Genomic DNA, 72,089 nt, shown 5'->3' with positions numbered 1-72,089 from the left:
AGTTCATATGTAAAAAGGAAAAAAGAAAAGGGAGAAAAAAAGAAAACAATTTGACCTTACACCACATTGACCACAGTGCACAAGTTGAGCAAGAAATACTACTATCACTAGATTAGCCTGTTTCCAATTCATGGAGTTGTTTTGTATTTTGTATTGTTCAACTATTTGTTATATTGCTTCTTTTTTTTTTTACACATAACTTAACCTTTACACGTACCTAAAATATTGTGAGGAGGAGCATACCGTCACTGTCGGGCAGAAACCTTGTATCTCCAAGTTTCAAATTTGTATTTTTTTTCCGCAAAGTAAAGCAGTGCTTCATCATACAAGGCCATCGCACATCGGTGCGAGGCGTTGTGTGCTTGTAGATCGGATGTTTTCACTAGTTTAAAACATTTAAAAAATGATAAATACATAACAAACGATTTTGGACATACAAGGTTTCCACCCGACAACGACAATACTATGAACTGGCAGCCATTTTCATGACATTCCAGTTTCAAGGTTTTGCTCTCTCACCATATTTCCAGTCACGTACAGTAAACTGATATTTACTGTGATATGGTAGCCGTCTGTGGTAATATCTTCATATTTTTTATCTTGGTGGCATTGAATTGTCTGGAGTCTCTGAGCTATTATCTCCACTGTGGTTTTGCGACCTTGTCACAATAGAATAGATAGATTAAAGTGTATGTTGAATTTCACTTTTTGTTTAATTTTTTAGTGTGATAACTCAACCTGAGAGACTGACGTTCATACATTGATCCCAAAGTGTCAGAATCCGCCACATCAACATTGAGCGTTCACCTATCGATACTGAACAGCACATCAATGTTAATAGCTGTAGTTCTGTGATGGACTATGGATTTTTGTTAAATAAACGCAGAGGAGTTTTGCCTGTAATGTTGTTGTTTGTCTGACTTGCCTACAGATGCTGTGTGAAGGGCAGACAGATGTTAAGACCTCTAGAGAACTTTGATGCATCTGAAGTGTGACATCAAAGTCGCCTCAGCCCTCCCTTGTTGCTAATGGCTACCCGCGGTAGAGATAGAACGAGATTCTATCATGGAGTTTATTTTGGGGCTTATCATACAGTATCAGCCACACTCAAATCAATAGACACTTTAAATGTTCAAGATAATAAGTGAGTTTGGTTTGGGCTCTTGAGCGTTATCTATACACTTAATTCATACTTGGTTACACGGCCGCAGCACTCGACAAAAGTAACCATTTTGCAGCTGTCATGCGTCTTGCAGTGCGGCATGTATTTCAGCTGAAAATCCAGACTCTTTTGTTTGAGCGACACAGTCATGCATGCAACAGAATCAGCCCCCAGAATTAGCCGTGCATCTCTGTTTCATGATTTCCCTCGCAATATCGTTATGAAGCATATTGCACTATTTCAGAGTTATGGCGTTTGATAAGTTCATCAATTATGCACAGACATTAACGTGGCCTTTTTCAGGCTTGCTAAATTACCGCTCATGGCGGAGCACCCTGTTTCACACATGTTGTCAGGGGCGTCACAAGGGGGGGAAAAGCGGGACTGAGCCCAAGGTGGAGGGGCCTTAATTATTTTATACTTTAGCTATTGAAAGATAGCAGATATACAAGCTTGTAGATCTGCTATTTTTTTTAAAGTCGTGAAAATGTGTGCAAATCTTAGAATATAATGTATTTTTTAAGCAAACATTTGTAACTCAAAGTTTGCTTCTGGGGGGTTCCTGGAACTAAATATTTTGAGGTGGGGGTCCGTGGCCAAATACATATCATTTTGGGGGTCCTTAACATGAAAAGGTTTGAGCACCACTGAAATAGAAACATACTGTAGGTTTAAAAAAAAAAAACCTTTTCACGATTTTTTGAAAATAGCAGATCTGCACTCTGTACCGCGCTGTGAGCTTGTATATCTGCTATTTTTCAATATTTAAAGCACAAAATAACGCAGTGAATCCTTGTGCCCATGCAGGGCCCAGGATTTTGTGCGACACCCCTGCATGTTGTTCAGGCCGTATGCGAGCAGACACTTGAGGTAGGGCCAGGGGAGGAAGATGAAAGTGAGAGCTATCTAACACCAACCCCAGACAGTTGTTCATGAATATCAAAGAACATCTGTGAATAGCAGCTCCATGAAATGAAAACAGGTTCTCTACATTTTTGTACTCATTAAGGTAAATCAGTGTAATATGTTGCATTTAAATTGTTTCATTCCTCTTTTAAGGTTTCTTACCACTGCTCACATCCATACGCTGGGCTGATTAAACATATACATGTAAAATATGGACAATTTACATGTCTGATGAAGAAAATGTCCTCTTGGCCCATACTGCCGAAATATACTGTATAGTTAAAAAGGCAAAATGATATCTTGGACCATGGAAATATGTACGTTTGTGTATGTGACCTATCTCCCGATTAGGGAGTCTCACTGGTTATAATAATTATTATTACTAGTAAGACACCTCAGGGCGACATGGGACAAAGGGCGAGGAAGCGCCAATTCTTGGCCATCTGGCCAGTGATGTATATCATACCAGTTACCCATATTCGTATGGAGACCCCTGGTACCCATATATGGAGATCCATGTACCGTACTTTCCTTTATGCGCATACATGGAGATCCCTGTCTGAACCAGCCACACAGATATGGGCTGTCTTCCTCCATATATGGGCATTTCCATATGAAATTTCCATCCTGTTAGATATGGGCTTAATATTGATGACATCAGGGATCTCCATGTATGGGCATAAAAGGGATTCTGTTGTTCTGTCTGAGTAGTTCCCATGACATTACAACATACAATCCCTTTTATGCCCATACTGGACACCCTTATCTGAACCAGCCACACAGATATCGGCCATGTCTTGGCCATCTGGCCAGTGATGTATATCGATAACATCAGGGATCTTCATATATGGGCATGAAAGGGATTCTGGGGAATACCCATATATGGACTTTTACATAGGTGACGTCACCTGGGATGTCACAGTGATGTGTCATGGGAACCACAGTGTCAGGCATTATAGACAGACAGACAGAGATACGGAAAGGGAAAGATGTGCCGGTTTTCATAGTTAACTGCGACCTATGGTCGCAATTATTATTATTACGATGCCGGGTACCTCGTCGGTAACGTGCATGGCGAGTTGAAGTCGGCCGGACGGATGTCTCTCGAGATACGTGAACTACAGACACACAGACAAAGATTTAGCACATTTATTGTAGGATTATTCTTATTTATCATACCATTTTATGTTTTTTTCCTGTATGCAATCCCCCCTAAATATTTCATAATTTCATCATCATTTCCATCATGTCACTTTTCTTTGAACAACTTAAGGATTCAGTTACATGACATTTATCTTCAAGACACGTGTATGGAATAAATCTTTCACTAAGGTTTCTTTCATAACATCTGCCCCAAGATTGCTTGGGATAAAAAAAAAAAAAAAATCAATTCAGGAGTGGTCTCTTTCCTGCTCTGCACCTCAGAAGGTGGCCCCTCCTTCTCGACCCTGTCTCTCATAGGCTATCGCCTTGGCAACGGACGAGGAAACAAGCAGCGCTTAGACATTAGGGTCAACACTAATCTGAGGGCTTGTGATACAAACAGTCTGAACTGGAGCCAAAACCACTTCAGCATAACACTTGTTAGCCTGGTTGACAGGAAGCATAGACAATTATTCAAATTAAGTAAGATATATATATGTGTGTGTGTGTGTGTGTGTGTGTGCGTGCGTGCGTGCGTGTGTGCGTGCGTGCGTGCGTGCGTGAGTGCGTGCGTGTGCGTGTGTGTGTGTATGTGTGTGTGTGTGTGTGTGTGTGAGTGTGTTTGGGATGGATGGCTGGATGGATGGAAATTTACCATATGGGTGGGTGGTTGGATGGATGGATGTATACTGTAGATAAAGATAGATATATAGATAGATGGCCTTTTGAGATGTGGTTATGCTTTTTAAGAGCATAATATGCTCTTAAAAAAGCAGGATGATGTATAATATTAGTATACATCATCCTAATGTGAAAGGAGAGTTGCTGAGATTTTGTGGCTGGTTTGGTCTATCGATTTAACGCAACCTTCAAATCCTTTTTGATGATAGAGGAGAAATTGTTTGCAACAGAAATAACATTACTCTCACTCAATACTGGCTCAATGGCTGAGGTTCAATATGCATTTGACTTCCTTTGCTTTCTATAAATATTTGTAAATATCCACAGTACAATCAACATTAATTTGTAATTGTGACTTGTTCAAAAACAGGTTGGCATGAATAGCAGAGATTTGACAGAGCTGAGAATGAGGGGAAAACATCACTAATGCTGGAACGGATTTAACAAATTGGGTTTAAGGAAAATATGGACTTAACAAAAAACACCTCTTAGGGGATCTGGCATGGGGGCAGCAGCACTATGCCCCACTGAGGATCTAATGAAATATGGTGTCTTAAAAAAGGCAGTTGCTGAGTGATCATAGCTCTGCGACCCAGAAGGACATCGTACTCACCTTGTATGCAGCTGGGGTTTTAAGGGGATGGTGAGCATGTAGCTATTAACAATGTTGCACAAAGAAAAGAAAAAAGACGGCTGCTTTCCTGAAACAAAAATCACACCCGTGTGAACTGAGCGGTGGTTCTCCCCCCCCGTGTGTGTGTGTGTGTGTGTGTGTGTGTGTGTGTGTGTGTGTGTGTGTGTGTGTGTGTGTGTGTGTGTGGCCTGGACAACAGCGCCCCTCCCTTAACATGTGTGGTCAGAAAAGGTACTACACAGGCTTGAGGCTACATACAGACCCACCCACATACAAACAAACTAACATACCTACACACACGGCCACGCTATGGAGACGGTGTGACCACCGCTCAAAAAAAATCTGTTTTTTCCCCCTCACCTATAACCTGACACTCAGCCTAAATTTTCATTTTGTTTCACTCCATTATTCAGTCTACTACAGCCATTTCTGGGATGGGCGTTGCCAAAGTGGCAGTCTTCTCTTCGCGGGCACTCGCGCCTGCGGCGCTCGGGCGCGAAGAGCAGGACCAAGGTCCGCTGGCCTTCGCGCCGCTTGCAATGTTGTGGACAATAATTACAGCAGTAGGATGGTGAATTTTCGGCGAGAGCTGTACACTACTTGAGTATCTGTACGAATGCTGAGGTGGGGGTAGGCTATATGTAGCTACTGGCTACAGTAGGACAACTGGGACACAGTAGGACAACTGGGACGTAGGACAACTGGGCGTAGGACAACTGGGATTTTCCCCTTCTGCGATTGGTTCACCGCCTGATCAATCACAACATAAGGAAAGCAGGTGACGTCGTTGTTAAGCGACCCATATTGGTGTTGTTATGTGGCTGGCTAACCAGTTGCTACTTGCTAATAAAGAAACCGGCAGAATAGGAGCGCTACTAACTAGTAATCAAACACAGTAAAACATGTCTGCTACTGATGTTTCATAGCGAGATGGATACATTACGGTCACATGTTACCGCGGCGGGCGATGCCGCGTTTGTCTATGTTTGGGAATGTGCGGTACGGTCCGGTGCTGCGTTATTTGGAATCGCAAATGAGTTCTTGGAAAACCGACGTCATCGAGTCGAAACGACGCTGATTTGCCGTACAGATTTTCGACCGAGCAAGACTCTCCATTGAGAGAGTCACCAGACCCCTGAATCGTCTAAACATTTTTTTTAATGGGAGTGGCTAGCGATTCAGGGGCTGGAGCCAGGCAACCTCACCTATGCAGGTGTCAAATTTTGATTTAGAAGTCCAGTCTCATATGGTGCAACATTTCATGAAATTATTCATACAGACAGAAAATCACTGCTCCTGTACTGTGGCTTTTCCTCTCAAAAGCACTCCCACTTATCCATCTCCACTGGATGAGGTTATTTTTCTGGTCATTTATAATACATATTTACTAAAGAACTGCATTAAGACAAGTCGTGTCTATTATTCTTCAGTTCCCATTACATTGCACAAAAAGCTCTAAAGGAGAGTTGGAATGACTGCATTAGTGGGAGCATGATGACTGAGAAGTGTCTCTGCTCCTATCGTCTCGTGCGCAATGTTATGGGTGATTTATACTTGGTTGCGTGCCAGTGTCGCCGGCGGCACACCGAAAGTAGCCGATCTACAAGCTCACACCTCGTTGTGCAATGCAGCACGTTGTGGGCTTGTAGATCGGCTATTTTCGGTACGCGACACCATGCGCATTGCGCAACCAAGTATAACTCGGGCTTTAACACCAGGCCAAGAGCCACAGGTGCTAATGGTCCTCTTCTTCACACTGTTGCCCATGCCAACGACTCACATGCAGTAGTGACAGCTTGGGTCCCGCCGTTCAGGCACATGGACAGTCCATTTGTCACCCGTGCCACTATTAACACATCCTCTACAGGCTAATGTGTCTTGGGGGAGGGGGGGACTGCCACAACAGAGAAAGAGAGAAGGGTGAGTGTTGTATTGTATTAATGAAGCCATGACGAATAGGTGGGCGTTCAAATGATAAGCAGAATAATAGGGTGATGGCAATGAGTAAGCACCACAGTTATGGAACCATGCATAAATTAGCAGAAATGAGCTCCATGCCAATATGACTGACTGGTTGACAGGCTTATGTTTAATCCGTGTTATGAGGAAGCACCCACCCCTCAACCCCGCTTTTTTTTTTAATAAAGCATACAATGACTTACCCATTAGGTCTCATAGAATGCCTCTGATGTATGTGTATTTTATTTGAGGCAGTTTGCTAAATGCTGTTAATGATGATGAATCAATAGCGACAGTAGTCCAGGCTGCAAGATAGGTTGTTATTCAGATCGGCAGCGTGCATGTTCATCTGAAGGCTTATAAATGCGTGAGGGCTGACATTTTGACAGGCCTCTGCAAACTGTTCACATTGATTGATGTACCAGCACACTCCTTCGGGTAGTGCCTCTGTCCAATGAAATGTTGAGGCTGCAGTGGAAAGACTCCCCCATTTATCAGCATCTTAATTCCAGAACAGAATAGTGTGGCTCAAGACCTTGTTAGCCTAAGAAAGCCAGCCATTGTTATGCTATACCTGATGTCATGGAAGCAATTGCTGCAGTGTTTATATTTGCATGTGCTGCTGAAGCGAAGCGATAATGGATGATTTATATAGGCTCTTTTTGCCCTAGTTGTGGAAGATGGATGGAATTTTACTAAACAATAACAGAATCCTGCCTAGAAGGCAGGAGCCATACTACAGAGGTTATACAGAAGAAGGCTACTGTAGCTGACCTCGCCAGTTGTGAATAAAGGAAGGCGGGTTGGTCTCAACGGGTGCTTTATTTTCGCAGATAAAGCATTCTATCAACACCATGAAAACTATAAAAGAATAAATAGAATATCATTACTACAAATTAAGGCTGGGACTTTAACTGATTAATTGCGATTAATTAATTACAGAAAATTAACGCGATTAAAAAAATTTACGCATTTTAATCGCACTTAGTTTTTGCACCACAGAACCTTCAGTTTCGGGCATACCGATCATAGCGATGCACCAACCAAGAAGAGACAACAAACGCAAAGGGAGAAGTAGCCGATCAGAGCGACAGCTTGGCCCAGTGGAATGCAAAATTTATTTTTTTAAAACTCACTTGTTGATTCACTGGTACAACAAAATGTGTTTTACTTGAAAAGAATGCTTCTCAGGTCAAATATCGATGTGCGATTAAAATGCGATTAATTGCGATTAATTAATCACAGAGCCTGTAATTAATTAGATTAAAATTTGTAATCGCATCCCAGCCCTACTACAAATACATTCATTTCTCATTTCACTGTTTCCCATCAAAACAATAAAATCAGTGCATTTCAACTTTCACTGTTTCATTTCAACAATAAGATAACTTCATTATTAATGCAGGCTAGCGGACAAAAAGGAAATTCCAAAACAAAGTAACTGGAAGTTCAAAATAAAGTAAGCTAAATAAGCCACGAAAGTAACAAAAGGCTTTATTAAAGAAACCGTTACGTTTTATGTTACAAGCTTTGGCATAAATACTAATATCTATTAGTATCTATTGTATGTGACATTGGCAAACTATTGGAAACGTGTCCATACCCAGGGAAATGGCCCCCAAACTATATGCATTGAATCCATGGCCTTACCATGGATTTGTGCACTTGTTGAGAGCCGGTTTCGCTTGATCTCTTTTGATGGATGGTGGCTGGTACAGCACATGAAAAGTAGACTTCCCAAGAAGAATGGAGAATTGGTTCAGAATTGAATTTAACTCTGCATGTGGTCTCCTTGCTCTTCTATTGAGAAATGTCTTGTGGTCGGGAGCTGAACCGCAGGCATTTCAAAGTCATGGATTGCGACTTTCAATTTAGGAAAAGTTTAGAAAAAATCACCTTCAATCATTTTACGATCTCCACTAAGGAGGAAAATGCTTGAGAACAGCCACATTCTGTATTAAAGTCACCATAGCACGCTCAGTGCAACTGTGGATTATTGCCGGCACATGAGACCGTTTTGTAATTAAAGCTTCTGCACTTTATTGACCACACACACGCACGCACGCACGCACGCACGCACGCACGCACGCACACACACACACACACACACACACACACACACACACACACACACACACACACACACACACACACACACACACACACACACACACATTATTGGTGCACCATAGGGCCTCCTGCTTGCTATGCTTTTAAATCAAAGCCCTTTATAACTGCACCAAATGAACTCGCTCTCTCTCTCTCTCACTGCTGGCGTTCTCTCTGGTGTTATGTTATGTGTGTGTATAGCCCTGAGCCCTCAGCATGCTTCTGTAAAGACATGGTCACACATTATGCTTCAGAAGTGTCAGCGTCCAGTTCACTTCCATTCCACTCTATGGAATGGAATGGGGGTGGAGCGTACTTTTTTCTTTCCATACTTTCCTGTAACTTTCTAACCTTAACTGCTGTGACGCCTCTGAAGATTTCCCCTCTTGGGATAATAAAGGTATCTATCTATCTATCTATCTATCTATCTACAGCAGGGGTCTTCAACAGGGGGTCCGGGACCCCTAAGGGGTCCTCAGAGTTAGTTCAGGGGGTCCTCCAAATCTTCCAATCCTTTTTTATATTAACAACTTGAACCAGCTAGTGTCCATATTCTGTTGCCAGAAATAGCAGATCTACAAGCTCACAACACCTCGCGCTGCGAGGCGTTGTGAGCTTGTAGATAGTCTATTTTCGGCAAAGAGGTTTTGTGTAGAGGGGAAAAAGAGCAGACTAAGTACAGAGTAAAAGGTCAATTCATTAGGTAATGACAGCTCAAGTGGTTAAATATCTGAAAAAACAAATTGACATGAATCCAAAATACACTGATGATTGTGCTGTCAAACAATGAAACTATATGGAATCTATGAAAAGGTTGTGGGGGCCCCTTCTTCATCTCTCTCTCTCTCTCTCTCAACTAAGGGGTCCTTGGCCTGAAAATGTTGAAGACCCCTGATCTACAGTATCCATCCATCCATCCTTCCATATGTTTTTTCTTTTACATTTTGACGTGATGCTTTCAGCCTGTCTGAAGCGGAGTCCAACATTGTAGTTATCTTCCAGTGAGCCAACCACTCCAACATGAGTCATAGGAACTACACAGCAGAAAACAGGCACTGCTCACAACATGGGAAATACAACAGGCAGTAGTGAATCAGGAGGTAATGTATTGGAAATGGAAGGTTCCTGGTTCAATCCCTGGCTCCTCCAGGCTGTGTGTCCATTAGCAAGACATTGAACCCCTAACAGCTTCTGATGAGCAGGTTCTCCTGATCTTATGTGAGAGTTTGATAGTTCTAACCTTCAAGCTTATCGTCATGTGTGAAAGGGGTAATGGGGGGAATGGGTTAATGTGAAATACACTGTAAAGCACATATTATACAGTATCTGCTGGCACTTCTGCAGATGTGTGACCATGCCCTTAGAGGAGAGCACAATTAGACAATTGGAAACACCTGCCAATCGATTAACCCTGACCATGTGCTCCTGTGAGTCAATCCTTCTCCTGCCACAGCTGTCTTAATTGAGTGAGAGTTCACAGAAACGCTAATAAACAACTTCGGGAAAGGTCACTCACTACCTGCATGTGCCCGGTACAAACTTACCAACAAGCACCTGAATGGGAGGGCTACTGAGGGTGAGTGAGAAGATTGCAGCCAGGAGAATGAGGCTGCCCGGTCACTAACACAGACAGGAGCTCCCAGTCAGCAAACCTTTGCTGTGGGAACCAACACACAGCCATCAATCATGAGGGCATCCTCCTCCTAGCTACCTACGTGGACATACTAGAGAAAGATGCGTGGATGTAGGGTGGAAAGTAGTGGCAAGCTAGCCAGATAATATATCGTCACTGTCGGGCGGAAACCTTGTATCTCCAAGTTTTAAAATTGTACATTTCTTCGCAAAGTAAAGCCCTGCTTCATCATACAAGGCCGTCGCACAAAAGTAGTAGCACTAGTTTAAATCATTTTTAAAATGATAAATGAAAAACGAACGTTTTGGACATACAAGGTTTTTACCCGACAAAGACGATATGGAGGATTCAAGACGACTCGAGATGCTGCTGACCTGGATAGACTAGAGCTGTGTTTCTCAAAGTGGGGTCCGAGACCAAATATTACAGTCGGTTTGGGTAACTCAGTGAGATTGGGGTAAGAGCGCTCGTTTTGTCATTCACCACACACACCTAACACCACCTGGATCAATTCACCTTGATAGTCTCTTATCAGCGCACCTATGTAATTCTGCGTATTCACCATGAGATGGCGACAACAGCCATTCACTTGTGTAGTCGCTGACGTCACTCGTTTGCGACACCTCTTTCGTTGTTTATCTACCTGCCCAGCTCAGCTGTGTTTAGCCATTAGCTTACTATGCCTAACTCTAACCCTAACCCTAACCTTAACCTCAGTAAAAACATGCCTAACCCTAAACCTTACCCTAACCTCCGTGGGGTGAGGCGCTATCATTCCTGCAGATGCTACGTTGTCATCGTCGTTGTTGTGGATCAAAGCGACCGCTTGTTCCGCCCCGCGCCGCACGACGAGCGCTCCTGTTCTCATTTTCACTGAAACTCAAAAAACATACATTTGGGGGTCCTTGACATGAAAAGGTTTGAAAACCACAGACCTACAGAGAGATTGGATAGTATGCTGTACTATTTAATTGAAGGATAGTAGGGTAGTAGGATAGGATAGTAGTAGGATTAATGATAATGAATATTAGGATTGTAGAATAGGATACTTGCCTAAAGCATATTACCTGTGAGTCTACCCAAGTACTTGATGCATCTTCTAGCATGGTTTGGTGGCACTTGAATGGCTTAGCCAATTCTAATGACCAACTTAAACAAAAGTTTTCATTAGCTAGCTAATTTACCTAGAAAGATAGATAGACCTTTATTGATCCTGAGGGAAATTCAGTATACCGGTTCCTAAAATAACAAAATGGCAATTCTTCAGAGTGTGATTGAAGACTTCGTTAAAAGTGTATAGTGGTGCTGCTTAATTTGTTTGTGCACAAATGCATTTCTGCACGTTCAACATTGTAATTTCATAGAGAAAATCAGCCTTATCCAATATCAGGGCTATCCAACCAAAGTGCAGTGATAAGTGAAATCTAGAATGGATAGAATGAGTGTGTCAATTCGAGTGAGTCAATTAAAACAAGAAAATGAACACATGTGCCATTAAACAAAGTTGTTTACAAGTGAGGGCCTGCACAGCTCTTCCACTGTGGTGTGGTGTGGTTTTAGTTACCATGATCTCAGCTCCCATGTTACTGCTAGTTGCATTGGATGATTAGAAAATGGGGAAAGTACCAAAAGAAACCAAAAATAGATAAAAAGTCCCGCTGTGTACCAAGGTTCTGCTGTACCAGTGGAGATTTTCATATATATGGGGAGAGAGATGGGGAGTGACACACAGCAAATCAGATCCTATGTGGTATGAGCCTGGACCGGTAGGCCAGCGGACGCCCCCATTGATTTTTAATGATTTTTTGGGGGGCTTTTAAGCGATTTTGCATTTTTAATGGGAAATTTAGACTAGTAGTAGATGTTCGCACTCCCGATCCAACCAATATGACCGAGTCATAGTGTTGAGGGCTTTGTAAGAGTACCTATTGTAATTGTCTGTCTGTCTGTGCTTATTGCTTTAAAGTTTAGGCTATTGTCCTAGTAGTCATATTTCAAGTAATAGAGGCCGACCCCGTTATGCTGACATGGCCAAATACTGTGCTAGGTTTTGACTTCATTTTGTTAAAAATAATTTACTGTATATTTGCCATTATCTTAATTTACTGCATATATTCTATAGCCTATGTAGAGCTAATTGAATTTCAATTGGTTGTTTTGTCTTTTTAATGAATAATAATATTTACATTTATAGATTTGTCCTCAAGATCCCTTTGAGAAAGTTCATAAGAATGAAAGAAATGGAGGCAATCAGAGACACTTAGAGTCTTTCTACAGTATTAATCTGCTGAAAGCGATCGAGAAATGGATGTATAATAACCCAACCAATATGCAAAGGCAGGCACAGTCAGAAATCTCTGCAGCTGCATTAAATGTGCCAGGTCTGGTGCAGGTATAACTCAACCATGAATATCCCGTCCAATGAAAGAGAGAGACAGTGGGAGAGACAGCTGACCTGCACAAGGCCCTTAACAATGCGGTATAATCACCATTCACCAGTGGTGGAAAGTAGGCTACTGAACACATTCATTCATCTGCCTCTGCCATGGGTTTTTCAGTGTTTTTACCTTACCAGTGAACTGCTGGATTTTGAATGACCATCCATGGCAGTGAATGTGTTTGCTACAAATTAGAGGGACTTTACTTAGGTATGCCCATTTTCAATACTTCATATCGTTCATGATTCTACTCCACTACATCTGAGAGGCAAATATTATTTGAAAACTGAAGTTACTGGTTACTTTGTAGATCCTATTTTTGACTTTGGCTATTCAAAAATAGCATATCGACAAGCTCACAACGTGTTGCATCTCGACACGTTGTGAGCCTGTCGATCTGCTATTTTCTTTAAAGAGTTTGACGAATGTTGACAATAATGAGTAGGCTACTTTTATTTTTGTACTTTAAGTGTATTTTGATGCCAAAACATTTGTTATTTTACTCAAGTAAAATGTTTAATGCAGGACTTTTACATGTAACCTTTAATTAAAGCTGTATTATGTAAGTTTGTTTAGTGGATACATTTTTATTTTGTCCAATCTGTATAGTAGAGTATACCAGTAAGACTCCCTAATCGGGAGATAAGCGACCGTTGGTCGCTTATCTCCACAAATAGGCCAAAAGTTTGTTTTACCAAAATTGTCCTGATGGTGGCGCTAGATGGGACAGATGCGTTTTGATTACATGACTGTAGAGATACTGTGCGATTTGTGTGATTTTAGGGCAAAATCTGACGTCGTCCTGAAGGTGGCGCTATATGGGACAGATCCAAGTTGATGACATGAGTGTAGACATACTGTGTACCGATTTGCGTGATTTTAGGGCAAAATCTGTAGGAGCAGTGTCCAAAAATGTGTTGGAAAAAATCAGCCTGATGGTGGCGCTAAATGGGACAGGTCCATGTTGATGACATGAGTGTAGACATACTGTGTAGCGATTTGCGTGATTTTAGGGCAAAATCTGTAGGAGCAGTGTCCAAAAATGTGTTTTAAAAAATCGGCTTGAAGGTGGCGCTATATGGGAGAGATCCATGTTGATGAGATGAGTGTAGACATACTGTGTAGCGATTTGCGTGATTTTAGGGCAAAGATTGTAGGAGCAGTGTCCAAAAATGTGTTTTAAAAAATCGTCCTGAAGGTGGCGCTATATGGGACAGATCCAAGTTGATGACATGAGTGTAGACATACTGTGTACCGATTTGCGTGATTTTAGGGCAAACATTTTAGGAGCAGTGTCCAAAAATGTGTTTTGCAAGAATCGGCCTCATGGTGGCGCTAGAAGAGGGCCATGTGAGAAATGAGGGGTGGGGTCTCCGCGCCGCCGAGGCGGACGAATAGATACCGGCCCCGGCTCTCCCGGTCGCTCCTAGCCGGAGTTAAGGCATTTTATGTGAGCTGCAGTGGAGGGGGTCCTCCACTGGGGGCGCCACCACTTTTGCATCCGTTCTGGAGCACCAGGAGTCGGTGGTCCCCGGGAATTCCCTGTGAGCAGCCCCGTTGGGGTGGTCATTTTTGCACATTTGGTCATTTTTTACACCTGGGGGTCCCCCAGGGACCTGGGGGTCCCTGGAGCTCCGGGGGTCCTTGGAGGTTGTAGTTTGGCAGGCAAGGAGTTTGTGTGGAAATTTTGGCATGGATCGGGGCAACGGTGGCGGAGATTATGAGTAGGGGGAAAGTGTGACGAGTGACGTGACGGAAGGAAGGAAGGAAGGACAGACAGACAGACAGACAGACAGACTGACGGCTGGTGGAGGTTTGGATTGCATGAGAGTGTAAAAGTAACTGCGACCTACGGTCGCAACAATACAATGATGTGGTTGTATTTGCTCTTCGTCGTCTTCTCCCCCTTGCTGACGTCTGCCTAGGCAGGGTTTGAACCACTCAACCTTGCACATGAAGGGCATATGCACTAACCACCACACCAACTTCGCACCATCAAGAAAACTGTAAAAAAAAATGAAAAACAGGAAGGTTGTTGCAACCAACGAGAAGAGGACGCCCACTTGACTCTGCTCTCACTCACACACACACACGCACGCACACACACACACACACACACACACACACACACACACACACACACACACACACACACACACACACACACACACACACACACACACACACACACACACACACACACACACACACACACACACACACACAGGCCTGCCTCCAACACTGACCGAAAAGAATTTCCCTCATAATATGGGGTTGTGGTATAAAAAGGTTTGAGAACCCCTGGGTTAGATACAACCTTTGAAACAATCCTGTTTCTGGTTTGACACAAACTCAATTTCTCCCCTGAGCAAGCAGGCAGGCTCTATTAGCTCTGTGGTAAAGAAATTCAGCAATTGCGCAGGAAGTGTTCAAATCTGGGGTAGAACAGGAAATGTACATAGTGCAGCAAGTAAAAGAAGCAGAGTACCTTTTCCACCTCTGATAATCACTGAGTGAGCCAGGACACTTTACAGCATGTCCTCATAGGAGCTTGATCACCTACCGTATAGCATAAAACTGCTGCTCTATGGATGATATGACTTCTCTGCTGTCAGCCTTAAGCTAAATTAATGCTCCACAGTACGCCAGTGTTACTTGCAGACAAGAGCTGGTGTGACGCATTGTTAGCAACACAATCGTGTGACAATGTATAAATTAAAGCTTTACCCACCAACGTTTATGCTGCTCAGATGACCGCAAAACTGTCCCAGTCCCACTGCATGCACTATGCATTCCAGGATTGGGCCTCAAACGCAGGGGCATCAACTTTCTTTTTAGGATTCATGGAAAGGGTCCATACTTTCGAGAAAAAAAAAAGCCTGGCTTTAAGAATATGTTCTATAAGATATTTGGGGCATTAAACATGACTCTTTGAAAAAACAACAAACTTCATACCAAATGCCACAGGCTAACCAGAATGATTGAATAGCAATGCTCAAAGTCTAGGAGTAGACTATTTCGATTACGCTCAGAATCTCTCAAATTGGAGCCATTCATATTTTTGATGAAACTTTAGAACGTTTTGTTAGTTGATAATAACTATTATTTAAAATATGAACTTTCTACGGATTAAAAAGTTTGAATTAAACAGTCGAATTTGAAAAAGGGGGTGTGAGACTGAGAGGATCATGTTTTTCCAGCATGAAAAACAATGGCTTCTGTCCCCCACCATGCATCTACTTCAACATACAGTATAGTAGTGTCCCAAATCCCCGGCATAAATCAAGTTTAAATCAAAAGAAAATATGATGCCAAAGCTGCCAAAGCCAAAGCTACTTTACTTTTCATCTGGCACCCATGCTTGATTATTCATATTGGTATAATTTTTGACTGGGGTAAACAAGTCAGGGGTCTGAGGTGTATTAATGATAGATGGCTGTCAAAGAAGATTTGACAGCCAGGTATGACTGCAATACTAAGTGTTCATGAATGTCTGAATTTGCCTTCATGAAGATGGATGGAGCCAATTACTGTGCTATGAAATTCATTGGAATTCGTCCTATGTTTTAGAAATGTATTCAACCAAAACCATGGCAGATGCAACATTCTAGTGCCCTCAACCACATGAACCACCTTTGCATCCTTATTCTGGGTCAGAATAGTTGCGAAAATAAGTGAATATCTGGTGAAGATATAGCACATGTAAAAGCTCACAATGTGACGTATTGTGAGCTAATTCTGCTATTTTCAGCAAAGAGCTTTGGAGTTGAGGGAGGAAAAGGAGGGGACCAAATAAGGCCCCCGGGGGACCCTAAGGTCAACTAAGTATATAGGGTTTAAGTGGTTAACTTGGGTAAGTTGGGGACATTGTGTTTTGCTTGTTAAAAAAATTACTTTGTGTGGCAATCAATGAGCATTCACACATGACAGACCTTTTAGCTGAAAGACAATGAATTGAGGGCAACAAATGGCGCTGTCTCTTCCATTCATTCTACTCTTTAGTCTGACATTTGCCGTTGTCTGAAGTGCGCCAACATGCCATGGGAATTTTTTAAGGAAGACACAAGCGCTTGTACATTTCTGCTTGTTTCCTTTGTTGATCCTTTGTTTACACAGATGTCACAAATACTTTATTACAGAGCAGTGTGAGGAGTCAGCAGAAGTTCAAAACAGCCTTTGCTGCTTTTCATGTTCCAGACAAATAAATTAATTATTGAGTTAGCAGAAGAGAACAACAGTTTGAGTGCATTGGTTCAAGTGCTATTTATCCAGAAACTCTCTTGTTTTTCTTCAGGCCCAGTCTTTAATAACAAAGGACAGAAACAGAAATTACATTGGAGAGTTCACAGTAATGGATTCTTTAATGCATGTGGTTTCAGAATCACAATGTCTGTAATTTGGTGGCATTTGGTAGCCTACGCAACAGAGCAAAAGATACCGGTGTTTGAACTGCGCACCGACCGTATCTTCCAACATGCGTTGTGCATTAACCAATGACCTTTGCCTGAAGTAGCAGAGCAATATAGTATATACCTTTCTTGCTGTACAAGACATTTATTTTACTGCCATAACATCGGTGTAGATGCAGAATGGTTTCCAAAGTGCATCACATTAAATCTACATTAGTCTCACAGGCCCTGAGCAAGTTGAATATTTCAATGTTCTGGATACAAACCACAACAATAACCTACCTTCTCACCCAAAAAGCACAAAGGGAGAACATTATCCCCAAACCCATTATTCCCTTAAACATTGCCAGATGTTCTGGTCAGTGGCATTCGTTTCTGAAGCACCTAAAAACGTATTTTCTCCTTTTGTCCTGTAACCATAACACAACTCTTCTCCCTTTGCCTCGTGCAGGGCCGAACTGCTACGCCGACACAGCAGTGATCCCCGCCGGACGAGAGGTGAAGATTGATGAGTGCACAATCTGCTACTGCACATATGAGGAGGGTACCTGGCAGATTGAGCGTCAGGCCACCTGCAGCAAGAACGACTGCCAGCACAGCTAGAGACATTAAAGTGTGCGTGCTTGGTGACTGACGCACGGCACATCAAGCTCTCGGCCTTCACGGAGTCCACCGGACAACAGGGTCAGACCCCCCCACCCCCACCCCCACCCCCACAAACCCACAAACCCACAAAACCATCTCAGCATTTATAATCACTTCTGTATTAATGAACAAAGCTTTTATGAAGATTTGTAATCCACATGCAGAATATCTATTTATCTATGTATTGAAATTATTTATGAATATATATATAAATAAATGAACAAATGAATAAATGAATATAGGAGATTAACTCTGAACTAGTAGGGGAAAAAAATATTTTTTCTAGGCACTGTATTTTAATAAAACAATGTAATAGACCACAGGTCAAATATAACAGAATGTATACTGTAGATTATACCTGGACCTGTCTTTGGAGGTTGAAATCTCCTGTGTCTGAACGTGGTGTCATCTTTCACATTTTTGACACCAGTCCCCTCAACCACCAAAGTGCAGACTAGACTTGTGCTGTCCGTTTTTGAAATTAATAAGTACAAGATGTGCTGTGTAGAATTAATCAAGAACAGGAAAAAGTGGAGAGAGAGAAAGGAGCTTTTAAAGGAAGAAGGGAAACCCAGGAGTTAGACTGTTAGACTGTTTGTCCATTTCTTTGCGTTCTGTATGTTCCAATGTGCATTGATTTGAAAGTGATTTTTGTATTTGCATTGCTCTTTGTACTGTGCGTTCCTGTTTGACATAAATACCGACCTGTGCTCTGTAAATGCTCTAAAGGCACAGAACTTTTAACCCTATCTGTTGAGAGAACTTGATGTTGTCATTGAAATTGGTGCTTCTAATCAACTGACCCAGAATAAATTGCTTACAGTTTTATTCAAAGTACCATACTGTAGTAGATTGACGTTAAGTAGTTTGGCTGTACTCAGTATCGCTGGCTTCTGTGTAATTTTCTTGCCATTTTCATAGTATCAAAATGGAGTTACTTTTGAATCCAGCCTGTTTGACAAATCCACTTCTGAGACGGGAACATTAAGTGGATTCAGACGGATGGAGCTTTTTAATTTGCAGTTCCTGGATAAGGAGACAGTTTACATATTATACATAATGCAAGAGTTACGGCTACATTTTGCATTAGTCGTCATGAGCACAAGATGGCATTTAATGGCTATAATAATTCAAATCTGCAAATTAATATTCAGTAGCAATGAGCATCAGGGTAGCAACCAGTGAAAACTCTCTGAATTTTCATAGTTGCCCGAGGACAGCAAGGCTGAAACCCTGTGTTCTTTCTCTTTCCCGCTGAATTAATAAGGACCACACTTTAGTGTTACAATTACTCTGATTCCAATATCCTGCAATATATGATGTCAGCAAAGGTCATCTGACTTGAAGACATCCGTTTAGGTAATACTGTATCCCTGTCATCTTCATCGTACATTTGATGATGGAGGAATCACAAATTAACATTTATGGCTGAGCCACACACAGCCAGTTGGCCTCTCCACCAGGAGATCAAAAATGACGATTAATAATTCACCTCCTGGGAATGAATGGTGTGGAACCATCCACGATAAAGGGATACAGGTGTGGTTTTTATATAAAAGGGTGGTTGATGGGTAGTTTTTTTTAACAGCTTTGGCACTCTTGATTCCATAGTTCCCAACATGCTGCCGGTCACACAAACTCTTTGATCAGGGGTTGCCAGACAACAGCGTTGAATCTCCAGCAGTGAGACGTGCCTGCAAGGCGTCCGCCGGGATTGAGGTAAATAAGCCTAAATGCGTGTACATTCTACATGACAGGCCCTCTCTCTCAAACAGCAGGGGATGAGATCCTGCCACACCTATTATCGTCTCCTATAGCGCTTCCTCCATTCTAATCCATCCATACGCACCCTCAAGTCACTCAAGAGGTAGGTCTTTGTGTGTCCTCTTTTCTGAACATACCGGTAATTGCTTATTGCTTATTTATGTGCATGGTGTGTTCCTCCGAACTCTTATTTGTAAGAAGGATAAGCTCCGTCTTTCTCTCCCTGTCTCTCCATCTCTCTGTCAGATCCTCTTCTCTGCCACAAGATGTGGTCTCTTAAGTGTAATTACACAAGCTGCATACCTGCTGCTGTGTATAACGGTGAAAAGTAATGAGCATGGCCATGTCTTGTTCATGATCCCTATCTGTTCTAGATGGGTCATTACCCATTTCTAATTGCTTTTTGATCAGTTGTTCCTATCTATCTATCTATCTATCTATATCTATCTATCTATCTATCCAGGGACGTGCAGAGAATGTTAAAAGAGGCAGGGAATGAAATTTCTAAAAGGACCTTGTGGTGAAAATATTGAAAATAGCAGACCTCCAAGCTCACAATGCGTCGAAGTCAGCTATTTTCGGTACTTCATAATACACTAAACTAAGCATAAAAAAGGCAATACTGGAGATGAGTTGTGGATTTCTGGACAGTGAGGGCAATTCTTTCAACATAAGATGCTGCATTCAAGTTCAGGGGAATTTGAACAAGGCAATTCTCTTGAATGCTGCCTTCAGGTAGGGATGCGGTATCGGTACTCGTGGTATCGGTACTCGCCCCGATACCAGCCTATTTTGCGGTATCGGTACTCGTCAGATACTGCTCACAAAGCGCCCGAGTACCCCGTGTGTTCCGCCACATCGCCTTTCTCTCTCTCTCTTAAAGTAACAAAAGTAAAAATACAAAATGTTTGAGCATAGCAGATCTAGAAGATCATGCACAGTAGAGGAATTTCCATGGGCTAAACCTGAAAAAAAAGTGAAATGTGTGGCAGTTGTGCCATGTTCTGGGAAAGCAATGCAATTTAATGTGTTATATACAGCCAGAAAGTGAGGAACATCTGATAAAAAATAAATAAAAAAACGTAATTTAAAGACATTTTGTATTATTAATTGTACTCGTATCGGTACTCGGTATCGGCGAGTACTCAAAATGAAGTACTCGTACTTGTACTCGGTCAGCAAAAAAGTGGTATCGGGACATCCCTATTCCCTACCTTCAGGTATGGCATGGAAAGAGGGCGTTTGCAATTATTACACCATAGTAAAAACTGCATTCATGGTCTAGAGAGGGCACTTTTTACAGACGGGTAAAAGGGCAGGGGCTCAAGCCCCCTTTGATGTCTATGTGTGCACGTGCCTGTATCTATCTATCTATCTATCTATCTATCTATCTATCTATCTATCTATCTATCTATCTATCTATCTATCTATTCAAAGTGTATATTGTTTGGAACAAAGGGGTGATTAAAATTGCCTGTTATGTCAGCATGTCATGAAGGAGACTAAATTACAGTTTTACTTTGATATCAAATCCCCACAGTAACCTGCTCCTAAACCCGGTCTTCCTTCAAAGACATTAATTGGAGACAGCTGTTGAAGAAACCCATAAGAGATTAGCTGTAGTCTCACCGTCACTGTAACTATGCAATTAGGCCTCTGCCCCGTTCTGGCCACTGCGTTTTGCCACTGCTGCAGTGAGACTGGATGCGTTCATATTAAGTGATGAAATTTATTATTCATCCCTGGCAATCAGCCACCTCTGTCATTTGAAATTGGAGCCCGTGAGGTTATGAAATTCCCATTACTGTGGTCAAGTCCTAATAAAAAGAGACATGAAGACACCATCAGCGTATGCACATCACAACGTGAGGATTTATTAATGCAGGAGAAAAAAAATGAAAAAGATAATCTAAAGTATTCTCCAGAGTTATTGGCAGACTTAAAACAGATGAGCCAAGCATGCTGTAAAACTTACACATACTGAGTAATGAGCTTGATTCAAAAGTGCTTTTCGGGGAGAAAAGTAAAAAAAAAAAAAAAGGTTCCAGTGCATTAAACTTTTATCCTAATTGGTGGTTGCAACACTTGTCCTTTTACTGTAAAGCTGATAATGTCCTACTTATGACATTCTCTAAAACTTAGCTCATTTAGATCAACTTAGATTTAAAGGGGAAGACCACCCATTTTCAATATTGAACCATGTCATTAATATACCTTAGAGGAGTTGTGTGGAAATAGAAAAAAGGTTCCCCCTCTTCTGTGTTGCCTAAAACTGGAGGATTGATTTTGGGGTTTGTATTGTAAAGTACAACTTGATGACATCACACATTGTACTTTACAATACAAACCCCAAAATCAATCCTCCAGTTCAATATATTATAATATTTCAATAGTTCAATATTGAAAATGGGTGGTCTTCCCCTTTAATATAGCTGCTCCAACTAGTGCATCGTAATCATGAGTTCCATTATATAATTATTTATATAATAATGCAGCTGGTGCCTCTTGCATTCAAATGCATCCCAGTGGGTGTTTTGTGCGTGCCTGCGTGCCTGCGTGCCTGCGTGCGTGTGTGTGATCCGGGTTCACCTGTTGTTGGCTCTTGCAGCATTTCAGTTAATTTGCCTAAAACCATAATTACTGTGCCACTCTCTCTGGGGGTATATTAGCAGTGAGATCCGCTGTATAAAGAATCTGTAGGCCTAACGTTATATAATTGAATGTCTGAAATCTCATTTTCCACCCTCATTAAGATAGAAAGCCCAGATGATAGCTCAGAATTATTCCAAGTGTATCCAAGTGTGGTATCAATTTGTGGGGCTTTTGGCTCCACAGAGCCCCAAAGCTGACATTTTGGGAGTCAGCCTCATAGTCACTATGTAATAATGCCAATGTGTATATTGTAAATCTATTGTGTAAATCCCACACCCCCACACGGTTATGCTTTATTGTTTTATATTCTTAACCAGTGTTTCTCAAACTTTCAAATTTCAAGGTCTCCCCATAATAGTGTACAAATTGGTTCCATTTGTACACTGTCAGTGTTACACTTACAGACTGGTATGGGTCACTTTGAGAACCGCTGTTCTTAACAGATACACTGACTGTGTACATATCTATACTATAATTTTGCGAATGTCTGAGTGAGTGAGTGAGTGAGTGAGTGTCTGTCTGTCTGTCACAGCGTTTCTCCTCGGTGGCTGGAGCAATTGATCTGAAATCGCATCACCATCAGCATATGAACACACCTGACATAACTGTGAAGCCCGTTTGTCACTTTCACAAATCGTATGCTGTATATTAGCATTTTTATGGTGTATCTATATCTATTTAGCCTACAGTACCTTTTGTGACCACACATGTTAAGGGAGGGGCGCTGTTGTTCAGGCCATGCACAATCACACACAAACCCACACACACACACACACACACACGGGGGGGGGGGGGGAGTGCAGGCGGGCGGGCGGGCGGGGGGGGGGGGGGGGGGGTTCTGGCCCTGTTACAGATGTTGTCCAAAAATCATGCAGATCGGTACACAGTATCTCTGTAGCCGTTAAATGGAACGGGTATTTCTTACATTGATGCTCCTACATATTAGCATGCAAGCACCAGTTAAAGTTACTTTCCATCCCTCATATACTGTGTGCACAGTCACAGTGCACATCCCATAACCCACACACTGCACATCATTTCGGAGCTCATATCTTTGAACGGGTAAGGGCTATTCTTATAATGTGGGAACACTAACAGTGTACAAATTGGTTCCATTTGTACGCTGTCAGTGTTACAGACTTGTATGGGTCACTTTGAGAGCCACTGTTCTTAACAGATACACTGACTGTGTACATATTTGTATAATATGGGAACACTAGCCGAAACTTTGTCACAATCACTAAAAGAGTTTCTGAGCTATAGGCTATATACAGTAAATATACCTCTTTATACAGTATGTGATGTGTAAAGAATGTTAAGCGTCTGCTGACTTTGAGTAAAATGAAATTCCATATTACTCTACGTAACAAGGTCTTATCTTGAATAATAAAAAAAAGATAAGACCACCATTTAATTAAACCATTCCACATTAACTTAAAACTGTGATATTATATCATTGTTCCCTGTACTTGTTCTTTCCCCCTTGCTGAAATGTTATCTGGTTCATTTTACATAATGGGGTTTAGATTAAACCATTTCACCAGAATAATATGGTTTGTTGTTATGTATGTTACCCAAAATAGGCATGCCAGGGTTTAATGTTGGTAACATACATTTTTACTTAAATAATTGTAAATTGTGATACCAAATAATATCAAAATTCTTCCCAAAGGGAAAGGTAAGGTACTGTAATTCAGTCTGACAAGAAGCAGGGATAAAACAGGCTTTAAAAGTCCGCTACCACCACCCCAGCCAATCGAACCCTGCAGCTTTGAATCAACCTTAATCAAGAGTTGTGAAAGCATTGGCCATAACGGTTTAACCTTCTTGCTTGTCTACTGTATATGGTACTGTAGGCCAAGAAGCGTTAAAGCATTTCAATGCAGCCTGTCATATCTCTGAAAGTCCATTGCTAAGTTCAGAACTAGCTTGAAGCTGAATAATGCAACCAGTTCTGCAATAGAAAGAACTACTTTCATGGGCTTTTAAACATAATACATATTTATCTTCAAAGATCCCACAGCTACTAATCATGGTCTCATAATTATATAAACAGAATTTCTTCAAATTTCTGTGGTTGTGAACAACCACAGAAATTTGAAGAAATTCTGTTCAAATAAAGAAACCATCTCATCTGAAAATGCATTTAAGTTTTATGCATAATTTGGGACTATTAGCAGTGTGACTCATTAGTACATTTCATAGCCGGTATTCCCAGATAACCCAGTCAGTTGCATCATAGACTGAACTCAAAGGAAGACCCCAGCCTCTGATTCTTTGATGCTGTCTTTATTCCGCCTGAATTCCAATTTATTGTACATTAATTTCACTCGACAGCTGCTAAATACTAGCAAAATGCTTTGAGAATTCTATTTTCACCTTCAAAAAGGATTTCTAAGCACATCAATTCAAATCCATTAAATCCAGCTTTGATTCCCTTGACAGTCCCGTGAATCGTCCCCGGTGTCACATGTAACGTTCCCATGTGATTACGACGCTCCTTGATCAATCCAAGTGAGTCGCTCCGTGATTGAGTGGCCCGGCTTTCTGGAGTACGGGTGCCTGAAATGCTCCTTTATAGATTTGGTATTATATCCAGCATTCCACTACCATCTGGAAGATGGCATTCACATATTCAATTTCACCTCTCTGCCTCGTCTTGCCTCCAGATGAAGGTGGGCAGCCCTGTTGCAGTGGTGAATTGTCTTTGAACCCATTCTAGGAAATACATCTCACAGTACTATAATGTATAGCCAAAGTGAGAGATATGGCTCCAATTGAGTGGGAATGAATTGGAGAAGAACTACGGACAGGTTGAAGAAGGACAGGGTGTTGCAAAAGTCTATCCAACTTTGGAGCTTATATAAGCATTAGAAAACAATAAACACTGCATCTGACCACAAGGGAAATACACATCCCCTCGATTTCCCTAAATAACAGGACGTGGATTGGGTGCCGTAGGTTCAATCTATCCCTATCCATCACAGACGGCTTTAGACCAGATAGGGTGAGTGATAAGACATGGGGGATACGGAGGGACAGCAAGAATTCATGCGTAAGGAAGCAAGCAAGGCTGCTGTGACCTGCTTGCACAATGATTTTCAAAGGGAGTTCAGTTGAGGAGAGCATTGTTATGATGCACACACATCTGCATAACGCCTTGTCAGAGTCAGATGGTATTGTGGATTGCTTTATCGTAAAGAAAACAGCTTTTTGTCTTATCCTGGATGAATACCAAGTATTTGTGTTTTACCACAACATTCATCTTTTGGGGTATTTTCCACTTTCTGTGGTCCCTGTTTTGTGATTCATCAACTAGCTCTGTCAGAATACACAGTGAATCTATTAGCAAACATAACTGTATAAACAGTGGCTCCAATGTTTATCGTAGTTCCCCCTGGCTTGTTGTGGGTGAAAACTGCAGCAATAATAGACTTCAATACAAACAACACTTGACACAATCTTTTTTTTCCCCGCTGGGGCCATCCAAGAACATAATATGGCCCCCTGCCGAGCTGACAGCACCTCTGGATTCTAGAAAGTAGTGTGCCACTCAGAGGTGATAGTTTCATTGCTACATTTAAGTTTCAAAAGCAGGTAATTTCACTTTAGTCAGAGGGAATGGAAACAGCTTGACTTGGCAATATGGTGAAGGTTTAATAATGGAAACAGAGGTCTTGGGGGACACGACTATTTCTCTGAGCAACAGAGAAAGTCCATTACCCTCTGTGTTTCTGTGCTTAATGCAACGTCTTATTTGTAATTGAAAATCAGAGCTGTATTATTGCATACAGATAAAAATCCCAGACACATCTCCCTGAATTGGTCTCCTCTGCACCGCTGTTAAATACATTAGAAATAACACAGTCACCTCATATTATATAATATTATACTTTATCATAGACTTGTTTCAAGTTTGACAATATTTATGAATTTGCCAAATGTGTTGATTAACTCCATTATTTACATAATGTCTCATATACAGTGGACATGCATTTATCTTTTGCACATTATACCTCCCTTTCATAGTTAATAGTCCTCCACATTTGGAAACCCAAGGGTGTGATTAGTAATGAATTCATTAATTACTATAATGATGTGCAGCACAGATAGGTGACTTGCTGTAACGTGGCACTGTATTTTCCAGTAATGACCTGTCTAATTTGCATGGCTTCTCTTATGCCTTATGTAAAACTGGACGGGCATCATTACCTCAATTTACGGCATTATTTACAGCTGTAAGTATATCTGCCACAGCCACTATATTCATCACTGAAAGTGACTTTGCATTATGCAGATTCTCCCTCGAGGAATGTTAATATTAAACATCATAATGCTCATATGCGGCATCATGGTGGCCCAGAGGTGTGTGTGAAAAGTTTCATAATATTAAAAGCATTACAAAGAGCAGGGAGTTTTTCACTCCCACCTCCCTCATGAAAAATGTACGGCAGTATTTTCATTACTCCACTGAGCTAACTGAGTGTGACAACCCACAGAGGCTGCAGCAACCGAGAGCATGGAAGCAGCACTACAAATAAAGCCTTCGGCCGCTCTCTGAGCAGGACACACGGCTACCCCCGGTGCTTATGGGAGTATACATCTCCACATTCCATTTGGATTTTTCCAAATGGTTGAAGGTGCCGCACACAGGCATGTCACAGAGTTTTGCCTCAGCCAAATCTGCCCCCTCTCTCTGCTAATGCATGGGCACCAGGCGGCAATCAATTCGCTCCCTTTACAGTATGATGAATACAGCCCTCAAGCTGTGACTTGGGGCAATATAGGCCATAAATAAAGCCATGCATTTTCATGACTGTACAAGACATATGGACATAACCCAAGCGGTGGATACATAAAGAATTATTACGTAGGCTGGTGTGTTTCCTTATATTTCTTACCCTTTGAAAACAACATCACTGCTGTAATACTGCACTGTCGCCTCATGCATACAAACAGACAGCCACATCTAGATAAGACACTAAAAAGATAAGGTTTTCGCCTTCACACATCCACAAAGAAATTACGGTAGATGTGAGAGACCTGATCATCTTGATCTGCTATGTATTATCATTTTATTATCTTGAGGCTTGCCAACACACACACCAAAGTCCTCAGTGTTCATTGTGCACACTGACAGGCTACAAATGGAACGGTTACAACAGTTGATTCTACTGTGTGCTGCCTGTGCTGTGCCTGCGTGTCAGAGACTCCTGTCTGTGTCATTTTGGTTCTCTACACGACTGAAATCCGGGGCTTACATGATCCATGCTCTCTTTGCCAGCAGCAATGTCACCTCCTGACCCAGTCCGATCTGATCCCAGGGTGTCATTGTGGGTCACCCTCGCTCCAAACAGCTGTCTGATGATGAACAAACATATTCCCCAGCCAGCCTGGAGGAGCATCAGCCCATATTTTTTTCCAGACACAACACGGCAATTATGACTTTGTTCTAAAAAATGATGACCCTCAGCAGCAGCCACGACAATGGCAACTGAAACACAACGACAACAAAAACAACATCAACAACAAGAAGACAAACGACAAGTGCTGGAGCCCGAGCCGAGTCTTTTTCATAGATGAAAGCAGCCTGTTCAAATTAGTGGCTGCTGCAATGTAGTGTTACTCGGCACACCATGGGAGATTTAAATAATTTCTGAGACTGTGGCGGAGAGAGGGAGACAAGCTGACTATAGTAACAGAGAGTTCTGTACCCCTCCAATGGAAATGTTTCTTGACTCCAGAAATACCTAGATAACTGTATTCCTGCATGCCACAAATACCATAAAGTTGAGTCTGTGTGTGCGTGCGTGCGTGCGTGCGTGTGTTGTGTGGACTGGTGGGGGGGTATTTAAATTCCTGCAACAGCGGAAGGAGCCTGGAATAAGGTATAATTGGAATACAAAGCCTGGCGCAATATGAAGCATTGTGATATGGGGATAATGAATGTGCGCTGCAGATGTAATAAATCATTCGACCTCAGGACCTATGCAACCTTATTCTTTGCAAATGTATAAATATGAATATGCATAAACTGTGAATGGTTCATAAAGAGTAATACAATTAATGTAATAGATAAATGTTTTATTTGTTTTATTTTCCTACTAGTTTGTATCAGCAATCAGATTCAAAAGGCTTCATTTGAATTCAAAGGGTCCACATTTTATCTAACAAGTGTCATTTGAGACAAGAAGAAGCACTGCGTCTGTGTGGGAGTCATGCAGGCACAATCACCACTCAGTTATCTGAATAATTCTAATTAGGCTATTTTTAAAACCCCTTTTAACAGCTCATGGGGTGTTTACATCCTCCCTGAGTAAGAATCAGCTATCAGCAAGCATCACCATCATCACCAGTGACACATTCACTTATTCACTCCTGTGCCAATTGCAAACAGACATACTACTAATAAGTGCCACCATTAAGGACAATATGAAAAATCGTAGTCACCCAGTATTTAAGCATGTAGTCTGTAGCTACTGTATATGCATGCAACATGTTTATATTTACATTTGATGTGACATTTTAAACAACCCAAGCAAACTAATTAATGAGCACTGAAGCACATTGATATTGTTTTGCTCCACTGGACACAAGATAGCCCTTTCTAGTCAGCATGCACACTCACCAGATTAAACATTTATAGCCTATTACTGTACATCACGTGTGTATACAATTTACATAATTTTCTATTTCGAGTGTCAGTCAGCTATCAAAACATCTCATGATGAGTTCCATAGTAAACTAGGAGATAGATATAGATATACTGATAATGACCTCACTTTCGAAATAAATACATAGGCCTACTGCAAATAAATAAATACATAAATAAATAAATAAATCCATGAATAGAATACAATGAATGAATACATAAATAAATAAATAAATCCATGAATAGAATACAATGAATGAATGTATAAATAAATAAGTCGCAGTAGCCTAGTGTTTTGTTTACTGTAGCAACAGCGCATGAAAGATGACCGTTTCGTTTGCCTCCACGACCTTCTATCTATACTCTAGTAGTAGCCTAGTAGCCTACCCAACAGAACTTTTACGCCATCTAGCGATTATTGCTAGGTACGACAGACATGCATGTCCCTGCAATTAATATTCAAGTGCACTGCACTTCCCAGTGGCAGGTGTGTAGCCTACTCAACCGTGGTCTATGTTGCTCAGCGATGTCAGTAATTTGATCCAAACGCCGGCAAACAAAGACTCTGGACAACAAGAGAGGGCAACAACTTCGCCCTTCAAAGTCACTTTGTGTGGAACTTCCACTGGATTTTTATCCATCCACCCATCTATCCTCAACCGCTTATCCGGAATCGGGTCACAGGGGCAACAGTTCCAATAGGGATTTTTATTTAATTACTTTTTTTTTTAACTCTTATGGCATGCAGGCCTAGCTATGAATGCCGTTTTAGGACCAGCGCTGTCTTCCTCTGCACAACCTTATGTCAGACTGCTTAGCTCCTCCAACGAGGCTGGCGGTAGGCTAATAATGATTTGGTGCGTAAGCGCATGAACTTGCCCCGAGAGTGTGGAAACTATGATTTCCCTAGTTTACAAATCGGAGGAAACGGTGGCTTTGTTAAAGTCAACCCACAGGCCTGTGCACCCGCTGATCACGCTCCACTGGCACCATTAAGACATGAAGTTTCTCTGCTGGACCCATGCTCGGGCCAACTTAGTCTTGGGGCAGAGGTGGATTTGGAAGTCAAAGGTAGACCAAACTTCATTGATTTCCATCATGTGCCCTCTGGTTTATGGGTTCCCCCGGGGCACTACATGGAGAGACCACAACCCCGATCACGGCAATCGGTGGCACTCGAAGTAGATGAAAAGACTTGGAACTCCAGAAGAATGCCAGATGCAGCCTTGAGGTCAAGCCTTGGTGGTAAAGTAAATACATTAATACATGCATCTGGAATTTTATGCTCTGTCCTCTAATACTCATTGGTACCATTTTTGTCTACTCAGTCTAAATAGCCAGGGAGCCACAGGCCCAAAAGCTCTAAAATAGGATGTTACCTGTGATGTCATGACATACTTTTAATTTTTGTTTTTTCTATTAATTTGGTCATCAAGGTCCACAGAATGAGAGGCCTGCTCTGCCGGAAATCCTGCGAAAAAAAGTTATGGCCATTTGTATATTCACTCCATCGACTTCAATATAAAGGAAAGAAACACACCCAAAAAAATATGCTTTAAGTAGCATGTGAGGGGTCAAACTAGGGATTCTTGATGATTCTGAATCCATTGCAAGCATTTGTTTTGCATGAAAAACATTCCTTGGGCTAGAAAACGGACCAAAATAACGGTGAAAAGTGATGACTCATCACTTTTCACAGGTTTGAGAGGCTGAAATCTTGCCCAAGGAATGTTTTTCATGCAAAACAAATGCTTGCAATGGATTCAGAATCATGAAGAACCCTTAGTTTGACCCCTCACATGCTACTTTTTTTGGTGTGTTTTTTTCCAGTATAGTGAAGTCAATGGGAAACTTTTTTTCGCAGGATTTCCGGCAGAGCAGGCCTCTCATTCTGTGTACCTTATTGACCAAATTAATAGGACAAACAAAAATTTGGAGTATGTCATGACATCACAGGTCCTCTCTCATTTTGGCCCAGTGGCTCCCCGGCTAAAAGGAGGACTGTGAACAGTTCAGAAACCTGCCTATTGCCTACCAGTGACATCATACATGGGGAACCCAATCCAAGCTAATAGAAACCGCAGGCTTTCTATTCCTAGAAAGTTAGTATGCAATAATAGAAGCCATTGTTCTCAATCATATTGGCTTGAGGGAGGACCAGCCATCCAGCTGCATCAGCCTGTCACTACGAGTCAGACTGATATAACCATATAAGGAGTTCCCAATGCAGCTAAGCCCAAATAAGGAGTGTGTTGTCTAACCACAATGTGTCATCATGGCATTAATCACCAGCTCCATATATGAGCACAAAAGGGATATGCTGATGACATCAATGATCTCCATATGTGGTCATAAAAGGGAGACTGACAAAGACAAATCTTGGTGCAAACAAATCTGTCAGCTCCATATTTGGGCACGAAAGAGACACAGACAGATGGGTATTGGCTGCTCTGACAAAGCCCCAGACACACTGACTCAGACATATTGGTCAGATCGGCGGTGAAACATTTATAGGCCGCATGAAACTCTAGTATAAACTAGACCAGGTCAACCTGGTTGTGCCAGACCCCCTGTCTGTCATCATCATTTATGACATCATGCCTTTTGTAGGCATGTCATCATCATGTCATCATCATATATACCCTTTATATAGAAAACCCGGACCGACATTTGCTTATGTAGGCCTACCCATTTCATGGGTCTGGCAAAAACTAGACCAGGTCAACCTGGTTGTGCCAGACCCCCTGTCTGTCATCATCATTTATGACATCATGCCTTTTGTAGGCATGTCATCATCATGTCATCATCATATATACCCTTTATATAGAAAACCCGGACAGACCGACATTTGCTTATGTAGGGCTACCCATTTCATGGGTCTGGCAATTATAATAATAATTTGAAATTGCCAATCCTGCCTACCCATGATGTCACCGGTTAGGCATGTTTCTGGGGAGCACGTCAATATTTCGACATAACATGTGTTCGACGTTCCATTTGTTTGACGGGTGAATGTTAACCTGGCGAAATGCTAACCAGCCGATGCTGGTGAATGCTAACCTGGTGAATGTTAACCACTATGCCTAAACCTAACCCTAACCCTAACCTCTATAAAACTATGCCTAAACCTAACCCTAACCCTTAAGGCTTAGTCGAACTAAGAAATATCGAGATTTCACTGTTTCTGAACAGTCCATAGTCCTCTTCTGAGACACAGAGTGAGTAGACAAAAATTATATCATATTATAATGAGCATTAGTGAGGACCAATTATATGAAAATTGTTTAAAATGGGTGAAGTGGTCCTTGGTCTCATAATAATTATTGAGCAACAATCTCACAAGGTTGGACCAGTTCTGTGAAGGTGAGGCCAAAGTCACACCGGATGCCAAACCTTGGTTCAACCGCAAAGTTCCAAAGTTTTTTCCTGGAAAACGACACTGGAGCTCAGGTAGGTGACAACATCCAAGAGCCACTGAACTGTTGATTTAATTCCCAAGTTTAATATTAAAATGGCTTATATGACTTTTTGAGCGGTGGTCACACCGTCTCCATAGCGTGGCCGTGTGTGTATCCGTCTATGTATGTGGGTGGGTGGGTGGGTCCGTATGTAGCCTAAGTACCCCTGGTGACCAGAGAGGTGCTGTTGAGTCTAGTCTGCCCTGAGCATCAACTGCAATACCAGTGGTGGCCTGAGTGACATGGATGGATGGATGGCTCTCTCTCTCACACGCAAGCAAGCACCTCTAGTTATTATATATTTGTTTTGCTGTTGCGCAGCCTCCACGACCACCGCTCAGTTCACACGGGTGTGATTTTTTCTATGATAACAGATCTCTAGATGTGCCTTAACTAGATAAAAATACGATGTTATCGTTTAAAAAGGTTAATTGATTGCCATTGTAATTGATTCTGTAATTAAACTGTGATTAAAGGTGTGTAGTCTTCCTTTTATGACATCAGCATTGTTTATCTGGGGTTTTAAAGGTACAAGACTAATGACTTCTAGTGTACACATGCATCATTTTCATAAAAAATTCAATAGTCTTTTTATTGCTCTTTTGATGGAAACAAAATGAATTTTCTTTGGCATTGGGTACTTATCATAACATTTCTATAGTTACCGTATGCATTTCAAAATCGGAAGAAAATAAACTGTTCAGCCATACATACTACCTAAATGCATATAGAAAGAACATTAATCTTCTAGTGGTAGTAGTGTGCACAAATCATTTGGCTTTGATCGGTCCAGAAATGTGTTATGTTATCTCCGGACACACAAACCGACCCACATTCAGATAGTCTCCTGCAGAGCCACACTCTAAAACTACACATACAGTACATACAATACATAGATACATACATACATACATACATAGTCATACTGTACCCTTGTGCAAATTATATACCTGCATACAGAAAAAGGTATTATCGCTTTTGTCTGACATTGTTCTCTCTATACACCTCTCATAACACTTTATTTTCTGACTTAAAGGACGACTTCGCCATTTTCCTACCTATCTTCATATCCTCACTAATATTCACGACAAAGTAGCACCATTTTTTTCTACTGTCTGTGTCTCATAGGAGGGCGGTGCATGGGCAGTTCAGAAACCCGCCAACCAGTGACATCATCGTTTGGCAGATTTAAAAAAAGATATATATTAAATTGTTTTATCGTTTTATAGCACAGTGACTTTTCAGGAATAGAAAACTAAAATAGAAAGTTTAGCATGGATTCTCCATCGATGATGTCACTGGTAAGCGGGTTTCTGTACAGGCCTCCTATGAGACACAGACAAGTAGGTTCTTTTTGTGCTATTTTACCATGAACATTAGTGAGGACCAATTATACAAAGATAGGTTGAAAAGTGGTGAAGTCGTCCTTTAAGTACAGTACTTAAGTGCTTTTCCAGTACTTGAGTGCTTTTTCAATTTGTCAATATTAACTCCTTAAAGACTAATTCGTATTGTGTAAGGGCGAATCTTGCTCACATGTACAGTAAATATGGCCATAAAACAGCACATTTGTGTCTGCAAACAACACAATGAAACGCTTACTATTTACTTTGTAAGGATTCAAGGCGTTATTTGGATACCAGGGAGAAGACAGACTATTCAATGGCAGTACGTCGCCTCATCTACACCTCTATGGCTCAGAGGTCAGTGCTGTGCTCTGCATGATCCTCACTGAAATGAAACTCATTCACTGATCCTTCATTGTGCCAGGGGTCCCCAACCTTTTCTGGATAAGGGGTCACTTGAAATCCCCGAAGCGTTCATGGACCACCCAACTGACACACTTAAATGCAAATGGTCGGGTGGGTGGCCTGCGTGCATTCTCGGACCAAGTTTATTTTAATGATCAATCAATCGATTGTGTTCTTGTTCGGATCAGTGGAACCAACATAGTATACGTTAAGTTCCTATGTATATGTATCACAATGAAAACACATTTTTCTGATGATGATTGTGACGATAGACTCACATGATGTCTCATCATTATGTTATTAGTATTTGATGGCCTGTCCATTTTGCCTCAGAAAAGGGACATACAGTTACATAATAAGTATTTGATGGCCTGTTCATTTTATGTCATAGTTCCGACCGGCGACCTCCCATTTTTACGAACTCCCATTATTCCGACCCGACCACCTAAACCTAACCTTAACCTCAGCTAATGCTAACCTGATGGAATGCTAACCTGCCGACGCTGGTGAATGCTAACCTGGTGAATGTTAACCTGGTCGGAACATTGAGAGGTCGGATATATGATCAGTCCCCCTAGCACCGCTCCAAAAGAGAAATAACTTTATTTCTTTTTTAATATTAATGTAATATTGTCATTGGCAATTATTTGGGGGCCCACTTGCAATACCCTCGTGGGCCAACGTACTGTACACCTGTATACCCCCGATATCTCCCCCAAAGCATTTCATTTTAGCATGTAAGACGGCAGTTCACTACCAACAACTCTCTTTATTATGTTGGTGCTGTATTGTTCCGGTGCGACACAGTTAAGAGGCTTGATTTTGTGCTCCATCGATGTTATCTGAGGACACTGAATCATCCTGTTGTTTTCGTACGGCTCTTTTATGTACATGAAAGAAATAGCAACGTATAACACCTCGGGGAAGGAATGCCTTTCCAGTTAATACGTTTCTTAAATACTTACCAGCTCAAATCAAAACAAAGCATAGCAAAAATAAATTATAACAAAGTATTAAAAAAGCATAGCAGCCACTTTGCTGGGTAGCTAAATCATTCAATTATTCTACACTAACAATAGAGATTATAATGGCTGTATTTCACCTTGACAAAGACAAGTTAATTGCTGATAATGTGCAGTTTGGACAAGTAGGGAAACTATAATTGCACTTTGACCTTTATTATGCCTCTGCAGGCGACGCACGCGGCCAGACACATTATGTCTTTGGTCGGGTTGACCGTCCTGTTCTTGTGAACACCATATCTCTGGGACACCTTGAGGGCTTTTCTTCAAATTTGGAACAAACAACCACTTGGGCTCAAGCATGAGCTGATTGGTTTTTAGTGTGTTTTGTGAGGTGGTCTGGTCACCTCACAAAACATATTTTTGGCTATAATGAAATAATTCATATGCTAATTATGAAAGATATTTCACACAAATGTCTAATAGGATAAGTTATGAAGCGATGACATTTTATATTTTTTATATACAAAGGGTCAACTTCACAGTGACATAATGTTCCGCAAAAACACATTTCTGGAATTTATTCAACCACAGGTACAAGCTAGCATCCCTATTCCGGGCATGTCATTATACAGTAGGTGAGCGTTTGGTGAAAATGTAGAGTGAAAGTATCGGAAAAAATACAAATACTCATGTAAAGTACAGTAATCGTGCACTGTAAGTGTACTTTGTTACACACATGGTCTAGCTGTCATAGCTATGGCTGCATCTTCAGAATCAGCTTTATTGGCCTAGCATGTGAAGTTGTGAACACAAGGAATATAACTCTTGTTTCTTGTTCCTTCTAATGAACTTGCACTAATGGGCATGAAGCAGAACAAGAACATCAAAGCTTAACAAAGTAAAGTTAGGTCAATTTGACTACAGTCAAATTGACCTCACATCATTCACATTTCACACAGGTAGTAAAGAAATATCAAACAAAGAAAATATCCTTTAAAGTCTGCCCTACATACTACTGTATATTAGGCTATATGAATTTGGACAGAAAACTGTAACAGTAAACTGCTACTGTGATGCTGCATTTCTAATTACATTATGCTATTCCATTTTAATTCTCTATTTTATTTATTTATTTAATTTATTCTTTATTTCTCCTCAAATGGATTTTATGCATTTAAATGGGCTTTTTAAGCCTTATATACGGCATTTTCAATTGCCTTAATTTCCATAAATTTGCCTCGCCTCTACTTTTAACTTGTAGGAGTTATGAGGATGTTGGCTGGGATTCAAAGTTACCCCCGCGCTTCAAGCCCCCGGCAACAACCCTGGAGAAAATGGCTGACCCTGTGAGTCAGCATGTCTCATGGAAACGTTATGACAGCCAACCTCAGCTCTGGCAGGTGAGCTATGTCACACAGCCCAGTATGACAGCAAATCAGTGGGGGAAAAAGTACTCAAATGTTTTATTTATGTAAAAGTATCAATACTGCAATGCAGTTACAAGTAATACCGTAGTTCAAAATGTACTTGAGTAAAAGTACAAAAGCATTGATATAAAAATGTACTTAAAGGAGTAGTTCACCCCCAAAATGACTTTTTTTCAATTGATTAGTCATGCCATGGAGACTTGAGTTCAATAATATTTTTGGGTTTTTGTCGCATTCCTAAGACAAAAATTTGATTAGAGTAAATTTACCCCCATTGATTCCGGATGGGGATCCGGGGGACCCAAATGAATTTGGGTCCCCATCCGGGGGACCCAAAGTAGTAGTAATAATCAAAATCTACAAAGTAACTAGTAACTTAAGTTTGCAAATAAATGTAGTGGAGTAAAAGTACAGTATTTGGATCCGAGGTCAGATGTAATGGAGTAGAAGTAAAAACGTGTGCGTGCGTGCGTGCGTGTGTGCGTGCGTGTGTGTGCGTGCGTGCGTGTGCGTGCATGCATGCTTGACACTTGGGATGGCCTCCAATGGGAAAATGAGAGGCGACAAAATTAATGCATTTTTGTTTTCTTGTGAGGAAGATGTCTAACATAATAATCCAACATGAGTCTTTTACTGTCATCCGGTGGAAGGCGGTTGGATCCCAGTGGAATAGACAGCAGCTCCGAGCCAGGGAGGATGCCAAGAAGCCCATCACATTGTAGGCTTTCTCTGTTCGCCTTTCAAGTGGCAATAAAATAACAATCATTTGAATCCCCTGTTGTGTATTCTAAAACAACTTTCCCTCTGTACTGTGTTCAGCTGCAGCCCATGTCCAAAAGCAGGACAAATTCCTCTGTACTGGTAAGTACTAAAGTACCTCAGTTTTCATTTACATTAAAAGTCTGGAGTGTACAAATGGAAGGGTCCATTTGTAGGATTTGACTGTTTATTGTCTCCACCAGCCGAAGGCATGGGGAGACACCCTGTCTGTCCGTCCGTCCGTCCGTGTGTCAATCCATGTGTCCGTCCTCTCCTTCTGTCTGTGAACAGCTAATCTCCGGCACCGTTGCCACGATGGCAGCAAAACTGTGCATGCACACTCCCTGGGTGCCATTTACATGGGCCTGTAGACAGTATCTCTACAGTCATTTGATCGATATGGATCTGTCCAATTTTCCATATTCCAAGATTGGCTAAGATTAGCTTCCAAAGTTTGCAGGATTGGTCCGTTTTATACAAAATGCCTCAAAACTGTGCACACACATTCCCACTAGGCAGAGGAAGAAATGCCACTTACATATTTTCAAATCATCCTCATGGTGGCGCTATAACATTTCTTGTTCATGTACAAGGCTTATGATTTCCATGACATTTTGCTTGCACATTCCCACTAGGTCAAGGAACAAATGCCCTTTTTCACATTGGCCTGTTATAGCGCCACCAGCAGGTCAACTTGAGCAAAACTAATTTTTGGAACAAAATGAGCAGCGTCATGCATGCATGCAGCGTCCGATCGCCGTGAAAGGCCGAAGAAGACATGGCACCCTTTTCACATTGCGCCACCACCAGGCCACAATAACATGTGTGTGTGTGTGTGTGTGTGTGTGTGTGTGTGTGTGTGTGTGTGTGTGTGTGTGCGAGCGTGTGTGTGTGTGTGTGTGCACAAGTGATGAGTGTGTGTGTGTGTGTGTTTGTGGACACATATGTGTATTCTATTATTGATATTTGTTTTTTTTGCAGCGGTACAATTGGATCAGTGAACATGGACAGTATAGACAACTTAGATGAAGACTTTCAGCCCCTGACCATGCTGAGGAACTCCCTGCCTCCATACACCCCTACTGCACAGTAAGATGCACCTTTACTTCACCAGACTCCATGTGGATTTCAATCACCAAGACATTCAGTTAGCAATTTATCTGACTGTTATTCACTTTAGATGAACCAGGACACATTCCAAAACAGAGTTGAGTTGCGTTCAGGCGGAAACCTCCAATCTCCATTTTCCAACTTTTGTTTAGTTTTTGTAAATGAATTCCCTAATTAAGCATACTACAGTGTCACACAAAGGTAGCAAAACTAGCTGATCGACAAGCTCACAACACATCCCGTGATGCGACGTGTTGTGAGCTTGCAGATCTGCTAGTTTTAAGGTGTTCAAGTCTGTGTTTTTTATAAATATCGAAGCAATGAAAAGTATCAACAGACTGGATTTCCCATATTACAAGGTTTCCACCCGACAGCGACGAGACACTAATCATACCCATTTGCCGCCTACAGTGTAAATATTGTGAAAACTCTCGTTTTTGTGCCAGCCGCACCACCATCCCAGGGTACACTGGCAAGGCAGCCTATGCTAATTCTGGTCCTAGCACTGAGCGCTGTCTGCCAACTCTCTCCATCACCGCACACTCTGCTGGGTGAGTCACAGTGGCAACACAATCACAGTTCAGTTCCAAAACACAAGATAATCAAGAGTTTAATTCCACAATAAGATAGATATAATTTGCATAAAGTCGCACCTGGTGTTACAAAACAACAAAATGAGAAAAAGGAGAAAGAAAAAATGTATATAAATTATAGTCTACTTTCAGTAGATTTTAGAAGGTTTTAATTGATGCATTATAGTGTTTTAGAATGAATATAAAGTATAGTCTGTAGGGTTTTTTTTTTCCTCTTTTGACTGTTATACTCAGCAATCATTCATATTTTCAAGAAAAGGACCTACACATGTCCATTATTATAAAGCACTTAAAGTTTTTCAATTGATAAAACGTAAGTTAATGAGAGAGTGAATGTCACAGAAAATGACAGCTGACTGAACACAATACTGGCCAATATGTCAAAAATGAAAATATTAAATATCATATTATGATGAAGAATTGTGTTACAATTGGACCAATATGCGCACCCCTGCTTTGGCGTTGCTTAGAGAAAAGAATTACTAACATGCATAGCGTGTTAAAACAATGTAAACTAATGAAGTACAGACACATACAATTTAGCTCAACAACATTAAAGGAAAGATTTGTTGACCAAAGATACTCAAGGTGAAATGTTTTACTTACTTTGAAAAAAATCTGTTTTCTAGCAATAACTCTTACTAGAATTAATGGAAATACTTTTTACTTCCTGGGCACGTTTCTTACATCACTGGTCACATACTGACACGATGATGTCAGGATGGCATTGACCAATGAAGAGATATGCATATTGCAACAATGACGTGTTACAAAAGAGGCTGCTCTCACCTACTTGCTACTGGACTTAAGTAGATTTCAGAAGGTTTTAAAAGACCTGTATATTTGAGCAATGCTGAATAATGAGCTTGCATCATTGTTTGTTACGTAGAAAAGTTCAAAACCTTTTCAAATAAGCATTGCTTGAATGTTATTATTCTGCAATGTATTGTGCATTTGGCCAATTAAGGTCATAAGGTACATGCTACCATTTAAAACTACAATTTTGTCATGGAATGTGTTACTATTAATTATGAATCATTCAAGGGAAAGTGTCACTTTTCAAACATTGAATTGTTTAATTCATTGTTTAATTAAGCAATTAATTGTCAATGGTGGAGAGCTCACTTTAGATCTCTACCCCTTTAATCAGTTATCGTTGATAACTGATTTTGAACATTATACAAAATTACAAATCAATCTTGTGTAGCTGCTATAAAAGCTACAAAAAATGTTGAGCTGGTTTCAACTTCAACTACAAAGAAACAAAGCTACAAATATGCTGTTTACATGTATCTTTTGTATCTACCAGTGTGAACGCAGCATAATCCTTAAAAGATACTTAAATATCCCTTGGATCCATAGACATAATCCTGTGTAAGTAAATACATAAATACAAATGAAACAAAACTTGATAATGGTTACAAACACTAATAATAAATACACTGAGTGACAACAACAGACAAGTATGTCTACTTTTTGTTCGTCTTTGGGCTTTTTTATGCCTTTATTGATGGGACAGACTGACAGGAAATGGGGAGAGAGATGGGGAGTGTCACGCAGCAAAGGTCGTCGGGATTGGGATTCGAACCTGTGACACGCTATCGGGCATCAGAGCCTATGTTAGGCCAGCTTGCGCCCCCAAGTATGTCTACTTTAATGCAGTACAATATTTGTTGTTTTAGCCATTATGAAACCATTATGAAGTATTGCTTCTGGGTATTGTTTTTTCTTCACATAATGGATTATGTCTATGGAAACAAATGTGTAAAAACACAGCATCCTTTAACATGGAATAATAGTTACCCCCACAGTCCATTAGAGGGCAATCAAGGCACTCCATGAACATTCCACCTGAGGGTATTCTAACATCAAGTGCTACTGTGGTCATGGTCTTATTTTGTTGCCATCCCTACAAAAGATAACGATGCTGGCTTTGTTACCATTGCTGTCGGCCAGAAACCTCATATCTGCATATTTTCGTAATTGTTTTTAATGAATGAGAGTGTCCCAAAAATGTCTCACAACGCGTCGCCATTCAACGCGGTGTGAGTTTGTAGATATAATAAAAAAGGAACGTTTTTTGAGATACAAGGTTTCTGCCCGACAGCAACAATACGTTCTACAGTAGGTTACACATTCAATAGATTGATGCTGCAAAACAAAATCATTTCTGGTAAGATAATACAATATGGTGAAGGAACACACTCATTGAAAATGTATATTCAAGGCTTGGTGATGATTTAAATGAGCAATACTTAATATATTACTCTACACTGGTTTGTTTCCACATTTTAATGGAGAGTGAAGATACAGTGTATTAAAAACATTCATATTGAATCTTTACTACTATATCTATCTTCTATTATGACAACTTGAAAGCAGCTTTAACTTGAGAGTCTCTGAAAATCAGGAATGCTTTTGCATTACCTTTCATATAATATAGTATGAATTCAGTTCACGTTCAATATACGAAAGATACATCACAACTCTGAACCTGGGAATCTGCATCACATCTGTTTTGCCTAAACAGTTTCAAATGGCAATGAAATCCATCACAAATGCATCACATGTAATTTAATCTTGAGGCAAAATAAAACCTAAGAAAATGTCCTCGTTATCACAAAGTACATGAATGTAATCAACAATTATTTTACCTGTGGCTTTGTGTCAAATGGCTTATGAAAAGTTGCTACAGTGTATGAATAAAGCAACTGAGGAACAACGTTCCCCCAGCCCTGGGAGTCTGTTGAGGATGTAAAAACCTGTTTCCTAACTGGGCCCCAGTTGAACGTTATGTTGAAGTTTACCGGCTTTTGGAGCAGGCATATCCAGATGGTTAAATCCAGAGCATCTCGTGGTAACAGTGGTTTTCACAACCCAGATCCATTTTCCTGGTGCCCAACAACCCCCCAAGATCTGTTTCCTCTGCTGATTAAGCTGGCCTCCCATAGTTTTCCCTCAAAACAAAAAACAAGACGAGTACTTGGATTGATTTATTACTTTCTGCAACAGTCAGGCGTCCTCTGGAGTTTCACTAGCCACCACTTACTACTTCACGCTAGTTTTTCCTATTTATGGATTGTTTCTTGTGTTAGACCTGTGGCTCTCAAAGTGGGGTCCAGGGACTCTCAGGGTTCCTTGGGGGAGTGTTCCAAATAGACCCTTGCAGTTCTAGGTTTTTATATAACGTTTTTTACTGATTAGGTGCTTGGACTACCTACAGTACGTTATCTTTTCTAGATTGGAATTTCTATGCAATTGATATATTGATGTTGATGTATTGATGACCTTGCTTATTGTATTGATGTATTACCCTGCTTATTGTAAGTCACTCTGGATAGCGTGTCAGCTAAGTGCCTAAACTGTAAACTGTAACAGAGCATACAAATGGAACCAAAATAGTGACATTTGTACACATTCAGAGTTATGAGGGTCTTTGCTATTACAAAAGTTTGAGAGCCGCTGTATTAGACAATATTGTTGGGAAAGTTTTGCTTTGTGGTGCATGCTGAAAAGCTTACTTTTAAATATCAATGTGGTTCTTTGAAAGATAGAGTTCTATTTATTATTGATTGGTTTTTAAAATATTGTCAAAAATGTATATTCAAATTTGTTTTTGCAGGACCAACCAGGATGTAAGAACTCCCACTTTTGGCCATTCTGGACCCCTGTCCAGAATGGTAACCACAGCGACTCCACGGAACCCGTTCCTGAACCCCAAGAGACCGGTGGCTCCCGTCTAAAACAGAAACACAAGTGTGTGAATAATAGACAAAAGCATTTGAGAAAGTTTCAAGGTGTCAGCTTCCTATTTAAGTCCATCCAATCTGTTTGTATGAATACATCTATAATGATGTGATGTCAGTGAATGATTCTGACTGAGTTGGAGAATAATGAGATGCTCCATTAGCATAATTTCCCTGATTTAGATGAGTGGTTCTCTAACTCTTGGGTGGTGAGCTCTCGTTTTGTCCTCTTAAATGCTCTCTCCCTCTCTCACCCCCCATCTCTCTCACCCCCATCTCTCTCTCTCTCCCCCTCCCTCTCTCTTTCTCACTGTCTGTCTGTCTGTCTCTGTCTGTCTGTCTGACACTCTGACTGTCTGACTCTGTCACTTTCTCTCTCTGTGTGTTTCTCTCTCTCTCTCACTCACTCACTCTCTCACACACACACACACACACACACACACACACACACACACACACACACACACACACACACACACACACACACACACACACACACACACACACACACACACACAGGCATATATAATCATATTTAGGCCTGTGTATGTGATATTTGTGTGTCTCCCTGCTTGTGTCTGTTTTTGTCATGAAGGGCAAAAGTGAGGAACAGAAGCAGAGGGGAAGTACTAAAAGGTGATATGTTTTTATTTTACTTTTAGAATATGAACAATACACCAGTTATAATAGATTTTTCCAGCATTTTCACAATAGGATATCAGGAATCAAGTTATTCAGGAATTCATGAAAACTGCAGTCTATAATGTTCATATTGCATTGGTATTTAATAAAAAGTGAATCGATTGTTTCCTCTGTCAATCAGTAAAATGAGATTATTCTGTCATTCTGATATTTCACTTTGTTTCATTTTAACGTCTACTTTAACACACTCTTTTGTGTGCACCCCAGCCTTTTTGTCATATATTCGTAAATGTATATTCAATATTTGTTTATTTGATATTAGTTTGATCAGACATGCTCCCCTCCTATATAAACCCATTGAACTTTAAATGTTAATTTTAAGGAGCAGTCCCCCCCCCCCCCCCCCCCCCCCCATCAATTACTCACCCCACGATGAGTTGAATACATGGAGAATGTTTGTTTGTATAACATTCCTTTACGGTGATCCCAGCGGCCTTTGCTGCGTGTCATTCCCTGTCTCTCTCCCCCTGTTTCCTGTCTGTCTCCACTAAATAATATCAATAAAGGCATAAAAAAGCCCCAAAAATATCTTAAAAAAAGGGGAATAAAGAAAAGAAAACACTTTGTGAGCTGAAGTAAATTAAGGCCATGATTAACAGTAGCAGAATGATATCAGAATTCCGGTTATGAACTCCAAAACAACGTTCAAGCCAAAGTGTCTTGTTTTCAGTTTGCAATGTTTACCTTTCCAAACTAGACTGCACTCTGTTGAGATGCCAACTTGCGCACAACTGGGCAGTGGGCACATGTGTGCATGTGAATGAGCCCCAGGGGCCTTCTTTGCTTAAAAAGTACATTTTGTTCAACATAAAGTGATGTTTTGAAAGTAGCGTATATCCTACAGGATAGACACTTTGGATCACACTGTGAGTGTTGGAGTTGTTTTGGAGTTCATAAATGTATTTTTTATATTTTCTTTGTTTTTGGATTCTTTATTCACTATAAAGGAATGTTACACAAACAAAAATGTTCCTTGTATTAGTATTCAACTCATCACTGGGTGATTAAATGATAGAAGACATTTATTTTTTTGTCCTTGCCTCTGGTTATTATAAAGAGATGCACAAAAAGGTGCACAAAAAAGCAAGACCCCGGAAGTGTTTTAAAGTGAAATACCGTATTTCCGTACGTCTGTTGTTCCTGCTCTGCAATGGCCCAGCCTTTATTGATTGTGGTCTCCACCATCAATCCATGAGTTGGAAAAAACTGTTCGGTTCTGCACAATTGCTGATCTGATCTCACAATTGGCAGTGCACTTCCTTAGGGTCCTTAGCAATACACCAGCCAAGTGTGAAGTCTATCAGATGAGCAGTTCACAAAATATGATATGCCTGCCGGTTTGGAATGGGACAGTTCTGGAGAACTGTTCCTCCAGTCAACTTCATACACTTCCTCAGCAATACACCTGTTAATTATGAAGTTGATCAGATGAGCGGTTTGTGTGATGTGTAAAAGACGAACAGACAGACATAGAATGTATAGAGAGATGAACGTGGAATGTGGGCAGACCCACTTGTGATGATTATGACTTGGTTTCATATCTATTTATTTTGGAGATCTCTCTCTCTCTCTCTCTCTAGGTCGTCCTCAGAAGAGCTCTCCATCGCCGCCTCCAGTCATCCTGCTTCTCTATACATTTAGCCAGCTCGTCTGACTCTGTACTTACCGTATGTGCTCCTGCATCTCTTGAGTACGTCCACATACTTTATGTTAATGTCTTTGTGGCCTATGCACGTGTGTTAGTTCCCACAGCACACATTTTGCTGGCTGGCAGTTCTTGATGTCCTTGGAAGTGTCCTGCTAGTCTCATTCCCCCCATTGCCATATATGCGAACAGACTCTTTGGGGATACAACAGAAACTCTTTATTTTGTCATTTGTTTCATACACTCAAATCTCTTAATCAGTTTGAGCCTTTGTATTATGTGAAAGCAAAATAACACAAAATACTATATTCTCACAGGAATCATATTACTGCTTGAGCTTCATCTCTTGCAGAATATATATATATAAAAAGAGAATCTTGTCCTCATCCTCAAATTTTCCAATTTAGTCACCAACAGTCTGAATATCATTATTGGCTTGGCTCCCTTTCAAAGCAGGGTCACAAACATCATGATTGATTCAGCTGCTATCCTCCAGGATATCTCAATGCCTGCCTGGGCTGGAGATTAATTTCTCTTTCCTCATCTTAATTTTTACTCATCGCCTCTCCATAAAAAGGCTAAATGTCAAGCATGCCTGACTCCTTCTAGTGACACATCTATTCCAGCAGATAATTACCATAAGGAAATTGATGCTTTAGTGTGCAGAGGGGAATTTAATTTACTCTGACATCCACGCAGCATAATGCATTCCTAAAGAAAGGGAGTTTTTCAGTTTCCAATTGACTTTTTAGATAAATTGGACTATTTAATGTGATTATCAGTCTTGAACGTCTTTGACTTATTAAGGTGTTGAAACCAATTAAGGGGTACATGCTGCTTGTGCTTCCCAATGTGAAACACTGAATACTACCTAAAGATCCATGAAATAAGAACCAGGCGGAATCTATTGTTCAGCAGACGATTGGCTACGTTGCCTGATGATATTATGAGGCTGGCCAAGTAATGATATTAATTACAGCAACATGCCTGGCAAGAGGTTGTGGATATACATGAAGGAACCAAATGTTATGGTAAGTTTGGCTTAGGGACTACATTATTTTGTATGTTGGCAGTATTAGGTAATTTCGTAAAAAGAAAATACAGCAGGAAAAGCAGTTACAAAAAGCACAGCATTTTTGTAACTTTGTTTTTGTCTTTTTTTATATATATATTCCAGGATTGCCATAAGAATTCAGCGAGTGAGCCCTTGATCCTGCCTCCGCAGTCATTTTTCTTGAAGCACAATGTTGTCCAAACATCGTCCTTATGTGGCCTCAGAACCTGCTGTGAGTGAAGCTGCTGTGTTGCTGGGATAGGACTGTATCTCTAGGTCCTGAAGGTCCACGGTCCTCTGTTGCTAACGATTGGAGAATACTGCTCTGTGCTGAGTCACGTCTCTGTTCCAGTATTACCTCTGCCTGATCTCAGGAGTTTGGGCTTTGACAAGGGCTCAGCTACAACACTGTTGTCCTGCATAATTCTTCCTTTTTCTTTTTGAAGCGGTGAAAGCCGCTTCCAAGGAGTGGCTTTGTCTGTCCCGTACATGTTTTTTTGAGGATTCCCATAGATTCTCAAGGAGTGGCTTTGTCTGTCCCGTACATGTCCCGTACATGTCCCGTGCAGAATTGAGGATTGGTCAAGCTTCACATGACAATTTGGCCCTCCAGACAAAATCATTCACTCATTCAGAATTCATAAAAAAATATAGACCCAAAGCACATAGAAAGTATAGATCTAGAACACAGAATGTATAGATCTAGAACACAGATGTCATAGCTCTAGAACATTCACCGCTTCACTTCGAACGAGGTTTGATTTTCATTAATGCATGGGTGTTCTACCGCCTCTGGCTCAATGGGAGCTGGTTCGGAGGAAGTCGGTAAATGTTGCTGTAATCCATAGGGCCATGAAGACATTGCTGCCTTCATGGGTCCTGCCCAAAGTTCCTCCTTTGCACCAACTGCCTGAATGTTGTGCTTCTCAGGAGATAAGGGCTGCCTCCCGCAATAGGTGACTCAGCAATCCTGAACATGCAACATCTCCTAAGATAACAGCAGTCGGCAGGGCCTGGGGAGAGTGTGGGATGTTGCGGAAAAAACAGTCAGACGTGTTATTAGAGGTTTTGGGGGGGCATTTACAGCATGCCAATCGGGTCGCCCTGATTGACACTCAAATATGTATAGCAGTAGTTAAGATACAGTATATCTGCAATTCCATATTATAGTAGTAATTACCACTGTGTAACTGGTCAGCCTGAGCACCTACACTACATTCAAGATCAACTCTACCAGAGTTTCAATAATAATAATATAATAATAATAATAATACATGCCTGAAAATGATAGTCTATTAATTTGAAGAAAAATTATGCATAAACCATTATTTATTGACTATTTCATTAATATTAATCCATAATATCTCTTTAAATAATTTGAGACATTATCTGGCAAACGGCACTGTAGGGAGCTGACGTGGTATGATGGTGCACTTGAATGACTCTTGAAATTGGCAGTAGAAGGAAATTGAAAAGTAGCCAATAAACAATTTAAAAGACCCCAATACACCAACATGCTGCCGCTTATGTCGCCCCACGGTGCACGGCTCTTGTACATCACACAGGATGAATGATGAGAGCTGCATGGGAGGTGGGCAAAACCTGCTACTCTAAAGTCATGCTTAGCTGCTTACATGATGTGTTGCTTGTAGAGATACTGTATATGGAAAGTCATCAGCTTTGTCCATAGATGGCTGATTTGCACTCAATGAACACTTGTGTATTTCATGATTAAATGGATTTGTATTTAGTTTGTATAGCCTACTGTATTTAACACCAAAATAGGGCACTTCAACAGTATTGTAACATATACTTTCCTAAAACATTAGATCAGGGCCTAGCCTAGTACACCAAGGATGGGACCAGTGCATGAGCATCCCAAAACAAAGCTCATAAGAGCGTTGTACACTCTGAAATCACTGCCGGACAACTAAGAGTTGTTTTTGTTTTTTTGTTTTTTTTGTTTTACTACATGGACCTACTGTAAAGAGGGAAAGTGTCAAAGTAATTTGGAAGAAGCATTCTTCTTTATTATGGTGCACACAAAAAAGAAAAGGAAAGAAAAAGAGAGAATGTAATTACATAGGAGGATAGGAACAAAACCAGTTGTTTTAATTTCATGGAGTGTGCCAGAACAGGTGGGGGTTTGCCCATATGCAAGTGAGGAGTCCCAAACCATCCCAATATACTGTGAGAAATAAATAAATAAACAATGAATGGTCCACTCTCCCGCGCCGCCTCATCCCATCTCATGCATGGCTGCCAGTAATGGTCTGCTGGGTGTCAGCTTTTATTGGCACGGCACAAAGCAAGTGCCAAGGGCTGGTGCCTCGTCGACTCCCCGAGCAGCCTCGGCCTCTGGATAAAAGCAAAGCAAAAAGATGCCTCCTCAGTTGAGCAGCACAGAGTCAGAGACATGATGTTGGGCTGGAACGAGGAAGTGCAGTGGAGAGGGGAGGGACCGAGGGCAGAGTTCCATGGGGCTGCCGCGGCGCTGAGAACTTCTGCACATGGAGCTGGGGAGAGTTGGAAGAACTTCATATTGCAAACTCAAGGAATAGCAGGTACCGTAAACCAACTAACTAACCACCGTGTTTTTCGACTGGTCACCGATCTAAAAAAACAGTCTGTGTTAGGAAAGGAGGAGAATTTGTGCGTTTTTATTTAAGAACTTCTAGGGACCTGACTTCACCTGACTGGAAAACGCTGTCCTTAGTTTCAGGTGCGCCTGTAGCATCAGATCCTGACGGCCACGCGTAACTGTCTCTATGATGGTCCTTGTGTAACGGCTCTGAAAGTTTGTAGAGAATGACTGATTCAATTATTTCACATTTTCTCCGACTATAGTCCACATTTTATGGAAAATTTGTGGAATGTTTAAATTTCCCATGCGTAAATTTGAAGGGATTTCCATAATTTCTCAGCCAATTTTATTCATTTGTCCACATTTTAACACATTTGCCTAAACAAGCACATATAATAGGCTACAATGCCTAAGACATTTGTTTCGTTTTTTGTTCTTTGACAAAAATGTTCCCTTCTAAATAGTTTGGTTTGCACCTGTTGCAACTGATGCGCGCACTCCAAGTAGACAGCGTAGGCTATAACTGAAGTGGAGAAAGTTAGACAGGTTTTCATAATTAGCTAATTTAACGGATCTGTCTTACATTTAAATCTCTTAAGTTGTTTTAAATACGTTACGCATATCTAAAACAAAACTAAAAAGGTTGCGTGAAGATATTTTAACACCGCTTCAAACAGGAAATAACATCGCGGAATAATGTTGTTTAAAACCCTCTCAAATTAATCGTTGACAATATTTTATTTTTTATTATATTACCATGTCAAGTGAACAGATATGCGTTCATATGTTCACATTTCACTCTGTCATTACTGATGACTGTTGATGAACCGAGCAAAAATATGTTTGTAAGGCAGGCACTTATGAAACTTTTTATATCAGGCTGCTGACAGCGAATGGGGATCTTTCATTATCGACACACTCATAACCCTGTAATGGGCTCATCATTCTGACACTTGAGGAAATAAAGTCACTCAGGACTTTCTGCTCTAAAAAAAAAAACTTTTAAAGTGCCTATAAAGGTTTCTGATGAAGTTCAATTCTATTCACAAAATAGTGATTGAACATTAGACCTATTATTGACTAAGTATTAATAAACTATTTACTATTTAGACTGATGGTTTGGAGATGTAGCCTACGTTTTTTTTATTCACTCTGTTTGGGTTCTATTCAAATTCACATGTTTAATAGAATAATAAAATATAATAGATTTTTATTTTTACGTGAAGTTTTATTTTCCAGCACTTCCCAACATTTAAGGGAAGTTCAGAGCTAGTCTTGTAATCTCCCTTGACTTATGACTAAAAAAATACTTCTCAGACTCACTTAAAACTTGAAATGAGCTTTAGTCCATCAAAACGAAAGAAAGAAAAACCTGGGATATTTCCCCCCGTTTTTTTTCCCTTTTCTTTTTTGTTTCTCAATTTGAACGAGGTCTCCAGGATGTCAGCAGATACATCATCTTTCTTGTCAGTAGAAACAGAACTAGGCGGGGGCAGAGGAAGACAGTTATTAAAATGATTGCTCACTCTGAATACCAGAGTAGTGAAGTGTGTCAAGATGTAAATGAAGGAAACTTCTTTTCAATGCACCTTTCCCTCTCTGAACCCCAACCCCCCCACAATAGGCTCCCCACAGCACATCATCTCAGTAACACTACCTACTTTGCCCTGCAAATTTCATGAATTACTGATGAGAATCTTCCAATATGCATATTTATCTGCAATTGAACAAAGGTGACCATGCATCACATTACATGCAACTGTAGGACAATGTCTTTTTCCCTAATCCGGAAACCCACAGATTTATTTCTCATAAACTGATGGGATTTATTTGACGGCTTTGCCAGTACAAGTTTACTTTAAACATGTGAAATTCATATCACATTCATGACTATTTAAACAACGAAAAGTTAATATCCTACAACTTGTGACATGTAATTTTTTATTATATACTTGTGACTATAATAAGGTCATTGTTAGGGCTATCAAGCACATGTCCCATGTGATCAATATGTAATCACATTCTGAAACAGCACTTTACTTGAATCAATTATATAATGAGAAATATTTAATGTAATCCTATTATATACTTTAGTCTATGTGTTCAATTACATCTATAATCTACCTGAACATTTTTGAAGCTTTCATGTTTTCAAATAGGAAAGACAATGTCAAACTATATAAATACCTTGATTTGTGGTTTCCCCTCTTTTCCAGCTATAGAATCTTGAGTGTTAATTTATCTCTGAGAGTGTAATTTTGACACTCTCAGAGTCAAATCAACGCTCAGGGCATTGCTGCGTATAATTAATTTTGTAATAGAAAACTAATTCAAAAATTAGACACCCTTTAGCCGGTGTTCCACAACAACAAGGCAACCTCATGATCGTAATTAATTTACTGAAGGCTTTGTGCTGTTTTCTGTCGCCGTTTATTTTCCCCGTTAATTACCGCGTTCGTTCATCAGCAACGGCTCATGTATTCACCATTCACACTACTTTGCCTCCCTAAATATGCACCACGTGCACGCGCACCCCACTCTGTGCACTTTTCTTTGTAGGATCCAAAGTTTGGCTGGTGTGGCCCCCCCCCCCCCACACACACACACACACACACACATAGTATCTGTTAACGGTTTGACTGTTTCTCATCTCCACCCTGCTCCCTGGTGCAAACCCTTTGGTTTGCAACCTGAACTCAGCAGACGCCTCTAAACCCCCTCACCACCAGCCCCCCCCCCCCCGCCACCCCCCACCATCCACCATCCACCCAACAAACATCACACATTCGCATTCACACTCACACACACACGCACGTAGGCACACACACACGGTTGCATGCACGCACACGCAGACACACGATCGCACATGCACACACACGCACGCACGCACGCACGCACACACACACACACACACACACGCGCGCAAGCAACACGCTAACCCACAAGCCTCTTCCTGTCTCTCCTCACTTGGTGGACTCAAACCAAAAGTTTTCCAGTCCTTCAGTGCGTCACTCTCTCTGCTTGCTCAGTGCAGTGGTTCTCAACCTTTTCAGGCAGCGTCCCCCAAAATGCATGTAGATCGGCTATTTTCACAATTTCTGCTTCTAATATTTGACAATTTGGCCAATGTTTAATTTGTCATTTTAGAGGTATTAAAAAGTCCTTAAATTTTCACTTTAGAAATGTGCAGATACCCTCTAGTCTATACACTTAAACTTTATGTTGGTTTGTTTACTTTTGAGAGAGAAAACAATGTTGCACATTAAAGTTAATCATCTGAGGACCCCCCAAAATAATTTGGGGACCCACAGGTTGAGAAACACTGGCTTAGTGCACTGTGTGCAGAGCAGGTTCCACCTGCCCCCCAGTGAGCATGCACCACTCTCAGACCCCTTGCTGACACATCTCCTTCTGGCGCACGTCCATACCCTCGTCAATGAAATAAAAAAGTTTAAACATTATGGAGGATTTCAATCAGTTTAAAACAGACAAACAAAACAAAGAAAAACAAGCATCTATCGACCGCTGTCAGAGGATTGCATTAATAAACTGGATTTTCTTGTATCTGACAAGTTCAGGAATTCAGATTTTAGGAACACCAGAATTTCCTTTTATGGGTATTTCTTTTGGGATCCAAAAGAAATGATAAAGACTTATCTAAATAGTGACTTCTTCAAGATAAATAGGGAGAAAACAAGTGTTACTTGACAAAACTACTGCCTGGAAGTTTCTTTGCATTCCCTGAGGGAGATTTATTAAGTTGTGTGCTGGCTGGTGTCACGCGCCAAGAATAGCCGATCTACAAGCTCACAACAACACAGCGCCACACGACACGTTGTGAGCTTAGACCAGCTATTTTCACGGAGCGACACACACAGGCATTAATCTCCACATGCCTACACAAGTGGACAGAATATAGGAATTTATTTTTCACCGGCGCTGTCAAAGCACCCTGCCGACACCTCCGTATTTCCCCTTCTTACCATCTGCCCAGAAAAAAAGGCACCGGAGAATACACCCCCCCCCCCCCCCCCCACAACCTCCAAACTCCAGATGTTTAAGAGTGGTGGAACACCGTCTCTCGGTTCAGCGCGGCATCACGCAAGGCTCTCCTGAACAAATCATCTGCGTCAGTGACCTCTGAACCCCCGCCTCATACGCTTTGGGTCCTGGCAGGGGCGTCACAAGGGGAGGAAAAGTTGGGCTGAGTTACTAGGGCCCAAGGTGGAAGGGCCTTAATTATTTAGCTATTGAAAAATAGCAGATATACAAGCTCACAGTGCGGCACAGAGTGCCGTGCTGCAAGCTTTTAGATCTGCTATTTTTGAAAAGTTGTGAAAATGTGTGCAAATCTTTGAATATATGTAGGCCTATTTTTTAAGCAAATATTTGTAACTAAAATGTTGCTTCTGGGGGGTCCCTGGAACTAAATATTTTGAGATGAGAAACATAGGTTTTTCAAACAACCTTAGAAGGATTTGAAATATTCAAAGACTTGCACAACTTTTCAAGATTTTTCAAAAATAGCAGATCTACAAGCTTGCAGCGTGGCACTTGGTGCTGCGCTGTGAGCTTGTAATCTGCTATTTTTCAATAGTTAAAGCACAGAATAACGCGTAATAATGCGTTACCAGTCTAAATGGGTTAAATGGGGGTCCCGCAGTGAATCCTTGTACCCAGGGCCCAGCATTTGGTGCGACACCCCTGGGTCCTGGGTGTGTGGCGCTGTCAAACTCCTGACTTAAGTTGCTATAGCCCGCAAGAAACATCATGCATTGCGACAGAACGGCCCGTTGCTTCCCACTATTTGTTCCAAGTGTGTGGAGCCATCTGTCAGCAAAACAGGAAGGCCTAGGTTCCCCTTCTCCCTAGGGCTCGTTTCGCTATTTTCAGGAGCTTCACTTCTCCCTGTGTGGCTGCTTGGAGCGGGCAGCGGCCCCGCCGAGGGCTTCTTGAAGTGGTGGAGCCCATCTGCTGCAGGCTCCAGGGCCATCCATTATTAATGGGGCCACGTGCACTGGTGACTTCTCACATATTCAGGCCCTGGCTCAATCGCCCCTTCGTCCTGGGGAAACAAATCAATAAATTATACAAATAAATCAGAAAAAAGTGTTTAGTATTATCATTATTTGAAAGTTATTGTTTCACTGCCCTAGTCTCCGTCGTCACCCGCATCCCCCTTCAAAGTCCAAGGTGTTTATTGTCACATGCACATACAATACAGCAGGTATTGCAGGCAGTTCAGCTCAATCCTGACTCTCTGTGGCCTCCTCTTCCTGTCTGCCTCTATGCTTTTCAGCGTTCTCGCTGTCTGCGTGGTCCAGTATCTTTCCCTCTCTCTCTCTCTCTCTCTCTGTCTCTCTCTCTGTCTCTCTCTCTCTCTCTCTCTGTCTGTCTGTCTCTCTCTCTCTCTCTCTCTCTCTCTCTCTCTCTCTCTTTGCCTTATCTCCTCTCTCTCTTTCTTTCTCTCTGTCTCTGATTGTGGCTCCTCTATACGCATCTGTGCTCAGGCCGCGGGCTCAGCGATGCATGCTCAGTAAATTAGAGAGAACACGAGCGCGCGATCAGCTGGGCACGGCGAACGCCCGCATCCTCTGTGACCTGGGGGCCAGTTAATTTTCTGCTTAATTTTGCGGCAGTCAGTTTGCATTTTTGGATGATTACGTGGCAGGAAATTAACAATAAATAACAAATGTGCTCTGAAAGCCCATTCCCAGCAGCTCCTGCCACCAGCGGGCCCCGTCAGACAGCCCCCCAAGCCACTCTCTCCTTGCCCGTGGTCTCTCTGTCCGACTCGTAATGAAAATGTCTGTAATTCTTTGTAATGTAGCGTGGAGGACAACGGTGTTGTCTGCGGTGGTGACAAGACCGATCTTGCCGGGGTGACAAGAGTCACGCAGAGAAAGTACACCCTTTTACTCTGCTCTCGCTTTTTTATAATGTTTCGCCAGCCTTGCTTTTTGATTAAACTTACACGCATCTACATCTCCTCCATCTCTCTCCTATTAGAGTACCTGCATCGAATGGAGACGGAGGAGACCCATGAAATGTCCCAGATGCCAGGTAAAACGACCGCCGACTACATGATTGAGCCTTAGACACCACGGTAAATTAACAATAGTCTTAAAACTACTGCCAGCAACCCTGAGGTCATTTAGCTTCTCCTGAATGAGACACACAACAAGAAAGGACCTGCAAGGGTAAATTGTTGCTCTTGGGGTAGGGCATTCGCGAATAGTGATTTTTAGTATTTGAATTATTCGACCTCAAAGTATTCGAATAGTTGAATATTCGACAGGACTGGACAAACTGTCAAATATTAAGTAAGCAAGAGGCGGACATTGTGAAAATAGCAGATCTACATGCTCACAACGCCTCGCATTGCGAGGCGTTGTGAGCATGTAGATCTACTATTTTCACAATATTTATCTGCGGAACCGAGTCACATTAAATGTAATACCTACAATTCCAAGTGCTTGTCAGGGTGGGGGTCCCCAGTTCAAATGTGTTTATTTTGGGGGTCACGGCCTAAAAAGGTTTGAGAACCATTGACAACTCATTCTTATGACTTCCTATCTAGCCAAGCTTTATAAACTATATATTTTTTAAAGAGAAAACAATGAAAAAATAAAAATAAGCGAATATTCGACTTCGGTGAACAACGTCGAATAGTGACTTTGATATTCGAATATTCGAATATTTGGAATATTTGGTGAATGCCCTATCTTGGAGTAGTTCCATGGTTTGTGATGTGTGGTGTGTGTGTGTGTGTGTGCCTCCTTCAGCAGGCAGAGACAGTCCCCCTTCCAATGATTTGTCCGAGGAGGCCGAGGAGCCCATGGCTGTCCCAGAGGACCTGTCAGCCTCTTCCACTCACCAGCAGAACAACAGAGGTGAAGTGAAAGGTATGAGTGAGCGTCTCACGGTGTCTGTCCATGCTTTTGTCATTAATTACAAATACTTGCACTCAATCTGACAATCTACTGAAAACCTTATTAAAGCTCTGATGAGAATAAAGTAACAAAGCAATTAGAACAAGATGAAAGGAATAATGCTAGATTTAACTATTGATATTCTGGGGATATATTACTATTATTTCTTATTATTGTACAACTAATCATGTGGAGTGGAATCTAGCAATGCAAAGAAAATAAACTATTCCGACAAAGCATACCTGAAACAAAAAATACTATATTTTATTTTATGTCCAAATCAGAGTAAAATGGCTAATTGAGAGAGTAATAGCAATATCAAAAGCACAGCCCCTTAAGAGTTTTAATGGCTTAATCCCATGCACATCCACTGGGAGATATGCTATCCAGTTAAACAGGAAAAGTTAATTTACAGCTGCACAGAAGAGCATTTAGGTCATTGGCAGGAAAATGTAGGGGAAAAAAAGAAATCTCTTTGATCCATGGCATGTTATTAATAAACAGAATCTTAATGAATAGCTAATGTGGCCTTGATTTGAGTGAGTGAGCAATAAACCAGGGAATATCATGGCATGGGGTCATCAGTAGCAGACAATTTATAATAATTCTTGGAATACATGTCATGCCATGATACCACATAATGTTGGCAAAAGCCCCTCAGTTTTACACGACAACAGGATGAATCAGACATGATGTACTGTTAAGTAGTTATTGTTCATGTTTTTAATTTTTTTATGCATGCCATCTGAGCTGCAAAAACACATTTATTAACCGCCACCAGTAGAGCCACCACTGTAAAAAAAGGACTACATCTGCTCCTTTTATGTATGACAAAGATTTTCATGTAAAATTAATCCATTCAGTGTGTTTTTACACCATGTCCAGATAAAGGCAAAGATTATAGGGTACAACAGCAAAACCCAGTGTTAATGTATCTTTAAACTTGGTTAAATGAACACTATGGATATTGTTGTGTAGGATTTTGAAGCGAAGTAATAAGATGTTAGAGGAAACTGAAATAGGATGTGTAAGAGTTTCCTAAGAAGAGACAGTTTCAACACTCCAGGAGATAAAGAGTTCAGGAACAGGGCCAAGCTCACAGATCGCAGATCGGCACATCACGTCACATCACTACACCACATAGGTCACACACCTGCGCGCTCACACACGCACGCACGCAAGCACGCACACAAGCACCACACACACACACACACACATACACACACACACACACACACACACACACACACACACACACACACACACACACACACACACACACACACACACACACACACACACACACACACACACACACACACAGATATAGAACTACACACAGTCACTTGTTTAACCCTACAACTCTGGTACTGTTTAGCACACACCAGCTCACCACACTCACACAGAGCTGTTGTGATGGTGTCCAGTACAACTGTGACTGTAAATAATTCAATGCACTTGGTCAGTGAGAGTAGCCCTACCAGAGGTGGCTGAGGAGCTGCAAGTCAGTCCAGAGTTCATAATAAAACAACCTTTCTTTATTATTAGATGGCTAATTCCTATTGGAATGATTAAAACTGGGATAACCCACATGTAGCGGCCTACATCCTGTGTAGGCCGCTATGCATGGGTTATCCCAGTTTCAAGCATTCCAATATGAATTAGCCAACTAATAATAAAGGCTTTTATGTTTTACTGGAAGAGTGCCTTGGTTTCTTTTCCTTTGTTACAAGTTTTCTGTCCCCCACCAAAGAACACCTTCGTCACACTTTTGTTTTTATACTTCCGAGCACACTGACTGTTTCCTTTTTCTGAAAACAGCTTTTCTGCCATGGGCTTTGTCTCATAGTCCAGTGGTTCTTAAAGTGGTTTCCGGGGACCAACAGGGATCCTTGAGGGTGTTCCAGGGATCCCCAGCTAAATTAGTTACAAATATAGCATAAACCAATTGACCCTACATCGGCTATTTGAAATCTACAAGCTCTGCTATTTTCAAAAACATCTTTTGAGGTCCCTGGCTCAAAATATATACAGATGGGCATCCACGGCCAAACACGTATACATCTTTGGGGGTCTTTGACATGAAAAGGCTTGAGAACCACTGTCATAGGCGACAGATAGACATTTCTTATCACGACGTGGAGCTAAATGGGAAACAGTTGAGAGCCAAACGCGTCATGTGTTTGCTCTGTGTTCGTTGAGGCTGAGGACATTCAGTATGTGTTAAAAGTAATTTGAGAAAGAAAAAGGGAAGAGTTGCTATTGGTGTTGATTGTGTGTTTGTTTTTCTGTGTGTGTGTGTGTGTGTGTGTGTGTGTGTGTGTGTGTGTGTGTGTGTGTGTGTGTGTGTGTGTGTGTGTGTGTGTGTGCATGCATGTGTGTTGTGTTGTGTTGTGTTGTGTTGTGTTGTGTTGTGTTTTCCACTGAAATGATGATTTCATTGACATGATAAATTTGACTGCTTTGAGATAGAGAGACTGTGGAAAAGAGAATAACAGAGAAAGAGAGAAGGCGAGAGAGAAAAGAGACAGCGAGCGAGAAAGAAATAGACGTAAGGGAAGTGACTAGTATATATAGTAGTACTAGGGCACATGCAGGATGACTATATATGGGACGTACAACCACAGAGTTTTGAAAGCTCAAGACCTCAAACCCAGGTTGTGTTTGTGTTTTTTGCACTGTCCTAAATCAATATGCTAGGCCGGGATGACTTTCTTTGCACATCATACGTCCACCAAGTAACAATTCTAATATTGGAGCATCCAGTCTAAATGTAAGCACATAGACTATAGAAGGACTTTGCTATATCAGTTTCTTTCCTCATAATTCCATAGCTTAAATAAAATATAACAGATCTACCAGCTCACAACACCTTGTGAGGCATGTAGACTGGCTATATTTTGCTATTGGTCATAACAACAAAGTATAGTCTTGTCTGATATGGCCCATCTGATAGGGGCCATGGCACAAAATAATTCATACTTGAGGTCAATTATTGACCTGACTCATTAGGAAAAAAATCCATCACCAAAAAAGCCACAGTGACTCGTTTTCTCTTTCACTTTGAATGAAGCATAAGGCTCCAGTTCTACGTATTTCAGGGACAAGCCATTTCCAAAACAGGCGTGGATGATGCAAGCATTCTCTTTTAAAATCGCATGAGGGAAAAGTAAGCCATGTTTTTGCTGTTCCTGTTGTCGAGTGTCGTTAGCGTGGTTTTCAGCACATGCGGTTCCACAGCCTTGCACACTGGGCTATTTTCAGGCAGTGAGAGCGGCACAAGCCTTTAACAGGAACCTCCAGCAGGCACCCTTTTACTTCCACAGTAGGTGCAAGAGTTAACAAACCTTTCTTCATATTCTCTATCTAAACCTGAGTAGCAGACTCTTACAGTAAGTGCTTGGCATACATTTAGGCTACATTTGCATTGTTATCTCAGGATCTGTCTGTGTAGAAGGTGTCACACAGATTAATCCCAGTGGTCTCATTTCTATTCTGGCGACAGTGTAGACGGGAATCAAGTATCACACATGGTTAATCCCTGTTGTCTCATTTCTAATCTGACGACGGTTAGACGTGAATCAAGTGACAGATGTTTTTACTGCAGTCGTTCTGTTTGTCCTCTTTTTGTTCTGACACCTGCTTCCCAAAACGTGTAAATCAGGATGTGCGACCACGATAAATATGACATAAAGTAAAAGCTCTTCTTCCTATTCCCAATTTAGTCACAACTTCCCCTTATCCCTGAGAAGCTGCAGCCTGGTAGTCATGGTTCTCTCTGTCGCACAAGGGTCAGAGGCTGTATTCAGCTGGGTCTGTATTCAGCCCGCTGTTAGTCATGAGGGTCAAAGGCACAGACGCGTTGACTCCCACAAATTTCAAATGCTTCCACCTGACAGTCTGTACTTAAGAAGCTCTCTCCTCTTCCACTTCACCTGTACAGATGCGCGAATAACTCGTACTGGAAACCAAATGAGTCAAAGCCTATCTAGGAAGGTGCACTGCAGATGTATTTCAAAGATATTTTAAAGCACATCATGATTGGTCAAATACCCTTCCGGTCTGAAGAGCAGCTTCCTGTTCTCAACTTTTACCAGGCAGTATTACAGCCTCTCTCTAGCATTTAATGATTGTGGATGTGATAGTCTGGCAGTATGTTTGTCAAAATGGCAACACTACTGGACCATCAACACAGACAACGTCGTTGCAGCCCATTCAGTCTAAAGAGACTAAAATGTTAAGTCTTAATTTAACAAAGGACTTTAAGTTAATGAACAGTGTATGCAGCAGTGTTTCCTATGTATGGCCCTTTCATGATTGGAGGTGTAGAAACCTAAGGCAAAGATGTGAAGGAATTTGGACTTTGGTGGAATTGAGATTGCTTAAAGTTAAAATATGCCATGTGTTTGAAAGATAGACTATTTTGACATATTTTGTAATATAGTACATGAGTTCCTCTGGCCATAACTAAAGGTTTTATTCTTACGTTGAACTCCATCCACTTCTGAATGGAGGTTAGACTGACATTGTTTTACATTTTATTTATTTATTAGTGTTCATCGGCAATACCTGAATACTTTGTAACACAAGTTATTTCTGAACATCCCACTGTGTACAATCCCTCAGCAGGATGACATGAAAAACAGTCTAAAGATTGCAGCAGTCATTAGACAGGTTAAACACTTATTTGTTTGGCAACAAACCTAAAAGTCTAAACATTTTGTGCTGGTATGGCTGTCCTTATGTCCATTATGCAAATGTGGTTTGAAGCTGAAGAAAAAGGCCATTAATGTTAGTTGTATAACTCACACTTTCCCCTGTCTCTCAGAGTAAATGATGCATAATGGGAGTTTTGTTCCCTCTGCGTCTGTCGGGTGAAAACATGCCTCCTGCAAAAAAAGCGTTGTTTCAGTTACAGGGTGTTTTACAATTCCTTGTCTGTGCTTCCCTTTATGTCACTTCTCCATAATTCTTGGTATTTCTGTTAGACAGCCCTTGTTTCTAAAGCTTCCCCTTTTCCATAGATTCCTATGTTTCATGCTTTCCACTTCTTCCTCTTCGGGTTGAACAAACAGGGCTAGAGGCATGGGGAAATCAGGCTGCCACCGTGACATGCAAACCGCAGGCTTGTACTTAGTGGGACTTGCGATAGTCTGAGGTGTACGTGTGAAATGCCTCTGAAAGCAACACAGCTTCGGGTGGGAAAACAGGGACGTGACACACGCATTCGCTTTTGTACTTTAAAATGATCAGGGGTGTTTTATCTTTTTTTTCATATTCTAATGTAATCTGTCATCAGATCTCATAGGCCCCTATGTGCACATGGGAATAAAAAGGTGTGTGCGTGTGTGCGTGTGTGCGTGTGTGTGTGCGTGTGTGTGTGTGTGTGTGTGTGTGTGTGTGTGAGAGCGCGCGCACGTGTGTGTGTGTGTGTGTGCGTGCGTGTGTGTGAGAGAGTACGCGCGCACGGTCACATGCATGTGTTTTTATCATACTCGCTTGGTCTGATACATACCACTGCCGTCCCTAGTTTCACAGTGTTTCCTGTCTCTCTGTTTCCTGTTTATCTTGCCGTCATTTGTTTCACAAAACCGTGATGTGTGAGATGCTCGCTGTGTTTCCTCATCCCATCACTGATGTGTTCATCTAAGATATGCTATCACCCTCGTCTCCTCAAGAAATGTATTTTGTTTTTAGAAAACCCCTTAACACTGAACCCAATATTTAACAACACATAAAACCACTTATATAAGACCTGACTGGTGGGGACAAGGTCTTGCAAAGTGTATTTGAATATTAAGACAAAATATATAATTGTTTGTGGTTCTGGTCTATAGGGGGCACAATGGCTTTCTATGGAGTGGCTGCCTAAACCTTTTAAAACTAAAACCTCTACAGATTTACTTACGGTAGTTTCACTTTTCTTCCTATTTTGACAGATCTAATGCTGACATGCTAAGGGACAGCTCTGAATCCAAAGCCAGAATATTAAATATAACCTTTAATAGATTGTATCTATAGACTACAGTAGTTACAGCTAACTGTTTCAGATTTCCTGGGAGGGTTAGGATAAACATTATTATAAACAAATAGGCACATACTGTATGGGTGTGGTTGTGAAGTAAAAGTTTTACTTTGGACAAGTCATTTTCAGCTAAAACCTCCATTCAAAAAAGGGCAATGAGTTCAAGAGGTGAAAACGAACAGAGACAATCATACCAAACGAAAAAGAGAGCGAGAGGCTGACAGAGAGAGACAGAGAGATAGATAGATAGATAGATATGTAGACCTACTGTACGTGCCCAATGAAGTCACCCCTGTCAAGCATTTTATTTTATGTCACATGTAGTTCTATATGACTTTACATACCAGAACCATGCACGTATTCTAAACAGTGGCCCACTGCCCTCTTTTTTCAGCCTGTAACATTAAAGTTGAGGCTCGCAGTGATGAGGAGAATGGGCTCACCTGTGAGATGAATGGCGAGGAGGAGGAAGAGTGTGGTGCGGAAGATTTGCGCGTGCTTGACGCCTCGGGGGCCAAAGTGAACGGCTCGCAGGCGGGCCACGACACCAGGGCCTTCTCTTCGGCCGGTGGCATCCGCCTGCCCAACGGGAAGCTCAAGTGTGATATCTGTGGGATAGTTTGCATTGGCCCCAATGTGCTGATGGTGCACAAGCGAAGCCACACTGGTAAGCTCATCGCCCCTTCCTTTGCACCCATGTTCACTTGCTGGTAATGTTAAAGGGAGTGTTAAGGCTTCTTCATGCTTCATCGCACGGCTGCGTCACACGCCGAAGAGAACCGTTGATTTCCAATTGGTTTGAATCAGTTGTTTTTGCCGAGCGACCTAGTCATACGAGGGAGTATATAAATGAGGCTGTGGGACAGGGGGTGAGAGGTGATGCCAGTACACTGTAAAATCCTGACTGTTAATTTGACTCTCAGTGTTAAAATAGAACTCAAGATTTTATTGTGTAGCAGCTGTTTGATGATTCAAGTTTCTTTATTAGGATTAACCCCCTGAGATGTGCCATCTCGTTTTAGAGGAGGTCCCAAGCATTGTATAAAGCATTGCTTTAGTTTTCCTTGTTTTTTTTATGAGGTCCAATTGACCAAAAGGTTTATGTGAGGTTTAGGATTAAGTATATTTTTTAACGCCATTAATGTTTTAAAGGGTCTTGATCTGACATTAACACACACATATTGTAGCCTACTAGTAAAGTATAGGCTACCTAACATACCTACTTTCCAGAGATCTTCATAGCCGTGACGCCAACATAACAGTAATGTGTATGATCAATCCAGAAAGTGATGCTTTCTTAGGATTGCTTAGAATCAATCCTAAACTTTGTGACAGTTCACTCTCTCAAGCTAGAGACAGAAGTAGAGTGAACTGGTCTCATTAAACCAGTCTTTGACTGACAATAGATCCATACTGACTTGTAGTTTGTATTGGCATCCTATCCATGCAATTTGCTGTATATATAGACAGACCTCTCTGCGGTGCGTGAAATAGTGTTTGAGAATGCCATTAGCAATGATGATTGTTCTCTAAATGATTTTGATTTATCACATGACAAGCAGTGGTAGCCGATCGTGGTGTGGTATGAATTTAGTCCCCCAAAACATGCCCCTTAATCAAAAAGCAGGATATCCGCTGGTAGCAATTAAATGGATTCTCCCTGAAATGACAATTATCTGACTATTAAAAGTTTTTCAAATTTGAAAATTGATATTCTATTGTAATGAACCCAAACCAGTGGTGGGGAACATTTTTGAAAAAGGCACTTAACTGTCAAGCTTTAGAAACTAATGAAACCCAAAATGGAAGAAAGGAACACTAGACTAATGTAAATGCAAAAGAATGTATAATAAAAGATATAATGAAGTGCCTCTTATTTAAATAGAAAATATTCTGTGGTGAATCTTTGCTCCTGAAATGCATTTTTAATGAGTTTCCTTTTTTTAAATATATTTTTGCTGCTTCACTGGTGACTCTTATTTTATAGAGATGGGGGGGGGGGGGGTCTTTGAAAAAAAGCCACATTAAATGTTCTCACAGAATGCCACAACACACGGAGAGGATGGATATTGGTTTATTCCAGAGGCGCTGATCAGGAAGACTGGCTCGCAACACAAAGTGTTTCCCTCGCTTTATTCAAATGAGGCTGCATTTGCATTGTGATGTGCCGCTCTTATTTTAGAGACGAAGAAGAGGAAAAAATGAGATTTTCAGATCAAATTGACCTAGGCAATGGTGCATTACGGAGCTGGCAGGCTGAGTCTGAAAGGCTCTTGTTCGATCAGAGCACCAGAGCCCGGGTGGGGGGTTGGGGGTTGGGGGTGGCGGTGGCACGGAGAAATGGAGTGTCAGTCCGCTGTGAGAATCTCCCAGGGTATTTGATTGGTCCAGTGTCCACTGGATTAGCCTCATCTAGCCGCCTGTTCTTGTAGTACAGTGACCCCACATTCACTCAGTGGCAGCCCGTTCTTGCATACACAACAGTAGCATAAAGACTAAAGGCAGTGTGCTGTTTTTTTTACCGTATACACTATATTGTCAGTAGAACGTTTTTGTGGTTGTTACATGCTGTTGTCAGTAGAATGTTTATGCTGTTACATGCTATGGTTTTTCTGTTGTATACATGGCTGTACTTGTCAGTAAGGCTTCCTCTTTTGTCTAATATAAGGAAAAAACTGTTCTCAAAGTTCAAAGTTCAGACTGTTAAATGATTATGCTTGTAAGAGAGTCCCGATTCATTTAGACTTAATAAGCTTTAAAGTCAATCAAGACAGACAAACTTAAACATTTCTTGTTCCATTGAGCAATCATTCCTATTTCTTTCCCCACAGTATTTGTCTGTATTCATAATGCATTTTCCATATCAAATACATCTTTAAGTGTGTTTAGGTTCAAGGGCATTAATTGCATTTGACAACCTGCTGCATTATTAGTGGTCTATCCTTGGTCCCCTCCTTTCCCCTCCTTCTACAGGCATTATAACACTTGTTATAAATGTGTATAACAATAATATGTGCTGGTCATAATTCATTATGAACTCAGTGAAACAGCACATTATAACTACCAGGTGAGACTTTATTTAAGGTCTATAATGCCAAATAAGCGATATCTGGCGACTGTTCACCTATTTTCTCTGTCCGTTCACCTATTATGACATGCCCAGAATAGGGACGCTAGTGTTCCTGTGGTTAATATCTAAGATGTACTGTATATGTGTGTTCCACCTGCTCCTCTACAATGACATGTATATCGTCGTTGTCGGGTGGAAACCTTGTATGTCCAAAACCGTTTGTTTTGTATTTATCATTTTTAAAATGATTTAAACTAGTGAAAACAGCCGATCTACAAGCACACAACGCCTCGCACCTGTAGATCAGCTGTTTTCACTACTTTTGTGCGATGGCCTTGTGTGATGAAGCAGTGCTTTACTTTGCGAAAAAATGTACAAATTTGAAACTTGGCGATACGAGGTTTCTGCCCGACAGACAGTGACGATATATTTCTCTTCTGCTCTTTGCCCCCCAGGTGAACGTCCATTCCAGTGCAACCAGTGTGGCGCGTCGTTCACACAGAAGGGAAACCTGCTACGTCACATCAAGCTGCACTCAGGGGAGAAGCCCTTCAAATGTCACCTATGCAGCTACGCCTGTCGCCGGAGGGACGCCCTCTCCGGTCACTTACGCACTCACTCTGGTGAGTACAGTAGTATACTGCCTGGTCCACCATCATAGAAACAAAGCACACTCAGAGTAGGAGCGAAGCGCCTAAACAACTGGGCCGTTACGTTATGGAGGAGAAACCATGGGGAAGTAGTGGATAGGGTGTAGATAGGGTGTCACTTTTTTACTCACTTTGCACGCTGCATTGTTTTGCAGAAGTGTTTAGGTTGTTGATGAAATCCTTGGCTTTACAATTGTTTTTGGTCCTTTCAAAACATTACACATATTATTATTATCATTATTATTACCCTTACCCTTATTATTATTATTAGTAGTAGTAGTAGTAGTAGTAGTAATAGTAGTAGTAGTAGTAGTAGTAATAGTATTACACTGCTAAATCCTGTGTCTCACTTTAGCTTACACAGGTCCATTATTTTTACACTCAAACTGTTAAATTGCCTTTACAGTGTATTATTGTTATTTCTTCATATCTCTGCAGTGCTCACTGATGTGTGTGTAAAGCACTGAATTGCTTTGATAATATTGAAATAAATTTGTCTCGCCTCGCCATGCCTTGCCTTATGTGTCTAACCTGCTTGCAGTTGGAAAACCCCACAAGTGTGCCTACTGTGGGAGGAGTTACAAGCAGCGCAGCTCGCTGGAGGAGCACAAGGAGCGCTGTCACAACTACCTCCAGTGCATGGGTCTGCAGAACAGCATCTACACAGGTCGGTGCCTCAGCTCACCTCCACCCACACACACACACACACACTGATGATGACCTACTTTGCACTGAGCGTAGGGCTCACTATGCACGCCTCAAAAGCGCACCGCGCTCACAATGTTGCATTTACAAAACGCTCCGACAGGTCAGAACCAATTAATGTAATTTTTTTCAAATTAAATATAGCATTTTGTTTTCTTTCGTTTTGTCCGATTGAATACAGGAACACAGAGACACCTTTTCCCCGTAAACCAGTAAAGCCCTAATTTATAGTCCGACGAAAATATTGAAAACAGCGATGCGATGTGTTGTTCAGCTTGTAGATCTGCTATTTTTCGATAAAACGTATTATAATTACATGCCCAAAATAGGGATGCCAGGTTGAAAGTGGCTAATAGGCTACTATCTGCATGTACTGAAGTTATTATGTTTTCAAATTATAGCTATAAATGTTTGAATTGCTCTGAGCAACAAACAAAATGAATCCACCACACTTTTTCAAGACTTAATTTGCCTATGCACCGAGAAATGATGAAATGCTTCCTGTTCTTTACATGTTTTAAAAACGACATTTACAGACCAAGTGCTTTGCATGTGGCAGAATAGTCAGATCTGTGCTTTGGCAGAAAGAGGCACGTGTTACTATATAAGTACAACAAGGCCCTCTTTAACACTTCACCTTCTTGAAAGGATCAAAATACTTGACGCTGAAATCTACTTTTCTGTCTTGCTTTCCAGTAGTAAAGGAAGAAAGCAACCAGAATGAACAGAGGGAAGACTTAAGCCAGACGGGAACTGACAGAGCCTTGGTGCTAGACAGACTAGCTAATAATGTAGCTAAACGTAAAAGCACTATGCCACAGAAGTTTGTGGGTAAGGGCTGAAGTCTGCTTCCTCTGCATACCAACATTTTTATTTTTGCTGAAAATAAACCTGTGCACCTATGATAAATGTATACATTAGGTCACACTACGGACATAATCTTGTAAAGTATATTACGTTACTCTATTGCCACTCTGGCTCTGCTGAATGCATGCATTAATGAAACTAAATATAAATATATATATATAAATATATAATATATAACCAATTATACCTTCATTTGTTCTTTGCAATGTTAAACTTGTGTATTTTAAAACAACATTGTGTTTCATCAGTTACCACTATTACGGATCAAAACATAAATACATTTTAAGTTAAAGGAGCTATAGTCAACTTTTTCTTGAATAACGGATGCTAAAATAAAAATAATGTTTTGAAAATATTTATAAAAAAATATGCTTCATATATGTGTTTCTATTAAAAAAGCGTAAAATAATGATAAAATAATCATTTTGGCCATTGTCGGACACTTTGTTTACATCCTAGTCTAACACTATCAAAGAATAGACTAGAATGTAAACAAAGTGTCGGACCGACAATGGCTAAAATGATTATTTTATCATTATTTTACGTTTTTTGTGGTCATTTTTGAATAGAAACACATGTATGAAGCTTATTTTTGTATAAAATATTTTCGAAACATTATGTTTATTTTAGCATCCGTTTTTCAAGAAAAAGTTGACTATAGCTCCTTTAAGCTTTATTATCAAAGCAGACAGGGGAAAAAACATGTAATTTTAACTATAATTTAGATAAGACAGAAACAGTAGAAAAGGGGCACCAAGACCAATATCTCAAAGTCACAGTCATATGAGACATATGAGACACATACTGCAGATGAAAGTGATTATTGACCTTCATCAACCTCCTCTCTCATCTCTGACCCTCAGGTGAAAAGCGTCTGTCAGAACTCTCGTTTGAGGGAGGGGACCATGTCATCAACCAGGCCATCAACAGCGCCATCAGCTACCTGGGGGCCGAGTCGCTGCGGCCCCTGGTGCAGACCTCGCCGGTCTCGTCGGCGGACGTGGCCGTCGGCCCCATGTTCTCCCTGCACAAGCCCCCGCCCGACGGCCTGTCGGCCAAAGACAGCGCCGCCGAGAACCTGCTGCTGCTGTCCAAGTCCAAGTCGGCCTCCAGCGAGAAGGACGTGTCGCCGAGCCAAAGTGGCCAGGACTCCACCGACACGGAGAGCAACAACGAGGAGCGGCAGCTGGGAGGGGGCGGGGCCTCCGGCCTCATCTACCTGACGAACCACATCAACTCTGGCGTCCGGAACGGCGTGATGTCCCAGGTCAAGGAGGAGCACCAGAGGCAGTATGACGCCATGCGGGCCGGCATCGACATGGAGCCCAGCTGCTTCAAGGTGGTGACTGGGGACGGGGAGCAGGTGAGGGCGTACCACTGTGAACACTGCCGGATTCTTTTCCTGGACCACGTCATGTACACCATTCACATGGGCTGCCACGGCTTCAGGGACCCCTTCGAGTGTAACCTCTGTGGCCACCGCAGTCAGGACCGATACGAATTCTCCTCTCACATGACGCGGGGAGAGCACCGCCACCGTAGGGCTACGTCTGAGGCTGGAGAGCACCGCTACGTCTGAGGCTGCAGCGTTAGCCACTACAGAGCAGATTTATCCCCATCGCAAATGAGAAAATGTAGATAATGAAAGCACACTCACCGTCCCACACACAAACACACACACACACACACACCCGCACACGAGCGCGCGCACGCACGCACGCACGCACACACACACACACACACACACACACACACACACACACACACACACACACACACGCACACACACACACACACACACACACACACAATATGCAATATTTATACAGGCACACACATAATAGAAAACTCATACATAACATATTAATAACATATTGTAAAATAAACTGTTGATCTTTGAAAGTGGTGATTTTTTTTATATGGAATATGCATGGTTACAGAACACAGATAAAGGAACACATTTAATTCAGAAAAGTACCCAAACTAATTTATTTTCATTTCAGATAACATGTTAAGGGGGAAAACAAATGAATCTGTATGTGTGTGTGTTTTTTTAAGAATATTATGATTGTTCGATGAAGACAAAACAAAACATATTATGTATAATTGCGCCTTAGTCGTATATGTAGGGTTTTCAGTAATTTATTTACTTTTTATTTGATAAATGTGTAAAGTTTATTAAAAATATGTCATCTTTCTCATACCCAGACAGCAGCATTTCTATTGAAATAAAATCTATTATCTATTATCTAATTTATCCTAGTTTTATATGGTTAAAATATCCAAAAGGATTCATATTCTTTTCTCCAAAATGCACAGGCAAATTAGTAATAGTCAGATTTCTTTTCTCCATTCTGTTTCTAACCTGTTCTATTTGTTGCCACTTTCATATTATTTATACAACAAAAACATGCTGTTTTTCTTCTTTTATAATTATATTTATTACTGTGTTCTATTTTTGTCTCTAGAATAGTTAAACTGCATCCGTTTTTGTTCAACTGTATTACATGGATTTGGGTTTAAAACATGATTGCTGCTGGATGCTTTTCTTTGACAGATAAGAAAATCTTTATTTGTTTTTCCAGGCTCTTTATTTTATATGTGATGGCTGAGAATTGTATGCAATACTCACACAGTATGAGATAAGTGAGTGTTGAGGGACGTTTTATGCTTGCAAAATATCAATAAATGATATTTTACATACACAAAGAGTATTGATGCTTGTTTTCTCATTATGGTTAAAAAACACCAGAGGATCTTTCAGGAATTCTTATGGAATAATGGAAAACTGGGAATTGTGTCAGTGCTGTTGAATACAACTTGCAGTGAGCAATTCTTTATGCACTTAAGCATAGGCACATCATTACATCTATTAGTAATTTATGATATGGGAATGTGGTTAGATGGATTGTATAATGGTTGTTGATTGAATGAGTGACCTACAACAAGTATATCTGGGCCAAGCTCAGGAGAATCATTTCGATGGAAAGTATCGCATTTTTATTGTGCTCCAATTCTCGGTTCTAATATTATAAAGTTTAGGGGTTATGTAAACATAGTTTCACACTCTCAAACTTCCTAAAATAATAAAGGTGTCATTCAAGAAGCAGCTCACTCTTACCTTAATTTGATGTATGCATTTATATTTATTATACTTTATGAGACTCTGATGTGCAACATGGAGTATCTAATTTTTCTCTTGTACTGAACTCAGAATGCAAACAAAACATATTTATTTCTTCATATTATTAATATATATTATATATATATATATATACATATATATATACAGTATATATATATATATACAGTATATATATTAGGGGTGCAACGATACACAACATTCACGGTTCGGTTCGATATTTTGGTGTCACGGTTCGATACTTTTTCGATACAAAGAATAAACAGAAATGTCCTTGATTTATAAATGTATAATAAAAATGTATGTAACTATGTATTTTTTTGTTTTAACTTTGAACAATACGGTACCCAACCTCTAGGGTAGTGGTTCTCTAAGTGGGCTCTGCGGACTGTGGAGGGTCATTCGGTTCGATATTTCTCGGTTCGATTAGATTTTCGATATTCGGTTCGATATGTTGCACCCCAATATATATATATATATATATATATATATATATATATACTGTATATATATATATATATATATATATATACCGTAATTGCTGGACTATAAGCCGCACCTGAATATAAGCCGCACCAGCTAAATTTAGGACAAAAAACGAATGTTTACATATATAAGCCGCACCTGACTATAAGCCGCAGGTGTCCTTCCTGCTTCCTGCTAGAGCGCCCCTGGTGGCCGTTAGCTGTAAAAATCTATATATAAATCCTTGTTTAAGACCATTGTAAAACTAACTAACTGGCCGTTAGCTGTAAAAATCTCTATATAAGCCGCACCGGTGTATAAGCCGCAGGGTTCAAAACATGGGAAAAAATACCAGTCCAATGCAACCAGGGAGATATTTGTCTCTGCAGTGAACATGCTGTAAACATCAGGGAGGCAAATGTCAGCAAACGAAGGCCCATGATCAAGTGTTCGAGACCCTGTACAGTAGTTACAGAAGGCCAGCTTGCTGTTGTCTGCCAGGTCCAGGACCATGGGAGGGAAAGGGGGACGACACCTGGTTCTCAGAGGAGCAAAAGGCAGCAGAGAGCTGGGAAAGAGTGGGTCGGGCAGCGGAGCATAAGACTCAAGAGGGTCAGGCCTGTCTGGAGAGAGACGTGGGGGCCAGCTGAGGAGCTCATCAGTGCTGCGCAGCGACAACCGTGTCCAGATGGCTGCTGTGTGATTCGGAAGAAACGGGAAGCAGCTGTGGCCAGCGTCGAGTCCCCACGCTTCAGTGGGACCTAACAGGGGAGGGGACGACATTTGCATGAGAGGGATAATCTGGCCAACCGTCTCTGGCCCTGCCAGAATCCCAAATCTCACTTCCCCTTTCAGCCAGTGGACTGACATACACTCAATAGTTTCAGAATCAAAGTTAAACCAGTCCAACAGAGCTGCAGCGGGATTACAAATTTTGAAATATCCTAATTTAAGTAATGAAAAATACCATCATAGGTGTTTTCATTCATCCCACCCCATCTCTGTATCTCCATAGTAGACATACAGTATTTGTTGCTTCATAGACTATTCACACATTCACTGAGTTTATGTGAATTTATCATTTCTCTTCTTTGATGCTCTTGAAGTATTGCAGCTAACAATACAAATTCCTGGTGTAAATAAACTAGACCAGGTCAACCTGGTTGTGCCAGACCCCCTGTCTGTCATCATCATTTATGACATCATGCCTTTTGTAGGCATGTCATCATCATGTCATCATCATATATACCCTTTATATAGAAAACCCGGACAGACATTTGCTTATGTAGGCCTACCCATTTCATGGGTCTGGCAAAAAATGGTTTAATCTGTCCCTCTGGAAATGTTTCACAACCTCAATAAGGCATTATTTATGTTCCCATTGTCCATATAGTTTTTCTTTCATATTTATTTTAATTTTATTTTTAAATACTTTTCTAGTCCTGTTCATGGTTTTCAATGTTTTTTACATTTGATATTTCACCCATTTAGTGGTTACTCTGTATTTGTCATCATCTGTGACTAACTTTCTCCTCAGGTGTTTGTAATCTGTATGTATATAAGGGGAAAATTGTTTGCCGAGAGTTAATGCACATGCATACTCCACTTTTAGGTGATAAGGTTATCACCTTTTAGGTGGAAATGTTATCACC

The 72,089-nt window shown here is 41.0% G+C and overlaps 3 protein-coding genes across 3 annotated transcripts in view; all 3 read left to right on the top strand.

The window, feature by feature from the left end:
- The window catches only part of vwc2 (von Willebrand factor C domain containing 2), a gene marked incomplete at both ends in the record, with an annotated part of 24,281 nt that extends 6,604 nt beyond the window's left edge, over positions 1–17,677 (top strand). Inside the window, one exon of the mRNA XM_080739795.1 lies at positions 17,526–17,677. Coding sequence (XP_080595921.1) covers positions 17,526–17,677 — 152 coding nt within the window. The remainder of the gene's footprint in view (positions 1–17,525) is intronic.
- Positions 17,678–29,656: 11,979 nt separating this feature from the next.
- On the top strand, positions 29,657–42,593 carry spmip7 (sperm microtubule inner protein 7; the record flags this gene model as incomplete). The annotated part of the gene is made up of 8 exons (XM_080740610.1): positions 29,657–30,018; positions 33,889–33,948; positions 36,223–36,361; positions 37,039–37,106; positions 37,208–37,249; positions 38,129–38,236; positions 38,704–38,808; positions 42,473–42,593. The coding sequence occupies 8 exons, from the start codon at positions 29,657–29,659 to the stop codon at positions 42,591–42,593; spliced, it is 1,005 nt and encodes a 334-aa protein (XP_080596736.1).
- A 5,620-nt stretch (positions 42,594–48,213) lies between these two features.
- ikzf1 (IKAROS family zinc finger 1 (Ikaros)) lies at positions 48,214–68,409 on the top strand (the record flags this gene model as incomplete). The annotated part of the gene is given in 9 exon segments (XM_080740609.1): positions 48,214–48,315; positions 48,318–48,561; positions 54,591–54,644; positions 55,370–55,486; positions 61,933–62,205; positions 65,064–65,231; positions 65,800–65,925; positions 66,660–66,794; positions 67,694–68,409. Coding segments are annotated over 9 exon segments (1,935 nt in total).
- Positions 68,410–72,089: the final 3,680 nt, after the last annotated feature.

This window comes from Nannobrachium achirus (genome assembly GCF_963921795.1).
Source record: "Nannobrachium achirus genome assembly, chromosome: 13".
In the NCBI taxonomy this organism is placed as follows: Eukaryota; Metazoa; Chordata; class Actinopteri; order Myctophiformes; family Myctophidae; genus Nannobrachium; species Nannobrachium achirus.
The sequence above is the reverse complement of the archived record's forward strand: the minus strand, read 5'-3'. Positions and strand labels throughout refer to the sequence as shown.